Source organism: Calliphora vicina, chromosome 2 (genome assembly GCF_958450345.1).
Source record: "Calliphora vicina chromosome 2, idCalVici1.1, whole genome shotgun sequence".
In the NCBI taxonomy this organism is placed as follows: Eukaryota; Metazoa; Arthropoda; class Insecta; order Diptera; family Calliphoridae; genus Calliphora; species Calliphora vicina.
In genome coordinates, this window is record NC_088781.1 from 36,180,858 (window position 1) to 36,252,946 (window position 72,089).

Sequence of the window (72,089 nt, forward strand, 5' to 3'; positions counted from 1 at the left end):
TTTGTGCTGAAAATATTAGTATTAGAGAATTGAAAATAAGTTCACAAACTTGTTTGTTTCTACTCTATTCTAAAATAAATTAATGTACAAACATTTAAGTCAACACTTTTCTAAGACCACCATATGGTCACTTGTTAATAAAACTAAATCTTATCTTAACACGATCAAAAAATCCTTTCAAATCCTTTAAAACTTTATACAATGATCCACTATAAACCCTTTTATTTAATGGACACACCTCATAAATTTCAAAGAATTCCACATTTAATTCAATAATTACATACACAAGCATATAGAAAAAGAACAACATCAAAAACAAAACCAACACTTGCCCTCAAAAAACTCACAATACAATAAAAAACAATTCGAAATGTAAAAAAAACTAAAATTTTCATATAAAAAACAGGATAATGACCTCTCATAGACTTAAAACACAAATTCTACTCTTGTGATTGCTACAGCAACAAAATAATTAATTCATTTGGGAACAACTAAATGTCAAAATTAATAAATTCGTTTTCTTGTTTTGAAAAATTTAAAATAAAAGTGAAAACCCTCACATTAAAAATCTATACAAACAACCAAAAAAAAAAAAACAACCCCTGCACAGCTCTCCCCTGCAATGAAAATTTTCAAGATGACCATGTGTTGTTCTTTTATTTTTTTTCTACAATTCTATGTAGTTTTTCTATTTAATTGAGAGGGGTTAACATGAAACCTATAATTAACAAATTTTTCAATTTATTAAAATCCTTAAATGGTTAATAGAACTAACAGCCAACAAACTCTCTAAGGGTCAACGAAAAACTCGTGGCCAACACACTTTATAACAAGCGTAGCGTGTTAATTGCCTTTAACTAAGACCTGCCGCTAGAATTTTATCAAGATCTAGCCGGCAGAGCCACTCTTGCAACATATGTTGCCAAAAACAAACGAAAACTCTAAGCGAACTCAAAATTATTATCCTTTCTGATTCAGAGTGTTTAGAAGCGATGATAAATTTACTTGTATATTTTTTGGAAAAATTAGTGGTCAGTTAGTGGATGGAAATTGTAAGAGCCACCGTTAAACCAAATAATGAAATTCAATACAGCTATGTGCACTTCAAGAAATTATTTGTACAAATGAAGTTAGAAGTTTTTTATATTTCAGTTCTAGTTCAGTTCTAGTTCAGTTCTAGTTCAGTTCTAGTTCAGTTCTAGTTCAGTTCTAGTTCAGTTCTAGTTCAGTTCTAGTTCAGTTCTAGTTCAGTTCTAGTTCAGTTCTAGTTCAGTTCTAGTTCAGTTCTAGTTTAGTTCTAGTTTAGTTCTAGTTCAGTTCTAGTTCAGTTCTAGTTCAGTTCTAGTTCAGTTCTAGTTCAGTTCTAGTTCTAGTTCAGTTCTAGTTCAGTTCTAGTTCAGTTCTAGTTCTAGTTCTAGTTCAGTTCTAGTTCAGTTCTAGTTCAGTTCTAGTTCAGTTCTAGTTCAGTTCTAGTTCAGTTCTAGTTCAGTTCTAGTTCAGTTCTAGTTCAGTTCTAGTTCAGTTCTAGTTCAGTTCTAGTTCAGTTCTAGTTCAGTTCTAGTTCAGTTCTAGTTCAGTTCTAGTTCAGTTCTAGTTCAGTTCTAGTTCAGTTCTAGTTCAGTTCTAGTTCAGTTCTAGTTCAGTTCTAGTTCAGTTCTAGTTCAGTTCTAGTTCAGTTCTAGTTCAGTTCTAGTTCAGTTCTAGTTCAGTTCTAGTTCAGTTCTAGTTCAGTTCTAGTTCAGTTCTAGTTCAGTTCTAGTTCAGTTCTAGTTCAGTTCTAGTTCAGTTCTAGTTCAGTTCTAGTTCAGTTCTAGTTCAGTTCTAGTTCAGTTCTAGTTCAGTTCTAGTTCAGTTCTAGTTCAGTTCTAGTTCAGTTCTAGTTCAGTTCTAGTTCAGTTCTAGTTCAGTTCTAGTTCAGTTCTAGTTCAGTTCTAGTTCAGTTCTAGTTCAGTTCTAGTTCAGTTCTAGTTCAGTTCTAGTTCAGTTCTAGTTCAGTTCTAGTTCAGTTCTAGTTCAGTTCTAGTTCAGTTCTAGTTCAGTTCTAGTTCAGTTCTAGTTCAGTTCTAGTTCAGTTCTAGTTCAGTTCTAGTTCAGTTCTAGTTCAGTTCTAGTTCAGTTCTAGTTCAGTTCTAGTTCAGTTCTAGTTCAGTTCTAGTTCAGTTCTAGTTCAGTTCTAGTTCAGTTCTAGTTCAGTTCTAGTTCAGTTCTAGTTCAGTTCTAGTTCAGTTCTAGTTCAGTTCTAGTTCAGTTCTAGTTCAGTTCTAGTTCAGTTCTAGTTCAGTTCTAGTTCAGTTCTAGTTCAGTTCTAGTTCAGTTCTAGTTCAGTTCTAGTTCAGTTCTAGTTCAGTTCTAGTTCAGTTCTAGTTCAGTTCTAGTTCAGTTCTAGTTCAGTTCTAGTTCAGTTCTAGTTCAGTTCTAGTTCAGTTCTAGTTCAGTTCTAGTTCAGTTCTAGTTCAGTTCTAGTTCAGTTCTTGTAACAATTCTTATTCAGTTTATTTATGAACCGAAATGACATTTTACATTTTGCAGAAATTTTTGTAATCATTGTAAATCGACGAAACAAGCCAATATACTGCAATAGTCAACTGTGAAACATAGCCTTCAACATATCTAAAATTTGAATGTCCTAATTCATCAATTTGCAGGTTGGCATGGCTTAACCAAAAAAAAAATAAGGCCCGATTTGACTTCCAGCATGAATGCCGTATCATGACATGACTATGTATAAGAAATCTTTGTGAATAATATGTGGATTTTCAGTGCCCAAAAATCAACAAGAAGAAATTTCGTTTTGTGTATTTTAAAAAAGTAATGAAAATTACTACTAGTCCCGCCTAACGGTTAGCATAAGATCATCTTTTTGAAATAGCCAAAATATACCGACACCTGATGGTTGATATGTTTGGGTCAAACATCATTTCAACAGCAACGAGCAGTCAGCACAGTAAATAAATTCAAACATCTTCGTTATTCACATTTTTCACTTTCTATGCTCAAATCACAACAGGTACTTAGTGAAAAGGATCAAAAGGATACCATATTATCTATGAAATTTTTTTCTAAGATCCTTGTTTGTTGTTTTCGCTGTACAAAGATAGACGATAACATTAATTAATTGTGCTGTAGTTGTATTTGAACGATCTGTTAGTTTACGATGTGCGTTCGTCTAACACTTATGGAGAGCCCAAAATCATTACAAGACAAAAACAATTCGTTATGCGGCTGTTGTTCGTATGTAGCGTAGCTGTCTCTATGGACTCTCCTTATAAGAATTTATAAGAAAATTATCTTATAAAGTAATGAGCAACATTTGTTGTGATATTTTATTCTTTAGTTAGAGGGTTCACTAAGAACGTATGTTACTTTTGTTTAAAAATGTTTTAACATTTGGCGTTTATGACTGTAGTAGAGTTGGCACATCATAAAAATCACTTTGGGTTATCTATGGCTTCTTTACTTTTCTGTTACTTTCTTGTTAATCAAATATTTTATATAAGACTTAATAGTTAGTAGTTTGTATTTTAACCCAAAAACTGTTCAGCAAAAAGTTAATACAATAAGTTATTATAAAATAGAACTAAGGGATATATTTTTGTACATTAAAAGAAAAATAACAAGTTTTTGTCAAAATATCAAATCTTGTTGTGGGAGCTAACGTTTTATAAATTTTCAAAATAGATTTTTGTAAACCATAGACCTTTTTTAGGTTAAATTTTCTACTTCCTACTACAACTTTCATCATATTTACGCGTGTTGGTCGTATGTTAAACGCATGCCTAACATTTGTTGTTTCAAATTGGTTAACTCACTTTTTTTTTGGTACATTCAAATTGAGGTCCTTTTCCTGTTGTTTTCTTTGTGGTTGCTGCTGCTAGGTCTACTTTAAACTTGCTGTATGTATGTTGTTGCATTTTAAGACTGACAGTTGTTGTTGTGTAAAAAGATTAATTAATTTTAGTTATTCGCCTCGGTCGCTGTCGCCGCCATAAACATGCAGAAACATCAAAAGGCGCCTTTGGGTTTGCAAGAGTACTAATGGGCTTTTTCTGCTGGGCTCATTTGTTTTGATGGCCATAACCATACTTTTTTATATACATATATGTTGTACATAGTCACATATGCATTATTTTTAATATATGCGTGTTTAAGTTAATTTTATTTTATATCTTTTGGTTGACTGTCTAAGGTGTAGGTGGTGTTTTTCCACCATCAACCAGGGAAGAGTTTAAAGTCCATATTTAAGTGAAACAACAGATGATGCAATTTTAGTTAGGTTATTAAAATTAAAGTTAAATTATCTTATTTTATTGCCACAAGTAAATTCAAAAAATTTTTATAATTTTTATCATTTGGGTTTTACACAATACATGGCATTAACATTTGCAATTGATTTCGGGCATGTGACCACGAAGAGCATTCTGGATGTCCAATTTTGGGATACCTTTTGGAGCATTGCTGGCCGTATGATGTGAATAGCATGAACCCACATCTAACCCGGATAAATGTCATCCATATTTTCAAACAAACCATCATTGATCATAGTGCGGTAAGAATCTCCATTGAACGTAACGGGAGATTCGGCTTAATTTTTGGAAAAATAATATCCGATGATGACACCAGCACTAAACGGTGCAGTTTTCTAGATGTAATTGAGTATATAGGGTATGTTGTGGGTTGGTCTCATTCCGTATGCGGTAATTTTGTTTATTGACAAACCAGTTAAGCCAAAAATTAGCCTCTTGGCTAAACACAATTTTGGCGATAAAACAGTCGTTTATAAGTTGCATGAATCGATGATTGATTTTCAAAGTAAATTTGGATCATGATGATTTGCCAGAGTATACTAATCTTAAATATCAAAAAGTGATATAACATTTCGTTTGACAGTTAACCCTTTCGTAAGTTCTATTTGGCTGATTTTCAAAGTATAGGAACTATAGGAAGTATCATACATAAAATCATAAAGGAACATAAAGGATCGACTCAAAATTCTTGCAAGGACTCCATAGGGAAGAATTGGTAACTACGATCGAACATGGTAACTTGATCAGCACTATGGTTGACAGACCCATACTTTCGTATGATTTACCTAACTGGTGTGATGCTTTGAGAGTAGATAGTTACTGGAAGATACACAATAAGGTACTCAGTTGCGATCACTTGGTGTTACTGGTGCCATTAGAAGTACTCATCAGGCCTTGAATATGAAATTAGACACATAGTTAGTCACTGTAAGAAAGCCATACAAGGCGTTAATGGTAAAGCATATATCCATATTGTCTATATTAGATATCCATATTGTCTATATTAATGACTTAGTAATCCATATATAGATCAAAAATAGGTAAAAAATCGAGGTTGTCCCGGTTTTTTGCTCATATCTCCGTTATTTATGGACGGATTTTGCTGATTTTAAATAGCAAACTTCTCGAAAGCATGTCTGACAGAATTATTGAAGATTTGGATCCCGAAGACATCTGGGGTCTTCAGAAAATTGATTTCAACTAACAGACGGACAGACAGACAGGCGGACATGGCTTAATCGACTCCGCTATCTATAAGGATCCAGAATATATATACTTTATAGGGTCGGAAATAAGAAATGTAGGAATTACAAACGGAATGACAAACTTATATATACCCTTCTCACGAAGGTGAAGGGTATAAAAATAGGCAGCTGCATTTAATTTGCTTCCTTACAGCTTTCAATATTGCTTTTAATTTAAATTACAAAAATGGTGATTCAATGCAGTAAAGTGCTAGAAACTCTACATATTGTGAGAAGCTATATTCGAATCTGTATGGAAATAAAAATAATTCAATTCTTACTGCTTTCTAATCAGTCCATAAATCGGGCTGAATTCGACCGATTGCATGGGTTACGTTAACTTTCAGGACCTCTGTATTTTGTGGTTTATTCGCATAGACCAGCGACTTAAGAAAATCCCTCAAGAAAAAGTTAAACGGGGTCAAATAATACCCATTCATCCCGATTTGGGCCCCATTGCTGAAGTTGATTTTTTTATGAAAATAAGGGTGAGTTTCCAACTGCTCAAGGACCCATTCAGCGAACATACGTCGTTGTCTATGGACATTTGCCTTCAGCTCCTGGGTCAGTTGAATTTGGTGTGGGTGTAGGAACAAGTCACGATGCTAAATTCGTCAAGTTGTGATCTGTGCAAGGCTCAGTTCTTGGGCGACGAGAAATTGACTGCCTCGAATTCTCCTGTACACTCACACGAACAGCGGCGATGTTTTCGGCAGATCTTGTGTTTCGTCATAATACGGTTTGGTTGGTTCATTGTTTACTGAACCAGTGCACTCAAATTTACACGAATAGTTCTATGGGTAAGATGATTATGGCGACCATATAATGGGCGAATCGCGATGAACATTTCCGGAATATAACGTCGATTTCGATAAAATAATTTTCTACTATATCCATCCAAGGTGATTTGGCAAAACAAACTGAATAAATTACAGCTAAATCGACAGATGTATCTTCAACAATATGGCCATTATAAACTGTCCAAGTTCGAAAGTCCCTTTTGGAAGTCCTTATATTTCAAGAAATAATAAATATTTTAATATATTTACAATTTCCATTCCCAATATTAGAAACTTATTTTATTAGAATGCAGAAAGGGTATTACATGACCTAAACATGCTCTTTTTTCTTGTACAAATGATCTTTATAAAAAGTGGTTTTTAATCAGAAATTATTAACCTTAAAACGTTAAAAAATGCCAATGTATATAAATTGCAAATTTAGACCCACATAATTTTGTTGTGTTTGATGTAATGCTTGTCGTCGTTTGTGTGACTTTTTTTTTATATTGTTTGCAATAAAATGCAAATCAGCATAAATGACGACTGACTTACATTTAAGGTTTGGTCACTTGTTTTGCATTAAATTTGAATTTTAATTGAGTAATCTTATTTTGTTATTGTTGTTTGTGTTGTTAGTTGTACTTTTTAGTTTTACTACATACAACAAACATTTATTTATTTATTTCCATACATAAATATAAAATACTTTGATAAACTGAAACATGTGTTAAATCATTCATTCAACATTTTCTCGCTCGTACCAGAGTCATGCCATTTAAAGACTCCTCTCGCGATCTCTCTAATTTGGGTTTTATGTGTCGCTGCTATCTTTTGTTGTATGATTGTATTTAAGGCGCCACTATATATACATATTATGAATGCAACATTATAGATTTAAGCTTTATTGTTGATTTTTTTATGAGCTGATTTTGTTTTGTTTTTTTATTCACAATTCTCGGTTAACAACATTTGGCATCAGGTGTGGGTGTTTTGAGCTAATGTTATTGTATATTTTATCTTTTCTAGTTGTAACGGTCTTTAATATAAATTTTATTTAAATACAACGAGTGTGTAAGTGTAATAAAAAATATATTTGTAATATTCTAAAGGTGTTAATATATGTTTTTGTCAATTGTTTTGGTGTTTAATGAATATTTTTTTGTTTAAGTTGTCTTGTGTGTATTTAAACAAGAACAGATTATAATTACTTGCATACTGTATTGTAGTTAAAGTGAACTGTTTTTTTTTTTGAGCGTGTTAAAATTTTACATCGAAACGTGTTTGTCTTAATTGCGGTAATGACATTTAGGTTGGTGAGAAACTTTTATGGCAAAAATTTTAACAAAATATATGTTAACACTAAAAATTGTGTTGGTAGCTAGTTTTATGTCAATGAGTGACTATCTATAGTTTATGGAAAAGGCTAAAACAGCCATTAATTGTAATTGTGATCAAACCCTATTCTTGTGTTTTAAAACAGTCAACGTCATAATGTCATGGAAAGGATGCGACTGAGGTACTCTCTTACAAGCTTATGTTCCTCTTGTCACCTGCAGCAAAGACTCTTCTTCTCCCCTTTCCACAGCAGCGAGTCAGTGGAATCTGCTAAATTCAAAGTACCATCACAGCATTAACTCGCATTACCACTCAGATCTCACAGATGCCTTGTAAAAGGACGATCGTCGTGACCTTTCACTGGCCATCAGGCGGTCGTAGAGTTTAACTAGTAAATATCTATACTCCCCACACCTATACAGGAAGTAGAAGTGATTTTGTATGCGGACAACTGCACCATTATGGCGATGTGATAATGATGACATATGTGGTATGGTGATTGCTTGTCTTGGAGAAATACAAAACTACTGTACCAACGAAGTCTTCGGGAACAATTTTCATTACCAGGACATATGAGGTAAAGATGTAGTATAAATTCCGATTGTGAACCACCTTCTTTGACTGATACTCAGTGGAGAAATATTCAATGCAGTCAGAATGCTAACTTAAGAGCTGTTTCAGGTTACATTCAGTTAACTTTGGAACACATCCTACACGACGAAATTATGATTCTCTAAATAATGGAACACCCAGTAATGTTAATAAAACAGTTCTTCGTGGGATGTAAAAGGAGGAGTCATCCTAGTTTCGACATCACACAGCTGGATTCTCTCCCGGGGCATGTCCGGAAAGACCTTCGAGTAACAAGGAAAATATACAGAGGTATGTATGTGTGTATCCATTGGATCGAAATTCATATACATTTTGCAAAATTCAAAGTACTATCTCAGCATTAACTCGCATTACCACTGAGATCTCACAGATGCCATGTAAATGGACGATCGTCGTGACCATATCACTGAGTGGCCATCAGGCGTTCGTAAAGTGTAGATACAAATGCTCACAAACCCATTATACTCGCCACTCATGTTTAAATAATACATATCTATAGATACTCCCGGCGCGTCTACAGGAAGTAGAAGTGATTTCATATGTGGTCAACTGTAAAATTATGATGTTCCACAATATTGATGACCTATGCGGTCTGGTGATTGTTTATCTTGGAGAAATACAAAACTACTTCACCAACGAATTCTTCGGCAATAATCTTCACTACCTGGACAAATGAGGTAAAGATGAAGCTTGAATCTAGTAGTCGATGTAGTACAAATTCCGACAGTGAACCACCTACTCTACTTGACTGATATCCAGTGAAGAAATATTCATAGCTGCCAGAATCCTAATGTTAACCTTGGAATACCACATACACGACATAATTATGATTCGCCCTCATACAGCTGGATTCTCCCCCTGGGCATATCAGGAAAGTCCTTCGAGTATACAAGTAAAACATACAGAGGTGTGTGTAGGTTCCAGATTTGAACGACATTCATATGGTCACCACCAATACTGCGGTCGCAGGATACCTAGGTGTCTCTCCACAGTAGATACCTGCCGTGGAAAACAATAGTAGTTATGGCGCAACTGAGGTCGGGTTGCAGTAGCAGATATAAGGTCTACTGATTTTGCATAGACAGAGTCTTCCCAAATTTATAACCAGCTTGTTGTCAGGGTCTCCTGCCAATTGGGGCATGTTCGGACATCTTGGTGAAGTTCCACACCTTGATGTAATGACCCAAGGGAAAATATGGGGCGACACCGGGGCTCCAAGGTGCAATGAGCTAATTCCTGGTAAGAATTTATTTCACTTACATTCGCAGCTGACTATAATCTTTAGCTAGTGCCAGGGGGATTCATTGGCCCCAGGACTTGTCCTGTTAGATCATTGGTGAGATCACCTCTGTGAAAACGTGGTGGAAACCTATTGAGATGGTGGCATTCGTGATAAGTTGATCGTTGGGCTTGGTCCTCGGTCTATTTAGGTGTGGATGGCAGAGATTAGATACCCCAAGATCTCGAGCAAAGGGTTTGTGCATTGATCTGCCAATATACAAGAGGTTGAAAATTGTGTGGTTCTTGCAAGTCACACAATGGTGATAGACGTATTGACTCTATACGGTGATGAGAGCACCGTGAGGTTGGGCTATCATGACTAGGTACCCACGTAAATCTCATACATATTGTCCGGGTCCCCATGATATCCCCGATTTTCAAATGCACAGTCAACGCTACTTCACTTCGTCCAATGGCGGTGATAGATGCATTGATTCTTGAGGTTGGCCAACATGATACCCCCGATTTTCAAATTCACAGATAACGCTACTTCACTTCGTCCAATGGCGGTGATAGATGCATTGATTCTATCCAGTGTTGAGAGCACCGTGAGGTTGGGCCATCATGGCAGGTACCCACATACATTTCAGATACATTGTCAGGGTCTCCATGATACCCCCGATTTTCAAATGCACAGCCAACCCTACTTCACTTCGTCCAATGGATTAATGGACTAAACCAGAAGAAGTAGCACAGTTCCTTGGACAGGAACTCGATACATAACCCTGGATTAGAAAATTGTATAGTTTTAGCTATTATAAGAACAACAACTTATATCAAGTAGGTACCCAACAGGAATGTGAGCGAAACTCATAAAAATCATTAAAAAGAAAAACAAATTGAAGATTGTGCATCAAAAACAGAATCAATAACTAATGTGACATAATCGGATTGCGCGATGCTCTGATGAATACTCCAGTTCGCTAAATAACATTATGATATTAGACGTCATCAGATCTTATTACTATCTAGAACTATGGATATTTTATAAGGTCCCACGATATAATCCATATTGTTTGGGTCTACGACTCACATGTTTTTGCTGGTAGATATAAAAAGAAATTGCAATAAAAAAGACATTCTTTGCCATTCAAATTTAAAATCTATAATGTTTCCTCAGTTGATCATCGCTTCTTTAAAACCCACTGGTAAAGTTAGTGTTAATATTTTGTTTATTACTTTATGTTTGTGTTTTATTACGTGTATTTGAACGTATGATAATTTGTTGTATTAAATATGATTAAGGCGATTTGTTATGGACACAAAATTGCAAATAAAAACTTAATCATTGTCATTTTAATGCAAATTTCTTGTTACCTTGATAAACATTAAATTAAATAAATTTTCAATTAATGATTTATGATTTCTAATTTATTTGATAATGGTTTATGTTAATTTTAATGTTCTCATTAATGTTATTAACAGTTCGCTCTTAAGTCGGCAGCAGCAGCAGCAGGTCCGGGGGAATGGCTTTATCTTACTGCAGGTTAAAATGGCAAAACAAACTAGCACAACACACAATAGTCATTTTAAATTTATATAAGAAACTAACACAAAACGCCCACTGTTTCCATTCCATTCTAAACCCCTATAATTCAAATCCATTAACATGGAACTAAAAGCTAATGAAAGAAAACTACGAATTAGTTAGTTTATTTCCTTAAATGTGCATTAATTTAGCATAAATTAGTGTTTAAATACATATATTTTCTTGTTTTCCTTTTGTTGCTTTCGGAAAATCAATTTAAAAACTATTATTTAAACAGTACTTACAACAACATTGTTCAACAAACTATTAAACGTCTTTAATGTGCTCGTTTGATCGTTTGCTCGCTTGACTTTTCTTCTTTCATTGATTTTTCCAACGCACTTGGTCCATTTCATAAATCTTATATGAAATTTTCCTCGTCTTTTACATTGTGCCGCTTTCTCAAACAGCCAAGTAAATAAAACTAAAAACGATGGAAATAAAATAGACGGAATGATGTCTTGCAGGCTTAGAAAAAGTTATGGGTATCAGGTTACCTGCTTATTGGCCAAAGAAAATGTAAGTTAGAAAAAAATTCAAAAATCAAACCATCACTGTCTTATAAGACTTGAAACTAAACTAAAAACTAATAAGAGGAGGTTGTTCACAAAGAAAAACAAAAAATTAAACAAAAATCGTATAAGAAATTACTACAAATGAAATTAACGAGTTATCGATGGATTAAATAGATTTAGGAACAGTGTTTTAAGGTTGGAAATATATTGGGGAAATATTTATGTCTGCATAATATATAAATTATCTTAACATAATAGCTGCACAGAGAAAACTGATTCGTGGTAGCAACCGAATTTGTAGCCAATCGAATGATTTTGTCCTAGTGAACGAATTTTACAGTTGTGGGTACAAAATTTTAGAAGGGGTTACAAAAGTTTGATTGCTTCAACCGAAATTCTTCTTTATCAACTGACTTCCTGATAGAGCCGAAAAAATCGATGTGTGCAACCGAATCATTCGATTGACAACAAATTCTATTGCTACTACAAATCTGTTTTCTCCGTGTATCTTTAGAATAAGTCGAAGTAAAATTAAGTTCTACAATTGCATTTGAAACAAATGTAAATCGGATGGACTCAATGCTGTTTAAATTGAAGAGCCGCAGAACAAAAGGTACATTTTCGAATATTTTTTTCAAATTGATTTTTTGGTATTTTTAAAATATTTTAATTTTTCAAAAAAGTACCTTTTGTTCTGCTGCTCCTCAATTGTGAAATTTGTATTTGACTGGAAAAAAACCTATTGACTAAAAACTACGAATATCAGTGTTAAATTTGATCTCGATCTTAATACACACCTCTAATGGGATGAAACCTAATGTACTTCTAAACTTTCTTTTGAAAACAAACAATTTTCAGCCACCATAAACTTTCCCAATTCTATAAGGCCTACAAATCACTGTCGACTATCCACTCCATATAATTGATGAATGAACACTGTGGCACATGGTGGAAAAAATAATGGTTTGTTGTTAGCAGAAAAATATGCGTGAGTGTGATGCCTACTGTGGCAAAATATCACAAAAATTATTGTAAATCAAACTAAATATAAACCTACAATTTTCAAAATCCATACAGAAGAAACTCAAAAAGAGCGAGAGATGGCAAAAAATCAGAAACAACTTGTGGGTTCATAAAAGTAACAAGTAATGAAAGCACAGATTTTCATTTTCGTACACAGTCAAACAGACAAACAGTCGGATAGATGTGTGTAAGAGTAAAAATGAAAAAAAAAACTTCTTGGAACAGTACGTTAACCATGGATGTCATATGGAGCCAAATGTCTTCAATAATAAATTGTGGCAAATCAGGCGCATTGGCACAAGAAAAGAAAATAACAACAGAAACAACAATAACAAAACATCATAAGACATCATTATAGAGGAAGAGAAACAACAGCAAAGCAACACCACCAACAACAACAGCAACAACAGCAATAATAGCAAAAATCAAATTAAAGCAAATGACAACAACATGCAGAGTTGTGTGGTTGCAAAACTAAAGCCAAATACTACACACTTGCAACGTACTCTGTACACTAGGGTGGACCTTATTTGGAACTTTTTGCATTTTAATTATACCCTTCACTATGAGTGGCAAGGGTATATATAAGTTCGTCATTCCGTTTGTAATTTCCACATTTTTAATTTGCTACAACACAAAGTTATAGACAGCGAAGTCGATATAGCCATGTCCATTAGAGTGCTCCAAAAAAATAAAATTGCGAATTTTGACCGTCCCCCCCTCTAGAATTGTTCTATGTATTGTAGAAACACATTGTGTAAAATATTAGGATGATAGGATAACGTTAACTGGTGGCGCAACGACGCTGAAGTTTTGAGGTGCATTTACAAGGGGAAAATATGCAATTTTTTCAGTTTTTGTAAAAATTTTGTCATTAAATAATGACTTTTACAATTTAATTTAAAAGAATCGAAATGTGTACGTAATTGTCGTTATAATAAGATATAAAAGACAAAAATTGGTAAAAAATGTTAAAGTTATTAAAAAATCGCCAGGCCATTAACGTGTCTCAGGCCACTAGAACAAGAAATTTATGAACAAAATTAACATATTTTGAGAAATATTAAAATAAAAGCTTATTTTTACTTAAAATATATCCATATTTACTTGTATATGAGTTTTTGTCCTCGTAGGATACCGTTAACCTATTCGCAGGTATGACCAAAAAAATAAAATTTTTTTAACGGCAGTTTCAAAACTCCAATTTCAAATTTTTAAAAATTTTGTTAAACAAATTTCAGAATTTTTTGATCATCACATGGAGATTTATTGACAACATAATGGGAAATAAAAATGTGAAAAAAGTATGTCAATACCTCCTATAGTTTTTCCGTACCTGCGATATAAATTTTGCGATTTTCGAGAAAAACTAATTTTTTGGCCATATTTTGGGGAATGACCAGAATTTCAATACTGTAATGATTTTTGAGTAAAAGCTATTCAGAATAATATAGTCCAGGTAATTTTAAATATAGTCTGAAAGTTTTACTAAAATCGGAAAACTTTAACCCTTAAATCGTGAAGGTCAAAAGTCAATTTTTTCAATATTTGGAATTTCTCATGGAAAGATAGCGAAATATTATATGTTTTTGGGCCGATTTTGATGAAACTTAAGAAAAATATAAAATGAAGTCTAGTATTCACAATAACAGTATAAAAATGGAAATTAACCCTTAATAGCACTTGGGGTCCAAATGACGCTCAACTTTTAAAATCACGAAAAACACATTCATTTTGACCCCAAGAACTCTTAAGGGTTAATTTCCATTTTTGTACTGTTATTGTGAATACTAGACTTCATTTTATATTTTTCTTAAGTTTCATCAAAATCGGCCCAAAAACATATAATATTTCGCTATCTTTCCATGAGAAATTCCAAATATTGAAAAAATTGACCTTTGACCTTCACGATTTAAGGGTCAAAGTTTTCCGATTTTAGTAAAACTTTCAGACTATATTTAAAATTACCTGGACTATATTATTCTGAATAGCTTTTACTTAAAAATCATTACAGTAATGAAATTCTGGTCATTCCCCAAAATATGGCCAAAAAATTAGTTTTTCTCGAAAATCGCAAAATTTATATCGCAGGTACGAAAAAACTATAGGAGGTATTGACATACTTTTTTCACATTTTTATTCCCTATTATGTTGTCAATAAATCCCAATGTGATGATCAAAAAATTCTGAAATTTGTTTAACAAAATTTTTAAAAATTTGAAATTGGAGTCTGAAACTGCCGTTAAAAAAATTTAATTTTTTTGGTCATACCTGCGAATAGGTTAACGGTATCCTACGAGGACAAAAACTCATATACAAGTAAATATGGATATATTTTAAGTAAAAATAAGCTTTTATTTTAATATTTCTCAAAATATGTTAATTTTGTTCATAAATTTCTTGTTCTAGTGGCCTGAGACACGTTAATGGCCTGGCGATTTTTTAATAACTTTAACATTTTTTCACCAATTTTTGTCTTTTATATCTTATTATAACGACAATTACGTACATATTTCGATTATTTTAAATTAAATTGTAAAAGTCATTATTTAATGGCAAAATTTTTACAAAAACTGAAAAAATTGCATATTTTCCCCCTTGTAAATGCACCTCAAAACTTCAGCGTCGTTGCGCCACCAGTTAACGTTATCCTATCATCCTAATATTTTACACAACGTGTTTCTACAATACATAGAACAATTCTAGAGGGGGGGACGGCCTGTACCTAGAAAGTTTTTTTCGTCCATACAATCTTGGAGCACTCTAATGTCCATCTATATGTTGAAATCAACTTTCCGTTGCCCCCAAATAACTTAAATGCATGATTCATACATCAATATAATTCTTCCGGTTCGGTTGCTGTTTAAGATCGACAAGGTCGGCCCACAAATGGCTGAGATATAAGGGACAACCTCGATTTAAGGCCTATTTTTGATCTATATCTGAATTACTAAGTTATTAATATAGACAATATGTATATATAATGATAGATATTATGAGTCAGAATCGGGAAAATTATTTTTTAACCCGATTTTTTTTTAAATTTTTTTGTCAAAAAATTAGTTCTCTTAGTTGTTTAGGAGTCTAACTTTGTTGTCTTACCTTTAAATTTTGACCCCGTATATAAAGAGTCAGCCCGAAAAAAACTTGTACTTGTATTAAGTTAAATAAAACTTAAATAAAACAAGTAAGAAAGTATGGTCGGTCAAGCCCGACCATATAATACCATACACCAAGTAAATGAGTAAAAATATTTTTCTTTTAAAATTTCAATAATTTATATTTTTGAGTAATTTTCGGAAGTGGGCCTTATATGGGGACTATGACCAATTATGGACCGATCACCATGGAATAAGATCGTGTGATTTATATCTATATGAAAGTTATTTATGTTGAAAATAACACTTAAAAATTTTTAAGTGATTTAAGCACGTTAAAGTGATTTTCGGAAGCGGGTCTATATGTGAGCTATGACTAATTATGGACCGATCGTAACAAAATTTGGTGACATGAATTTTGTATATATAAAACTTATTTGGAGCGAAATGTGTGTAGATACATATATAAATTAAACATTTATGACCGATAAAGTCCAATTTCGAGAGGACATTTGTATGGTGGCTAGGTGAAATAATGGATCGAGAGTATTATGTGTTTGTGCAGATGTTTGTAACGTCAAAAAATATTAGTCTAACACCCACCTTAAAATATACCGATCGACTTAGAATCACTTTCTGAGTCTGGTTGGCTGGCTGGCTATCCATGTAAACCTTGTGCGCAGAGTACAGGTCGCAATTTTGAAGATATTTCGATCAAATTTGGTACATATTATTTTTTCTACCCAAGGATCAAGGCTGTTGAAACTGGCTGAAATCGGTCCATTATTTCACGTAGCCCCCATACAAATGTCCATCCGAAATTTGACTTTATCGGTCATAAATGTTTAATTTATAAATGTATCTCCACTAAATGAGCTCCAAATAAGTTTTATATATTCAAAATTCATGTCACCAAATTTTGTTACGATCGGTCCATAATTAGTCATAGCTCCCATATAGACCAGCTTCCGAAAATCACTTTAACGTGCATAAATCGCTTACAAATTTTGGTATACTCACAAAATTCAACCTAGTAAACTTTCACGATCTGATTCCATGGTGATCGGTCCATAATTGGTCATAGTTTCCATATAAGGCCCACTTCCGAAAATCACTAAAAAATATATATTATTGAAATTTTAAAAGAAAAATGTTTTTGCTCTTTTACTTAGTGTAGGGTATTATATGGTCGGGCTTGACCGACCATACTTTCTTATTTGTTTTAAGAAAGGTAAATGTCGTTTTTGTAGACACTCCGTAATATATATTTCTGTGTTTATCGTGCCTGATCTCACAAATGATTAGCTCCTTTTGCTACAACTGCAAATGGCTTGCCACAAATGAAACTTCTTGGGGTATTTTGTTTGTTTTTTAGTCCGGTATTGTTCTTGAACATTAGAATCAGAGAATTTAACTTTACGAGCTGCTTTGCTGATGGAAGTGTTCGGTGCCCTTCGAAAGAGTTGTTCCACTTATTTTGCCTTACCAATATCTGTTAGACCTTTTTTCTTCCAGATTCGGATTTTCTTTCAATGTTCAAGTTTTTCTTATACTGTTTAATGGCTTTTGAAACAGTGTGGCGATAAACCTTCAGATTTCTTGCTATTTTTGAAAAACCATATTCGATTTTTTGGGAGAAGTTTTAATTAATATTTACACGTACTTTTTTTGACCGAAATAGAAGTTGAAAATTAATGATTACACAGGTCAACAGCAGAAAAAGGCTTCACAACCACTGTATAGATTTGATGCATCATGGATAGATTTAAATTTTTTTTTTCTAAAATTGTGAATTTTTTTAGATGTTTCTCCAGATCATTTATGATAACTCAAAAAAGGTTAGTTCGACATTATTGAAGTAAACTTAGAAGAGTTCAATTTTAATTATATATTGCATTTTAATCGGCTCAGTAGTTTCGGAGTTATTTTTTTTTTTTTAAAACTCATGAAAAATCGAAAGTGGCAGAAATTCCGGGGTAAATCTAAACTTTTCTAAGTTTATTTTAATAATATCGGACTAACACTTTTTGAGTTATCATAAATTATGTGGAGAAACGTATAAAAAACCACAATTTTACAAAAAAAATTAAAAAAAATAAATTCCATAGAATTTTAAATTTGGACCATATTTGTACTACTTGAACCACAATACATCAAAATTGTATAGTGGTTTTAAAAGCCTCTACAATTTTTTCGATTTTGGATTTATACATATAAATAAAACATTAAAATCTACGATTCACTAGATTTAATTTGAGATCAAAAATCCTATATCTGACCAAACTTAAGTGAATTTTTGAAATTCTGGGGAAATTTAAATTTTTGTATTGCCAAATTTTTGTATTGGAAAACTCGTACCTATACCAAATATTGCGGAATTTATAAGGTTCAAAAATTATTTCATAACTTCCAACAATTAAAACTGTTTTTTTAGCATTTAATTTTTGAAAAATTTCTTTGAGCCAAAACTCGCAACTTCAAATAAAATGTACGACTTCTAATCGATATTGATAAAATTTGCAGAATTTGGTTTTTAGATGATGGTGAACCATTTTTTTAGACCTTGGGAGCTTCGAAAATCAAAAAAAGTCCACAATAAGGACCACCCTACTGTACACTCACAAAATATATGTGTGTGCGTCTGTATGTTTCAATAAATTTAATAGTACAACTAATACGCATTTGAAGCATTAACAAGTTGTTTGGTTATTTTTTTTTAGTTAGTTTGGTTCATCGTGTTACTTATGGAGGTATAAAAATTCGAAAAGACAAATACCGGAAAGTTAAACATTTTCTAAGTGGGATGTGATGCGTGGCCTGCCACATGGCATGCCATACTTACTATTGGAGGCAATTGGTGCAACAACATCAGCATTTGAAGTAAAAAAAAAAAATTAAATGAAACAATTCGTTAGAGAGTAAAGTGCAAAAAATGGTCTAACAAAATCGTTTGACACTATGGGTTTGGGAAATGTTGCGCGCATTGGGGAGACAAAATACTCCCGCGACTGATTTGATTTCCAGTGTATAAAAGGAAGCGGATGAGCCAAACTTCCCTGCGATGGTCTGGCCAGATTTCAGCAGCTCATAGTAGGCAATTTAGTTGCGCAAGTCTCTTGTGTTTGTTGATGCCGGAGGTAATGTCGGGTTAAGGAGAAGAAAAGTTTGCATGCTGTTTTGTTGTTGGTCAAGAGACTTGCGCAACTAAATTGCCTAGTGTGAAAGGGGTCATAGGACCTTTTTGCACCCATCAAATACAGAGCCTTACCTTAGCGCCATGGATATTTGGCTTTGATGTCGATTCGGCTGGATGAACGAGCTTGCACTTCGGGTTATCGTAATGGATCCATTTTCCATTTCAAGTAATGATTGTCTTCATTTGTAGCGTTGAAGCCGTATTTCAGACAAATAAAAACGTCTTTCAAAGCCTCTCAGCATCAATTCGTATGGTACCCAATTTGTCTGGTTTTGGATGAATCTTGCGTTTTGAAAATTGTTGATTGAGTAGCTCTCAATGATTTTGCAAATTATTGCTGAATTTCGTGTCATAATCACTACTTCTGAATCGAATAAACCATCCCTCGCAAGTGGAATCCAATGGAACGCATTCACCATAAGCTTGGTAAGTAAAGCAAAACTTCCCGCATATGACGTTTTGTTTGCAAAAAATTCGACGTTTTCGATGTAATTATAAATCCCGTATTTTTAAGTCATACATCTAGTAATCATAATCTATAGATCACTTAATGATAAAAAAATCTGTTTAATGCTTAATCGTTTAATCCAATTCTGCAGCGACCCATAGTGCATTGGATTAATCGTTATCTAAGTGTGTATGTTTATAGAGAAAAAAAATCAAGGCGGTTTTTAAGCTTTTGAAGTATAACTAAAATAACAACAACAATAAAAAATAGCAACAACAGCAGTACATTGAAGGCTCCACTCAACTCAAGTTTGAAGAAAATTGACGACGACCGCCCGCTCTGTCAATTAGATGATGTGTGCAACCAAACGAGGTAACAAGTGGGTCTATAACTTTTCATATTGCAACAACAAATAACAACAACGATGACAACACACAAACTCTCTTAAACATAGGCACATAGATTCATACAATACCAAAAAGGTGTATGCATTAGATGAAGAAACACTTGCAAGGAACTTTTTGTGTAGTTGTTGTTTTCGTTGCTGTTGCAGTTTGTCCATTGTGGCATGCTCTACTACTCTCTATGCTCTAAAATTAAAATAAAAGGCAATACAAAAAAAAATTTCATATAAAGCACCGCCAAAAGCCAACACTACCACCTCCGCCACCAGCACCAACAACATCATGCTGTATGACTTGGTCATTGCTGATGCTAAAAGTCAGCAACATTATCATACATAGACGAGAAACTCCAACAACAATATTACAAATGTTGTTCAAAAATTTTCAAATTGACTTGGTTAATAGTGATGTTGTCAATTTGTTGTTTGTTCGTTCATTGTTGCTGTTGTTTTCTATAAAATAATGAACTCATAACTGGATGTTGTATGTATTTATTTATTTATAATGTTGTTGTTGTTGCTGTTGCTAGTGCTGCTGTTGATTTTGTTTTATTTTCTTAAAATTTTTACTTGCAATATCGTCGTTGTCGTCGTCGTTTTCTTCCAATAACATGTCATGTTGCATTACAATCATTAACTTCATATAAAAATTATCGACAACTAATAGTTTGACTTTATATACTCGTACACTTTATTACAGCCAGTAATATTATATTTTTATTTTATTTTATAATGTTGCATGTGTGCTTTATTATTATATTTTTTTGAAAATGTTGTTATTGTTGCTTTTACTACATGCATACATACATACATTCATACCACTTTTACATTTTCTATTGCTAATATTTTCATCATACTTCTAAATATTGCATGTTGTTTAAAATCAAATGATGCACTTGTGTTTCCGTCGTTTGCGGTTTTTCTATTGCAACCGCAAACTTACTTATTAAGGGTCTGCAGAAAACATGCAATTCTTTAGTATAATTTTTCTCAATATAAAGTAAGTCTTTACTTTTCTATTTATATGGGGTTTAGAAAATCTAGAAAATTATAAAATTTAAACAGTATTGCAGAAACAGTAGTATTTGCCAAAGTATAGTATGTTATAATTAATGAAGTTGTTATTGATATTAAGAAGAGATAATCTATAACATAACACGAGGGTGAAGTACTACGTATTATACTGCATGAGATAGAGTAGTGTTCCTTTAAATGTTTTAGGCTTTTAAATAATTAAATATCTGTGGTAAATTTCATCTTTCATCTAAGTACATGCGGGTATTCGTTGTATTGTATTTAAAGTCGGCACTATCTTATATGAAGACATCGGTTTTAATGACATTTGATCCGAAGTTGCCTAAACAACATCTAGGTATAACAGTAGTAGGGTATTCGAATTATTCGATTTTTCTCTTGTTCGAATAAAACGAATAATTCGAATAAGAGATTTTAACTTGTTCGAATAATTCGATCACACGTTTAAAATTAATCGAATTATTCGAATAATTTACATTTTTTTAAAAAAGTAAAGAATGAAGTTTTGATGTCGGTTTTTTAATATTTTATTGTTAAAGAAAAACAAAAAATAACGTTGAAGTTAACAATTCAAGTATTGATAATGTTAAAAAACATTCGAAAACAAAGTCCATCATTAAATTTTCAACAGAAATATTCTGATCAGATTAACTCCCGAACAATCTACAAAAAAATTGACTTGCAAACCCTTTAGTTTCCGTTTTGGAGCTATGCTTTATACAATATAAACGTATTAAGAACTTTTTTATGTCGTTCATTAATTTGGGTTTTACATTGAGTAACTAATTCTTTAGTAAATTAATTATTCACTATTTCTAAATTATTTATAACAAATTGTATTATACATCAAGCTCTTTCAACGTTGCCGAATCTTTGTTTAATAAAGTTGTCTTGGGGAGTTACACAATAAAGGGAATCTGTCCAAAGTTTGAAGTTTGATATCTTGTCAGTGAACGTGGCTAATTTGAAGTCAGGCAGTGCATGATGACGCATTTACAAATACGCAAAAAGTTAATTACCATGTTATACAAAAATGTTCAACGATGTTCAAAATCATGTATAAGACGAACTCCATGCTTTTCTTGCAACAAAACGTTAGTTTGCAATATTTGTGTTTATCATTCGATTTATTAAATAGTACGCGGTTAATAACATCACTTATATACATATATTTTAAGATCATGGCCTTCATCTATTTCAATGTAATCATTATAAATGTCATCCTCAATATCACTTTCGACGACCGTTTCAAAATCAGATTCTCCATCACATTCAACTCCACTTTAATCTAAGTTAAAATTTTGATTATTAATTGCGATTCTTCTAATATTTTGCCAGCTAAATAACAATTATTTTATTCCGTACCTTTTATTATCATTGGTTCAAGTCCTAAGTTAAAAAATTTTAAAGATTTGTTTTTAGAATTGTAACATCTTGCAGTAATATTTATATATTTATAGAAGGAGCTATCGGAACACTCATCTACAGTGATCGAAAATCCCTTTGTCTTAAGTTATTTGTCGAATTTCAGAAACAATACAATTTTTGTGAGTCATTATTACTTATTTAAATTTGAAATTATGAAAAATTTTAAGCAATTTAATAAATTTAAATATATATGAACATTTATTCGTTTTATTCGATTATTCTACATAAAATTGTTCGAATTATTCGTTATTCGAAAATGGTCATTTTTAAATTGTTCGAATAATTATTCGTAAGAAATTATTCGATTAATCGAACGATCATTAGTCGAATGAATACCCTAAACAGTACCTAAGCCCATCAACGACAATGCTTTCATGATGCACTTTAACCTTCGCTTCACTAATATCCACCCGGGTGACCTTTTTGGTTTTATTTCATTAACTAGTTGACCGCCGCGCGCCGCTAATGTTAGTTCTTCAAGTTTCACCAAAAAATGTCTCTTATTAAGAAAAATAAGAAGTGAAAAGGTGGTAATATATTAAAAAATTAAATTTCCGATTTTCTTAATTTTTCCTAAAAATTTCGAATCGAATAAAATAAAAATCAGCCAAAGCCGTTCTCACGTGATGGCATTACAAACATGGGCCATTTAATTTTTAACATTTTCAATTTTGTTCCGATTATATAAAATTTTGATTCACTTAACAAATTTTGAAGTTCTGTAGAATTTAATAAATACATGATAAAATGTTGAATTTGAGTAAGTTTTTTTTTTTGTTTGATTTTTTAAAATTTTTTTCGTCCCATATAAAAATATGTATAGAAGTGAAGTACCGCCTAGGTGTGTATTGGTAAACCACGTAGGGTAGAAAGGGGATCATTCGCCATAGGTGCACATCTGCCAACACCGAATAACTTAAAAACGAGTAATCGATATTCTTTTATCGATTATTTAGTATCCCTGAAAGTTTGAAAGTTTAATTTTACATATGCTGTGAGCCAGACGCGATTAATGGATATTCAACAAGCTGTGAAAATATTTCATGGTGCGAACTTTTTGTGCTAACTTCTTTAGTTTTTGTGATACAAAAAAGATATTGGTTGGTGATAGAATGTCAATAGTAGTAAACAATAAGTGACAATAATTTTTTCGGTCATTTAGTTAGAAGTATGAAAAAAATGTATATTAAACCTCAAAATTCCCCCTGGGGCACATACAAGTAATCCCTGGGATTTAGAGCAAAATATTGATAAAATATAAAAAAAATCAACACAATTTGTTGAAATTTTTTTTTGCTAAGTTATATGAAATAAACAATAAATATCTAGTTTATTATACTTTGTTTTTAATTAAGGTATAAAACAGTAATATACGATTATATTTTTTGATTTTTTTGTCTTATTTTACAAATGACAAATGTGCCCCGTCCCTATGGCGTATTTACCGCATGGGTGGGGTGATTTCGCCGTTTTTGTTCAGTCTAGAAATGTTAAAAAAATATATATATTAAGATGAGATAGGCAATATTGAAATGATCAAAATTAAAGCTAACATATTGTTACGAAATTGTACTTGAATTCAAATATAACGATTTTAAGGGCTGATTTAAAAGTAGCATAATGCTTTCAAATAATAGTGCTGTAATAGCAAACTGTAACATATCTGTGGACATTATTAAATAAAAGCTTTCAGTTGATTTGATCGTAAGTTGACAACGCTGTATTCGAATATTCAGTTAAAGAACATTGTAGAAAGTACACCACAGATGGCGTATGTATTAGTAAGATCTAGAATATTCGAATTTTGACAGTTAAAGAGCAATCTAGAATGCAGATGACAGTGTTATAAATAGTGGCAGAGGTTGCAGTCGTGAGGGAGTTTATCAGAGACGCTTTTCGAATAAACACCAACTGAGTGCCTTAAAGTGTGTTGTGTTTTTCAAGTAAATTCGTGTACATTATAAATTGTGTCTGTATTTTTGAGAATTTATAAACATGTATAAAAAACATTGAGTGGCTATTTAATTCTGTGGTTGTTGTACATTTTGAATAAATAAAGAGTTGTTACAATTTTTAAACTACTAAACGGCTTTTATTTGCAATCAAAAGTATCCGGTTTATTTAAAGGAAATAAACTAATGTTTTGAAAAGGTTAAAACGTAACAATATCTAAGTATCCGAAACAAGATAAAAATTAAGAATATGTATTGTGCTTTTAATTTGAGAATGCCACAAAAAAAGTGGCGTATGGTCCCCCTTCTACCCTACATAAAAAATCTTTGGTAAAGCAAGGTAAAGCGCTTTAAGGCAGTAGGTTTCCCTTCATCAATACCTGGCGAGAAGTATATGGAGTACTTGTTGAAGACATTGCCCAAAAACTACTCTCCAATGAAATTGAAGTGCAGCTAGTTGATTGACCCAGTGCACAAAAATCAAAGTATAGCTGAGTTTTGCTTATTTATATTTCGTCATATTTTTTTTTTGCTGAATTAAAGTGAGTTATTTTGTTGTTGGTTTAAAAGTAAAGAAATTATCCCCAGATTAGTTTAGTTGTTCCTTAACACTCAAATAAGAAAATTGTTAACAAACCTATATCGGCAAGAGCCTGTTTCAATAAATTTATTAGAATTGGAAGCTTTTAGTGTCTTTTCTCCCACAAAGGATTTTAGCTTGGGAAAAGCGATCTCCAGTTCAACACCAGTACAACCTATTTATTTTTTGGCCTCATATTTTTGCACTACCAAGAAATATCTGTGCAAAATGTCACCTTTTAGAGATCCGTCATTTAGGTGCAAACTCATTTAATAAGTATTGGAAGGATTGACGGTCATGTTGTTCTAATTATTTTTTTTATTGTGTTCTTTTTCAATAATGAAACTGAGAAACTTTGTTCAAAATTTTCCCCATATTTTTTATGACTTCATGAACATTTTTAAAACCTGAATTGGGATTTTATTGAATTAAGCTCTAAATTTAATTTTTAATGACAAACCCTACATGAATGGTGTTGTGGGATCTCAAAATAAGGAACCTCGCAAATTTTTTGTCGTTTATCTAAAATCAATATTTTGTACATATATTAATAATTATAATATACTAGGTGAATCCTGTATGCGTTGCTGGACCTTAGAAAACATCTGTTTTATATGCATCTCGTTTTTAATATAAACGAGATGCATATGTGGGACAAAACATTTTTGATGGTCAATTTTGTTACGTTGCATAATTTTGTTGCGCTTCTGTTGAGGAGAAGCATTATCGGTGATCCAGCCTTCAATGTTAATACATGTGGTTCCAATGAATTAAAAAATTCGGTAGGATAAGTGAAGGCTTGTTCTTCGTTCATTACTGTGTTAATCGATTTGTATTTAATTGTTTCGCCAAACAGTTTCAATTGAATTTGCTCATTGAGCTTGTTGACATCATCATTTGATTTTACAACGGCCATCCGCCCAAAGACTGAATATTAAAAATCTGACTTTATAGTGTCATACGCAAGGCTATTCCCTGAAAATGTTTTCAAAATCGGTCTAGCAGTATGTTCCATACGGAACATATATATACGCATCCATTTTTATATATACAGATTCTTTAATGTTATAATAGTCATATAAAAACATGCTTGCTTTTTATTTCCAAGCGAGCTAAAATATCGGTTACAATTTAATTTAAACCTAGATCTATAATGAGTCCAAAAATAATCGTTGTGGAGTTCGAAAATCTAAAAAATTTGTAATTTTCGTATTTTTTGGTCCAAAAACTTGTATTTACTCCTATTCCAAAAATCATTCACGAAAATAAATTATTGAAATTTTAAAAGAGAAATGTTTTTGCTCAATTACTTAATGTAGGGTATTATAGGGTCGGGCTTGAAAGACAATACTTTCTTACTAGTTTTTATTGAAATTATGTTTTTAGGCTAAGAGCTTTAAATTTCAAAAATTGTGGTTCCAAACTAGCCTTTTGTACCCGGCGTTGGACGCGTTTCCATTTTCTTTTCTACCGTGGATGAGTTTTCCGGAGAAACAAATGTTTGAATAAGTTCTTCAGTTCCAGATTGAAAATCAAAATCTCGCAGTTCATTTTGTAGGATAATAAATTAAAAACAGACTGTATGGGTAAAATTAGTGGCTAATAAATTTAAAATGTTTTTTTTATAGTAAGGGCCTGGCTCAATAAATGCAAACGATTAGTTTCTTTCTTATTTTATATTGAAAACAATAAAAAAAATTAAAATTTATTTGTTGTTTTCAATATAAAATAATAAAGGAAATGTTCGTTCACATTTAGTGAACCAGGCCCTTACTTTAAAAAAACATTTTAAATTTTGAGATGTAATTGAGTTTGATTTCGAAAATTAAATTAAGTATTATTTCTTTGGAGCCTATTGAAACATAGGGTAAAATTTTGTATGATTTTTGTAATAATTACATTGCAGACGATACAACGCGGATGACAATTCCACTCTCCGAGGAACTCTAACAGCATTCTGAATGGTCTCGTCTAAACAAAACTTCACCGCTACTAACTTTGTATACGATTGCGTTTTAGTGGATAAATCTGGGATAGTAAAACGTTTGACAAATATTTTTGGCTCTAGAATACTGCTAAATATTAATAATCCAAATACTTTGTTTTATGCATCCGGAAATCTTATTCTTATACTCTCACTTCATAGCCACACAACACAATTCACCTTATTTGATTAACAATTTGCAAACACAATGCTGACATTGTCACTGAATTGGAAAAATTATTTCAAAATATAACCTGTTTTCACTATCATATCTAAGCAATAAACATAAATTTCCTTGAAATTTTTATAAGTAAACATTCACCCACACCCAAACCATAATTTCCGCGTTTCAAAAATATTAAAATTTAAATTGAGCATCATGCAAATTAGCATTAAATGGACATTTTAAAACAGGTTCATTATTTTAAAGTCAAATCATTCATGAAATCTCAAAAAATTATACAAAAAACTCATTCGTAGACAAAAAAAATTATTGCTTAATTAACAGTTTAAAATTCCTTTTAATTGCCGATACTACGATTAAACATTTACAACATGACATTAAATTTATATTGTACGATTTCCATTTACTTCCAAATGCTCGTTCGGGTATCAGCAACTCAGCTCAATTGCAAATGTACAGCATAGTAATGTTTTTGTTTGCAAACAAATACAAAAAAATTAAATATTTTTTTTATTTCTATTTGTGGCTGATAACATCTTTGGAAACAATTCTAAACCACACACCTTTTAATCTTTAATAGATACATGAAGCAAATATAAAACACGGTGAATAGACAAAAAAATTGCTGTTGTGTAGTATGTGTTTGTATTTAAACTGAATGCGATATATCTTTATATATAGACACTTTTGATATGAACACGGGGGAAAAAAAAGTATTACACTCCTTAAGAGTCTGCCGTTAGAAGACTTTGTATAGTGCAAAAAACAAAAAACTATAACTACAACTTTAAAAACTAAATGAAAAAAAAGTTATAAGCTGAATCATTATGGTCACTTGCTGGGTCTATAAATTAATTACAAATTGCGCCATAAAGCGCCACATTGATATTATGTGGGGAGAGTTTCATAATAAGAGATTTAAATATCACAATTTGAAAATTGAAGAATTTGTTAAAAAGTTATAATTGCTCATAACCAGGGAAACCGGAAATATGCTCTAAAAAAGCGCTTTAAATATGCAGTAAAAACTTTAAAATATGCTCTTAAAATTTAAAAAATATGCTCTTAAAAAAACAAACTTTTACATAATTTTTAACCAAAAAATATACTTTTATTTAAAAAAATTCAATACAATTCATTTCTAAAAAGGTAAAGTAACATAAAATAAACAAAAATAACATGAACTATAACAAGTATAACAAAAAATAAATACAACATAAAAACAATAAGCTATGAAAAGGCCTCCAGAATATGACATAATGACATAAATATGCTCATATGCATATTTATGGCATAATGACATAAATATGACATAAATATGCTCTTAAAACAAATATATGCAAAAATATGCATTTAAGGGTAAAATATGCAAAAATATGCACTAACAAATCGATGCCAAAATTCTTAAATAGTTCTGAAACGTGTAAATATCTTATGCATGTGCTCATTAGACTCACCAGAAAAAACATGCATTTGCATATTTTGGTTTCCCTGCTCATAACTTTGAAACTATTCAAAGACCAGTACAATTTTTGATTCTATTTTAGAATCAAAGATATTGTCCTTAAAATGGTGTGAATAAAATTGATTACTTCCAAAAGATTAAAGGTCAATTTTCGAAGTAAATATTTCAATGTAAAATTATCAAAGATCGCGGTTTTAAAAATTAATAAAGAACACGGTATGAGGATACCTAAACTCTCTACTATATGCAAATTACGATGGAAACTAATTTAGTTCAGGAGTTATAAAGATAAACGTTATTAAAAGTACGTTTTATCATATAAATTCATATAAAAGGTTTTTCAATAAGAGCGCTACAAACGATTTTTTTTTTTAAATAAAACAAAAACGGTTTTGGATATCAATGAAATTCTTTATTCCTGTGAAAGTACGTTCGATGCCATTATGTATGGAACTCGATTTCTTTTGCATGGCCACCACGGGCACGCTTGATTTTCGACGGTTTTTAAACATAAATCGGCCGATACTGCTGCAATTTCACGTTCGATATTCGTACGAAGTTCATCAATCGTCGCTGGCTTGTTGACATAGACCATATACTTGACGTAGCCCCACAGGAAATAGTCTAACGGCGTCAAATCGTACGGCCGAGGCGGCCAATTGACTGGACCATTTCGTGAGATAACACATTTTTCACACCTGGTTTCCAATAAATTGATTGTGACATTCGCTGTGTGGCTTGTGGCGCCGTCCTGTTGGAACCTTATTTCATTGTTATCATTGAACGGTAGCGATTCCCATTCAGAGTAAAGTGCCGGTCTTGATTATCACGGAAGAAGTACGGCCCAATGACGCCGCCGGCCCATAAACCGCACCAAACCTTATTTTTTTCAGGATGCAGTGATGACTCATGAATACGTGTGGATTGCCGTCTAAAAAATAACGCATATTTTGCTTACTGACGAAGCCATTCATCCAGAAATGAGCCGCCTCATCGCTGAAGATGATTTTTCGATGAAAATCCGCTCTTAACGTTAAGGCCACTGACTCCGAATTTGGGTAGTAAATTTTAATAATTTCGACTCGTTGTTTGCTAGTATACATATCTTTCCATTATGAAATGGCAAACCTTACTGAAGAGAAATGTCAAAAGAGCGGCAAAAAATATGTCGTCGCACAGTGGTATAAGAAAAAAAAGAGGGAAATAAACCTGTAACTTCTAAACCCTTACTTCGATTTGAATGAAATTTCACATGCACAAAGGGGAAGTGTTGTCGTGAGAAGATTCTATATATGTAACTTTTTTGAAATCGGAACACAAACGAAGAAATAGTATCATTTTTAAAATTGACCATAGCCGAGGTGTCCTACTTTGGGTAGGTTCATGAGGCCCAGATTTAAAACTTAAACTCGACAACACTTCCCCTTTGAGCATGTGAAATTTCATTCAAATCGAAGTAAGGGTTTAGAAGTTACAGATTTATTTCCCTCTTTTTTTTTTCTCATACTATTTTTGTAGCGTCCCTGTTGAAAAACCCTTTGAAAATTTAAGCAACTATGTTTTACCATATAAATTTAAATTGATACTATTGTTTTCTGTTTTCTATTTGCTTAAATTTTTTACGTTTATATTTATAACTCCTGAACTAATCGAGTCTTCATCGAAATTATTTTGCACGAATATAGTAGAGAGATTATGTGTCCTCATTAAGGTGGCCCCCAAGTGCCATTAATGTTTAATTTCCATTTTTGTGATGTTATTATAAAAACTAGACTTCATGTTATATTTTTCTTAAGTTTCATCAAAATTGGACCAAAAATATATCACATTTTGCTATCTTTGACCTTTGACCTTAAAGATTTAAGATTTAACGTTTTCCAGTTTTAATAAAACTTTCAGAGTATATTTAGAATTAGGTTCTACTTAAAGGTTCTACATAACATGCATAATAGTAAGGAAATTTAGCTCATTCGCCAAAATATGGAAAAATAATTAGTTTTTCTCGAAAATTTCAAAATTTAAATCGCTGGTACGGAAAAACTATAGGAGATATTTTCATAATTTTTTCATATTTTTATTTCCAATTATATTCTCAATAAATCCCAAATGAGATGATGGAAAAATTCGGAAATTTTTTTAACAAAATTTTTAAAAATTTGAAACTGGAGTTTTAAAACTGCCGTTAAATAAATATTTTTTTTGGTCATACCTTCGAATAGGTTACGAAGCCAAAAACTCATAGACAAGTAAATATGGATATATTTTAAGTAAAAATTTTATTTTAATATTTCTCAAAATATGTTAATTTTGTTCTTACATTTCTTATTTTAGTGGCCTGTGATACATTAATGGCCTGGGGAATCTTTAATAACTTTAACATGTTTTGATCAATTTCTATTTTTTATGTCTCATTGCAACGACAATTACGTACACTTTTCTATTCTTTTAAATTAAATTGGAAAATTAATTATTTAATGGAAATTTTTTTACAAAAACTGAAAAAATTTAATTTTTTTCCCCTTGTAAATGCATCTCAAAACTTCAGAGAACTTGCGGCACTTCTTAACCCCAACTGATTTACCTAAAATTTGTTTAGGATGATGTTCTTACCATTGTTCTTCAAACTGGGGGGGGGGGGTGAGACTGGCAAAAATCCAACTTTCGTTTATTAAGGGCCACCATATATTATTTTTTAATTTTTAACTCCGCGATCTTTGATATTTTTTACATTGAAATATAAATTCCGAAAATTGACCTTTAACCTTTTGGAAGTAAAGAGTTTTAAGGTTTCCAAAGCTGCTTTCCGTTTTCTGATCACAGCTTTGGGATTTCAGAACATGTGACCCAAAATAGAAATTTTGAAAAAATAGGTCAAATTCCGAAAGGAGTATTTTATACCAAAATGTTCTCCGTAAAAATATTTTTTTTAATGAAAAAAGGGTTAAGTCACCTTTTCGCACAAAAAACAGCAAAAATCTACTTTTTTTTTAATTGAAAATCGTTTATTTTTGTATTCATAATTTATATTGTTCTGAAATATTTTGTATATTATTGATAATTTAGTTGTCTAACTAAGTACGACCATTCTGTCCAAAAGTACAACCTATATTTTTAAAAAAGCGGATCAAGGTATGGCAAAATTTTTAAATTTCAATTTTGAAATGCCTGAGATAAATAGCACAAAAAAACATGTTTTTTCAAGACCAAGCAAATCGCTAAAAATCTTTAAATCTATAAAAAACTTTGAAATCTGTTTGGAAACAAAAAAATGCCACGTGTTTAAATATCAAAGGTACCCTACTTTGAGCCCCCAAGCGCCTCTAGAGCATTTGTGTAACTTAAACCCGCGTCAAATTTTATACCGATTGGAATAGACGTTTAGAAATGCCACATTTATTACCAAAAAATTTTGATTCTTCCCCACTGTGCCATGGTGATTTGGCAAACAAACACGATAAATGACAAACAATTCGACAGATAGCCGCTATCAACTGTCAAAGTTCGGAAGTCCCTACTTGAAGACCATTTTAAATTAAAACTGAGCGATTATACATACCTTTCACATATACAATTTTTATAGTGAACATCGATAAAAGATAAAACAAAGCAAATTTAAAATGTTTGAGCAACGTCCATAAAGCACCTGCGTATCACGGTTTACGTGGTCCGAAGCATTGTGGAATTTGATTTTTTTTAACTCAAAATATGCGTATTAAATTGTTTGCATTAATGTGTTTTATGTGTCTTTATTATAATATGGCTTTAAATCCGCTCTATTTAAAAATCATACCATTTAATATGAAACAACCCCCATAAGTACATACATACATATGTATATGGTTTTTTTTATTAGATAATTTTTTTCATATTTTTTTTTTTTTTGTTGTCTGCAAATTCAACTTTTTTGTTCTTTATCATTTTCTTGAATTTGCATGCATTTCAAGTTCCTGGACCACCATCTATGTGTTGAAAATATCAATAACAATATACATTCATATATTTAAGATTTTTTTTTGTTTTTGCAAACTTCAAAAGCTTTTATAAATAAATACCTTCATACAAATAATCATTTTTTGTTTTTATTAAAAAGTCAATTGAACTTAAAATTAATGGTCATAAATTTGAAAATTTATTTTATTTTTTCTATAAATTTTAGTTTTCAAATTTAGCACGTGCTTTAATGGCGATTTTAGTGTTATTGGCAACACATACATATATACACATGTATATATGTGAAACATTTTGGCAGGATTGATATTTATTCTAGACCATTTAGAACAATCATGGCGGTCAAACTTTTGATATATTAAATAAATTGTTCTTTTGGCAAGAATTTTTGCATAAAAACTATAAACGAAACATTAAGAAAAATATCTAAACGTCATGTAAAAACTTAGCATATTTTAAGATTCCAGTATTTGATAATTTAATGTTTTTTTTCTTTAAATCGTGGTTACTTTTTTGTATGTTTTTTCGTTCATGGAAGACTTAATTAACTCATATGATCTTATCGCATTTAAGTTTTTCTAAATATCACTTTAATTTTGTGCAATTTTTTGCCATTACTATTTACTTTTTGAGGCTGGGGTTGCCAAATGTAATATTACATGGAGAATTTGGTAGTTTTGTTGGTTTTTTAGAATCATTATTGTTTTTTGTCAACCTGTGGCATAAAAACCTTAGTTTCTAAGCCTTGTGTCTGAGGAAGATCTATTCTTAATTTTTTTTTTTTTAAACAAATACAAACTGCGAAGCGTTTTGCTTGTCTGCAGTTACACCCAGAGTATCTGGCGGGAATCGAACCCGCAACCCTCAGATTAATAGTTCAGCGCACTATCGTCTGTTCTATCGGGGCACACTGAAACTGTAATGTAGATCATTGATAGAGTTTTTGTCCGAGGAAGATCTATTGCAATTGTAATGGAGATCATTGATTGAGTTTTTGAGATCCCTGATAAACTAGATAATTGTATGCTGGACTAGCAGTTTAATATTGATCTGGACTACCTGAGGATTCAGTCTGCCCACTTTATGAGGAGTTATAACACTAAATGATCGGGCATAATGTAGAAGATTATTCATTGTAGTAGATGTTCACAAAACCTATTCCTATGTTGAAAACGACAGATTTAGTTCTATTAGTAAAAATTCAGGATATTTCAGACTCATACTAATCTGACTCCAGTAGCTCCATCTATGACTGAGAATATGGAACAGGAGATTTGGAGGATCATGGACTCCTCACTCAGATAAGTGTTTAAGGTTTTTGTCTGGGATATGATGGCAATACGATGACTTAAGAAGACTGCTGAACCAAGGAACACTCAACGGCTCTAAATATATGTTCTTTGTCAATGCCTTGAGTGCCTATTTGAAATTCATATCCAGTTATTGCTGGATCTTCGTGTAATAACTCGGAAGTAGATTAAAGCAGAAATTATACGGCCAAATTTGTGCCTTAAGTAATATCTTCACTCTAAATCTTAGAAGACTCTAAATCAGGGCCAGGTATATATTTCTTCCAAAGCAAGTTAAGTTTGTAGATGTGAGGGAAACCTATTATATAAAGAGCTACTTTAAACCTATGGCAATTGATGATGATCATTGTGGTAACACTAAGTGTGATGTAAGGAACATAACCTGCACTTTCAGCTACTCACGATTATGCTTTAGCTACTGAGAAAATTCTGAGTTATAAATGGTAAGGATCAATAGAAGGTGTCTCCAACTTCTGACCAACATAGATTTAATGATTACAATGAGCCACAATAGATTTAATGATTACAATTTTGTCAAAGGGAGATTAGAAAATAAACATTGCAGAAAGTCAAGTTTATAAACAGCAAAGTTCTGTTAAGCATAGAAGTGTAAGGGGAAGAGTTTGAAACCTTCAACTAGTATGATTTGATCATCTGAATTACAAACTGGTACTACGTGCAGTATGATCAAATAGAGGCGATCAGCATTGAATCAAGTAAAAAAAGCATTGAACCAAGTCGAATTATTCTAATCAGATGAAGGGTATGTTTGCATATTCTAAGCTATTAACATCACGTTAATCCTAATTCCTGGTTGTTGCGGTATGTCACTCTCAGGAATGATGTTTATTTTAGCATGCTTCCGCAAATTATTTACTTTTAGTACATCATTTCTCATCCCTGTCATCGTATCTTCTGATGGTCACATTATGAAGACAGATGGATAATTTATGACTTGTCTCTATATTCTCAAACAATCGTAGTCTCTGAAACCCTAAAAGCAGTTTACTTTCCAAAAGATACGAGTTGTTTTCACATATTCTGCTGTCCAGTCTTCTATTGCAGATCATCGCTACTTACAACAACCACCGTTACAAACATTCCCACCCTTTTCAGATCTTGGCTTTTTCACTACAGTCACCTATGATGAACCGAATACTACCTACAACAGGGTTCCTCGGAATTAGAGTTTAATGAGCCCTAATTTGTTAGAAATGAAAATGAATTTGTTAGAAATGAGATTATATATATTTACAGTTTAATCCATGAATTAGAGAACGAACTTAATGGTTTGTCTATTTCTTTCATTTCTTCCTGAACTCCTTCAGCTTTAGAGTGGTTAGTAAGTTGGATTTAATAATTATTTCATCTAACTTACTCTTAGCTGATTGATCTAGTTTGACCATTTCAGCAGTGGCTAGAATTGAGGAATAGGGATATATATTTCCCTATTTTAACTATAGTTTTAAAATATCTCATGAGCTTTCAAAAACTTGAATTTATTATGCTCAAGATTACCAGATTTTTCATCTAAATTTCCGGTCTTTGAACCGGTTATTTCCACGCCTTTTATGGCATTTACTAGGTAATGATGTTCACGTCCTAAATAATCACCTGAATTAGTTTCTGAGCCTTTCCTTAATTCAGGTCCTTCTAAGAGCCTCCAAGTTGCAACTTCGGTAGCATGTTATCTTTTACTTAACCTATTAACATTAAGTTACGTACTCTTTCAGGACATTTTCTTGAAGAGCTATTATCTGAGATGATAATAATCCATAGATACTTAAAACATTTTCAAATAAAATACTGTTTATGCTTTTTGATCGCAAAAAGACAGTTGGAAAACATTTTTGCCATCTGAATTCTATAAAACGCAATCGCAATATCTCTGCTTTTGAATACCAAAAGGTGGCTTACTCCACTTTATATTGAACAGTAATCAACAAAAATTGTGGGTTACACCACTTTAGCACTGATATGGGAACGGACTGGAAGTCCCTGAGTGGTCCAAATATGAAGAGTATGTCTTAATATTCACTGGCTAACCAATAACAAACAAACAAGTTCCATTAATTAAAAACATATCTTATTGTATTGTCGTAGTATAATAAAACATAACTCAAACTGCGACGATGTTCCACTGAATCAATTGATTTGGATCAAGCTTTCCTGTATTCCGTCAAGAATATGAATCATATGAGAGTTTTTATTCAATCGTTACCTAGAAAGTGTATTTAGTCCATCGGGCATCACGATGAATTTTCATTTCTCGATTGTTTGTTTCCTTAATATTTACAGCACATATTAATTCAGCAATATAATTTTCGGCGCATTTGTGTATTAAAACTTCACTTCAGGGTACTTATAATCAATTACAGATCGGCTACTAGGTATGAAATGATAGTTATAATTGATTGATGATGTCCTTTTGAATAGCAATATTGTGGTTAGGAAATGATCACAACTATTTACATATGTCTTCAAAGAAATTACTTTATTGGGAGTTTAAGCACAAAGCTTTAATTGAGCTTTATCTAACATAACTACATACTAATAAAGTGTTCAAAGTGGTTAAAATATAGAAACTGTGATTTTCCAAATGATTTTTCATTTTTAATATCAGAATCGATTTGGCAACACTCACAATTAAAAAACTAGAAGAGAAAAAAAAAATTCATGAAAATTACAACTTAAATCTTAGATAACACCTCCCAAAATCACAAACAAATTTCATGTTGAGTAATTTTTATGTTTGTAATTTTCAACTACAGCGTTTTTAGAAAAACCTCACATTATTTTTGATCAAAATCAAAAATTATCACATAAATTTTGATTTAAAAAAATAAACTCTATACATGTTGCTTGACATGACAGTATCAATGTTTTTCTGTGTTTTTTTCCAGCTAAGTTTTTCAGTCTTTATTTTTTTTTCTACAACTGATCTCTAGACAAATGTATTTCACTCCTTCTGCCAACTAATGTAGATTTCTTTGTTTTTTTTTTTTAAATTTGGCTAGCAAAATATAAACTATTTTAAGTTGATTTTCTTTTTGGTCAATTAAGCCATTTTGGCTTTTTCTGCAAAATTTTACAAACACATGTTACGTATCCGTAGTGTAGTGCTATTTTTTTAAGTGACTTGAATAATTGCATTGTAATTGCAATTAATATGACTGAACACATTTGCTGTTGGCTCTATAATTGTGCCAACACTGTGACTTGTACATTTATTCATTTTCTAGGAGGTTTTTTTTATTTCGTTTAATTTTAGCAGTATTTCTTAAAAAAAAATTAAGTAATTTAAGAGGATTTTAATGTAAAATAACTGGATTACATAGATATTTTGAGTCTAATGCTAAATTATGGTATGAGTTTGTTACTTAAGACTTTTGCAATTAAAGTGTTTTTTAATAAAGGGTGATTTCCAGCAGCTAATTTTATATAATGGAACATTGATAAAGTTGGTTTAGTTTTCAGGAAAATGGTTAAAAAATAAGGTACATAGTAATTTTATGTCAGCTCACACTTGATTACACAAATAATGGCAAATAATTCTTTAAAAAAGTTAATTGCTTGAAACTTATGTTTAATATTCAACTTCTAATGGTAAACAAATTTTCTAAGAAACTGATTTTAGATGCAGATTTCTGTTTTGAAAACGTTCATGAAGGATCTGGGTTGTGACGCAGCAAAATGTGTTGGGATAAAAGTATCTCATTTTCCTTTCACAAATGTTTATTTAAATAATTTTTAAACTCTAGTTACTAGATTTCGAATACTCTGTTCCAAATTGAAGCGTATCCCAGAGAGAGGGCTCTGCATCGATCGAAACAAATAGTAGTCGGACGGGACATTCTATAAACTTTTTAACAGGTATTCCAACATGTGGCCCAGCGTTGTCATGATTGAATATTACTGTTGAGTGCCTCATATTTGGGGCGAATTTCGCCAATTCTCGCTTCAAACGAATCAGCTGCAAGCGGTATAGATTCCTGTGATGGTATGGTTTCAGCACCTCATAATAGATAGAACACTTTTGCTCCCACAAAATAGAGATAATTACCTAAGCGCCATGGATATTTGGCTTTGGGGTCGCTTCGGCTGGTTGGTCGGACTTCACATACAATCTCTTATGCTTCGGGTTATCTTAGTGGATCTATTTTCCATCGCAAGTAATGATACGATGCGTTCAAGCATCTTTTCGGACATGCAAAATCGACTTTCAAGGTCCCTCCGCTTCAATTCGCATGGTACCCAATTTCCCTACATTTTGAGGTTGAGGACCTACCAATGATTTTGCAAGATTTTGTTGAGTTTTACAACGATCTTCATGGAGTTATGCCTCCAATTCTTGATCTTCAAATTTTTTTGGCTGGTCTGGTCGATATTTCTCTTCCGTGTCAAAATCCTCACTTCTAAGCCGCACAAACCACGTCTCACAACACAAATTTCTCAATAATCAAATATTTAGCGAATGGATGACAAAATCTCAAATCATCTTAAATTGATTTGACAAATAATTTTCTCCAATAATTTAGATTTAGATTAGCCAACCTATTGAATAGATTTGAATTTTTTGCCATATTGCAGTTAATAAAATTTCCTAATATCAAATTACAAACAAATCAAATGATTTTTTGCATAAATATGTCTGTATGTATGACTACAATAAAAAGTCAAACATTTAATCATCGCTGACATACGTTGCCATCTGTTAGGGAATGACACTTTTTTTTTCAACTTACCGCCACAAGACATCAAAAGGCACTTGATCACACAAGCCATAGACATTTGGCGCCTATCTAAACTTTAAAAGACAATAAAACCCAAATGTATGAGAAGAAATAAAAAAAGTCCTAAAATAAAAATTATGCACGTACCACCGTACATATTCATGTCTAGAGGAATATAAAAAAAATACATCCATTAATAAAAAAAAAAAATTTATAATTTATAGCAGGTCGTTCTAAGAAAACTAATGGGAACCTTAAAAAATTTTGAAAATAATATGAGAAAAATTATTAGATTTAAAAGATCAACAATATGCCATCAATAATTTAAGGATTAAAAGAAGAAGAAAACACACGTAACCATGATTTTTTTCTTTTCAAATCTTGAATAAATTCTAAGTGATTTTTTGTTTCTTTTGTGTTGTGTGGTCATTAAAATTGTATTGCCAGCAACATTCTTACAAATTTGTTATTTTGATCTTGTCTCTTGTAGTTGTTTGTTTGTTGGTTCTTATTTGGCTGATCATCACTCACCAGGCGTAACGAAGGTGCACCTTCAATCAAGCCTGACCATATAAGGAATTGACTTGAAAACCATTGAAGAAAGATGCAACTCTAGCGATTCATACGATTAGAATCTTCGACATGCTTAACACACATTTATATACAATATATGTAGAAGCTTGTGTGTTTGTAAGTGCAACTTTTTAAACAAAGACCAGGGGGAGCAACGTTCAACCTACAATATTTGAAACAAGCAATCAAACAAACGGAATAGCAATGTTGACATTTTCAATATATCAGGTAAGATGGAATGGTAAGGAAATAATTAAGTTTGATAGACTTTTGTATGCTCTACATATGTATAATATACCGATTCACAAAAAAAGCTTGTTACCCCCTAAAAATAAATCTTATAAGTTGGGGTTCAGTGATAATTTTAAGTTTTTTTTTAAGAATATTTGTATAATAAGGTGTATTTGGCCCTTCAAACCGCATAAATTCGATGCAAAAAAAATTTGTTATTTACATTATAGTGTTTCATTAACTAAGTGAATAGTGAATGATAGATATTTACTCTTCAAAATGACATATAAATTATTAAAAACAAAAAAAAACAAAAATACTCAAGTCATGTCCGAGCTTGAGATATTCCATGATTTATATAATTTTTCATGAATTTTTCACGTAAATGTTTGTTATTTTGTACATAAACATTGGTGTATGACTTCCAAATGCTGGATTATTTCAAATTTTTAGCTCTTATTTTGAAACATTTGTACAATATAAATTTATTCAAAGTATTCGTCATTGTTAGCTCTAAGATTTTCCCATCTTTATGGATTCCGAACGAAAAAAACTGCTCATTTTTGAGGCCAAGAACGATTAAAGCGAATATCGTATACTGCGTTCTGAAGTGAAGCGAGCGAAACAATTAGATCATAATATATAGGCTGTTGCTCCCACCAAATACAGAGAATTACCTTAGCGCCATGGATATTTGGCTTTAGTTTGGATTCGGATGGTTGGCCGGGCTTCAGATATGATCTCATACGCTTCGGTTTATTGTAATGGATCAATTTTTCATCGGTGAAAAAATATTTTCTTTTATAGCATTCTAGCATCATTTCGGACATGCAAAGTCTTTCAAGGTCTCTCGACTTCAATTCGTATGGTTACCAATTTACCTGCTTTTGGATGAATCCTGCTACTCAAAAATGTTTTGATATTGCTGCTTGTTTAGTTTTACAACAATCTTCGGGGAGTAATGCTTCAATTCATGGTCTTCAAATTGTTTTGGGTGGCCTTGGCGATCTTTGTCTTCCGTGTCAAAATCACCACTTCTAAACCGTACAAACCAATTCTCACCGATGGAACACATTGACCAAAAGCTTTGGTGAGTGATCGGTGTGCTTCAGCTGCACTATTTTCAAAGTAAAGGAGAAAAGCAAATTTTCCCGCTTATGACGCTCTGTTGGTATAAAATTCGACACTTTCTAAGCAAAAAATCTTTGTTGTTTACATTATAGGGTTTCAATAACTAAGTGCGAATAATGGTAGGGTCACACATGACAAATATTTGACGAAAAAGACGTAACCACTAAATAAAATGTATTTGAATTCTTTTATTTATTTCAAAAACTTATTTTACTTAGGATGATTCAAAACAAAATAAAATAGTTTTATTTTATTTGATGATATTTGATCTTACAAAACACTTGTAAGAGTAAACACGTCAAACAAATTTGTTCAAAAAAAAGTGGTTACGATTTGTTGTGCAAATATTTGCCATGTGTGACCCTACCTTAAGTGACAGATAATTATCCTACAAAATGACATATAAATTATTAACACATTGACTGCCATGTCGGACACATATGTGTGACACTGCACTATGCGGTTTACGCCACGCCGGATATATATGTCTGTCACGACTTTTATTCTTAAAATTCAGCACTATCAGAAAATAGTGCTGAATTTTAAGAATTTTTTCGATTTTGTCTGGATGTTCCTCATCAAAACTGTAACCTTCACATTCTTCATCACTTTCTGAACTTGTACTGAGTATTTTTTCTAACTCAGTATCCCATAAAAAAATCCTTTTCGCCATTTCGTAAGACCTTCCTATTTATAAAAAATCGGTTTCTAAGCAGAAAATATAACTGACAGTAGCCTAAATTCCAATATTGACGTTTTTGAAGAGATTACGCAAAGAGATTGTGGCCCCCAGCATCTTATTTGGTGAAAGTGCCTTGGCAGTCAATGTGTTAAAAACAAAAAATGTGTTCAAATGATATGTCTTCTATTATAAATTTTTAAGTATGTACGGATGTTTGTAACATGCAAAAATATTGTCCCAACACCCACCTTAAAGTATACCAATCTGCTCGGGATCACTTTCTGAGTCAATTAAGCGTTGTCCGTCCATCAGTCCGTCCGTCCATGTAAACCTTTTAATCAAACTACATGTCGCATTTTTAAAGATAATTCGATGAAAGTTAGCTTTAATATTGCGTCAAGGACAAAGCCTGTTGAATTTGGTTAGAGTCGGTCTATTATTTATCGTAGCCCCCATACGATTGCCCTATCTGAAAATAGTTAAGCTCTCATAAATATCTTAGTTATCAGCACAAATTAGTTTTCTATAAGCCGAACTCGCAACATAAAATTTTATGATTATCGGATCATAATTAGTTATAGCTCCCATATAATCATGTTCTCGGTGTAGATATCAGTTTTTTTTTTTTAGCAGGAGTTGCAAATTTATGGAAGTCGCCTCCATTCTACAGATATGTAAAAAGTATACAAGTGACTTCAGATCATTAATCCTGTGTTAATTTCTAATTAAAAACAAGTAAGTCGGTCAAGCCCGAGCACATAATATTCTACACTAGGTATATGAGCAAAATATTTTTCTTTTCAAATTTTAATAATTTTTTCTATTTTCGGAAGTGAGTCTTATATGGGAGCTATGATCCTCAAACAAAATGTAAATTTGATTTGTTTTTTTAAAACACTAAATTTATAAAGATACCTAAATATATAAATCAGATATTTATGACAAAAAGTCCTATTTCAGAGAGACATGTAGGGAAATAATGGACCGATTGTAACTAGTTTCCTTGTGCTTGTCCTTTTGCCGAAAAAATGTATGAGCCAAATTTTATGGAAATATCTTCAAAATTGCGATCAGTACTTCTAATATTTTCTAATATTTTTGAGACGATTGGTTTACTTTAAGGTGGGTGTTGTTCTAATATTTGTGGGCGATACAAGCATCTGTGCAAACGCATAATACCCTTCATAGTAAACTCCCCACTATGGCGATGATGATTTTGATCAGTGTCAATAGAAACATAGCAGTCCTGATATCCGGTATATTTCTGAATACATATATTTCTCAATACATTATCAAGTTTTAAGAAGCCTGTGCTGAGTACATTAAGTGAATGTAGTTTATCTAGAGGACTAAACACTATGAACATGAAACCGGTCGGAAAATGGCCGGAATTGGATCAGTGGGCGGTGGGCGTGTCACCTAATATATAAAGTAATTATTTTATTTCAAATAACTGAAGAATTGGGGATTTTTTGTCAACATAATAGGGAGAGAAAATTATGTTAATATCTCCTATAGTTTTTCCGTACCTGCGATTTAAATTTTGCGATTTTCGAGAAAAACTAATTTTTTGACCATATTTTGGCGAATGAGCCGAATTTCCTTACTGTTAAAGTAAAGTTAAAGTACTTTAACTTTATATAAATCTTTAACTTTATATAAATTATACGGAGTTCAGCAAAAAACTTCTGTATGCAATGCAACCTTAAAAAGTCGAGTGATTCTTAACGCAACCGTATAAAATTTGATAATGTTTCATATCGCAAAATGTATGAACAAGCAAAAAATGGCAGTATGCGTTTGCTTACTGTTTTTAAAATTTTTTAAATTTTAACTACGCGTTTGCTTGCTTTGTCTTGATAAAGATATGACTGCATTGCATACAGACGTTTTGGAATTCACCCTAGGTTTAGGACCTCCATAAAAAAGAAAATTGTAATTTCGGGAGTCCTCAAGCTTTGTTTGAATCACTTTCTTATATTTTTATGATGTGTGACTGAAATTGAGCAGGAACGGCTTAGTAATGGTCCCTGTCTCAAGTAAACTGTAATTGTCAGAGTCTTTACACTTGGTGTAAACTACGTTGATGTAAGTATCTTGTTATTCCAAAAATTAGGGGAATCGGAGAAAGGGAAGTACCCGCTCTCATACAAAGTAAATATTTATCATCGAATACCTGGAGAACTATAATATCGAGATTCTCAAAATTTTGAGTTATTTTGTTACCACTGTACGTAGTTGAGAACAACAACAACTGAACGTAGTTCGGAACAAGGAATATGGTCCCTCTCATTCCAATATAATATTAATTTCGAATATTCTGGGAACTACTATGAACATATTTTCCATACTTCAGGTTGGGTAACCCGTTCCATATTCGGTTAATTGTTATTAAAAAATTGGATCGAAAACCCATAGCTCAAGATAAATATAATACTTGGAATATCTTTATTTCAAATTTAGAAATTATATAACGGGTCATTAAGCGTTTCCTATCTTTAAATTTAAAAAAACGAAGTGTGTGTGAGATATCATCAAAATTTTTATTCCTCTGAAAGGCCTGTCGATGCCATAAATCAGGCTGAATTTGACCGGTGGGTTGTGTTGGCTTTGGGGACTGCTGTGATTTGTGGTTTATTTGCATAGACCTGCGACTTAAGAAAACCACTCAACGAAAAGTATATCTGGGTCAAATTGCACGATCTCGATGGCCAGTTCACATCACTTTTCGTGAAAGTACCAGCTCTCATATCGCTCATGCATAATGTCCAATGTGACATGAGCTGTATGGCAAGTTCGGCCAACGTCATTGAAATATAGACCGATCACGCCATCATAAGAGTTGTATGTGGCTTGCGATTTCAATGGTGATTGAATAGGCTGCTGAGTACTAAAGTACTACAATGACAATCCGACAATTTGTAGGTCGACGGGAAAATATACTGGGCAGCATTGCTTCCTAAAATATTAATGAATTCTCAAAGATATATATTACAACCTCATTTGTGATATGTTTTCGAGATATGATAACTGAAGAGTATCAATAATTTTGTATTACTCATAGTTAATTAAATATTTAATGCCGAACCGACTGTAACTGTTAGTAGCGTACATAAAAATAAAATATTTAAATGCGGATTTATTAAATTCTCTTTTTTTAATGTTGTTTGTCTTTTTTGCTACAAAAATAAATTTAAAGGAGCAGCTTTGATACAAATACAACAACACATAAGAACAAATAATGTAAAAAAAAAACAAAATTGGTTGATTACCTGTGGTGGCACGGTGACTAAACACTTGTTTCGCTTCAGTAACGCACCATGCGTCTTATAAAAGTTTTTGCTTTAAGTTATATGTCGTTGTTGTTCTGCCGTCGAAGCGTATGTCCGTCCAGGCGTTCGTCTTAAACCAAAAACAAAAAATAAGAATAAATACAAAAACACTCAATTAAATGCTTGTCGTGAATAATGTCGTAGTGCATTGTGATGTTGCTGTTGTTGTTGGTGGTGGCGGTGGTGTAGCTGGTGAAGCGGTTATTGGATTTTGTATGTATATGGATGGGGTTACTCCTTTTTATGTTTGCTAGTCTGATAATTTATATATTTTGTTGTTGCTATTGTTGTCGTTTTCTTTTTTAATTTTAAGGTGTGATCTGTTGAAATTGTGTTCAGCACACTTATCGTGTTTTGCACCGATCCACCACCACTACTTACTTAACATTAATGAATAAATATGCCTGTCTGCCTGCCTGCCATAAAACCATACGCAAGGGGGGAGACAGTTAGTGTAGCGGAGGCCGACGAATATGGAATTATTTATATTTTTAATTTCTTTCCGAATTCATTTCACAACTGATTGCGTCTTCAGGTCAATTTGAAATGAGCATTTCTTATAAGTTTTAAATTAAATGAACCACATCGCAGTAAGAGTGTATTGTATTATGTATAAAGTTCTGTAAAAAACACGCGCCTTGCTTGATTTTAATTTAAAGCTGCTCTTTATTCACTTCTCGCTTCCTTCTTTCTAGCGTTACAAACCAAAAAAGAATGTGAATCATTGACTTTCTTATAAGAATTTGTATTTATTTATAAACATATGTATGATTATTTATATGTTTATGAGTATAATATTTAACCTGATCATTATAAAATACAGACAAAAGCTAACAACCGATAAATTCAAAATTGTATCAGGTACGTTATATTCATTGAGTTCATTTGTTTTTTTCTTCTTTACGCTTTTTGAATTTTCTTTCAATTTTATATTTTATTTGTTCTTATAAACGTTTGTAAAGTTTTGGGTTGTTAAATTATGAGAAATTAAGTAAAAAAAAACACTGAAATGAAAATGTTTTATTCATGAGAAATTTTCATTGTAGTTTTTGCTGTTGACGATGATTGTGATGATTATGACAACAAGTCAAGTAAATCGCCTTTTTGAGGTGTGCCTTCCTTCACCTTACTGCTGCTCAGATTATGAAATATTTCTCTACATATCATCATCATTTCAATATTTGTCAATTTGTTATTAAATGTGTATTTTATGCTCTAAAGAATTTTTCAAATTAAAGTTTTGTGATTTGGGTGTATACAGTTTTGAAATGGATTATAATGGGTTTTTGAGCTGGTCAATCTCGAATAAAAGATACCGTATACATTTTACACCGTCTAATTATTTGACGAAACTGGTGCAACCAATACTTTTATTTGTGGTAGTACAAGAAACTTTCCACCACGTGGATAACACTCTTGCCGGGATGAGGTATCTTCTGATAGCCGATGCAATATTGCTCTTCTATAAAAATAATATTTGATCTAAATTTATTATTGAAAAATTTATTTACAAAAATTTTTTTTGTTGAAAAAATTTGGGTTAAAAAATATTTTTTTCGATTTTGACCCCATGCAGGTCCGACTTACTATGTCCTTATATATGCCTTTGCAAAGGTCTTTGAAACAACTACCATATTGCCTATATTAATGATTTAGTAATCCAGTTATAGATCAAAAATCTAGGTTGTCCTGGTTATATTTCATCCATTTTTGGGGCGATTTTCTCGATTTTAAATAGCAACCGATAATGAACATGCAGATGAATTAATCATGTATGTAAGTAAATGGGGGGATACGGCAAGTTGATTAAAAAATACAGACGGACATGGCTATATTGAATCCGCTATCTATAACTATACAGAAAAAACATAGCCTTGCCTTTCATTGTGAAATGTATAAAAAACAAAGATGATATTGTCTCCTCATCTAAATACATTCTTCCAGTCAGTGGAAGTTGTTCGACATATCTAACAGCCATAGAGTCAGAATGACATTCATTTTTGACAATCAACTTTGAAGGTGATACGAAGAGTAGACCATCTACTCTCCTATGGAAGAGTAGACCATCTACTCTCCTATGGAAGAGTAGACCATCTACTCTCTTATGGAAGAGTAGACCATCTACTCTTCTATAGAGGAGTAGACCATCTACTCTTCTATAGAGGATTAGACCATCTACTCTTCTATAGAGAAGTAGACCATCTACTCTTCTATAGAGGAGTAGACCATCTACTCTTCTATAGAGGAGTAGACCATCTACTCTTCTATAGAGGATTAGACCATCTACTCTTCTATAGAGAAGTAGACCATCTACTCTTCTATAGAGGAGTAGACCATCTACTCTTCTATAGAGGAGTATACCATCTACTCTTCTATAGAGGAGTAGACCATCTACTCTTCTATAGAGGAGTAGACCTTCTACTCTTCTATAGAGGAGTAGACCATCTACTCTTCTATAGAGGAGTAGACCTTCTACTCTTCTATAGAGGAGTAGACCATCTACTCTTCTATAGAGGAGTAGACCTTCTACTCTTCTATAGAGGAGTAGACCATCTACTCTTCTATAGAGGAGTAGACCATCTACTCTTCTATAGAGGAGTAGACCATCTACTCTTCTATAGAGGAGTAGACCATCTACTCTTCTATAGAGGAGTAGTCCATCTACTATTCTATAGAGGAGTAGACCATCTACTCTTCTATAGAGGAGTAGACCGTCTACTCTTCTATAGAGGAGTAGACCATCTACTCTTCTATAGAGGAGTAGACCATCTACTCTTCTATAGAGGAGTAGACCATCTACTCTTCTATAGAGGAGTAGACCATCTACTCTTCTATAGAGGAGTAGACCATCTACTCTTCTATAGAGGAGTAGACCATCTACTCTTCTATAGAGGAGTAGACCATCTACTCTTCTATAGAGGAGTAGACCATCTACTCTTCTATAGAGGAGTAGACCATCTACTCTTCTATAGAGGAGTAGACCATCTACTCTTCTATAGAGGAGTAGACCATCTACCCTTCTATAGAGGAGTAGACCATCTACTCCTCTATAGAGGAGTAGACCATCTACTCTTCTATAGAGGAGTAGACCATCTACTCTTCTATAGAGGAGTAGACCATCTACTCTTCTATAGAGGAGTAGACCATCTACTCTTCTATAGAGGAGTAGACCATCTACTCTTCTATAGAGGAGTAGACCATCTACGCTTCTATAGAGGAGTAGACCATCTACTCTTCTATAGAGGAGTAGACCATCTACGCTTCTATAGAGGAGTAGACCATCTACTCTTCTATAGAGGAGTAGACCATCTACTCTTCTATAGAGAAGTAGACCATCTACTCTTCTATAGAGGAGTAGACCATCTACTCTTCTATAGAGGAGTAGACCATCTACTCTTCTATAGAGGAGTAGACCATCTACTCTTCTATAGAGGAGTAGACCATCTACTCTTCTATAGAGGAGTAGACCATCTACTCTTCTATAGAGGAGTAGACCATCTACTCTTCTATAGAGGAGTAGACCATCTACGCTTCTATAGAGGAGTAGACCATCTACTCTTCTATAGAGGAGTAGACCATCTACGCTTCTATAGAGGAGTAGACCATCTACTCTTCTATAGAGGAGTAGACCATCTACTCTTCTATAGAGAAGTAGACCATCTACTCTTCTATAGAGGAGTAGACCATCTACTCTTCTATAGAGGAGTAGACCATCTACTCTTCTATAGAGGAGTAGACCATCTACTCTTCTATAGAGGAGTAGACCATCTACTCTTCTATAGAGGAGTAGACCATCTACTCTTCTATAGAGGAGTAGACCATCTACTCTTCTATAGAGGAGTAGACCATCTACTCTTCTATAGAGGAGTAGACCATCTACTCTTCTATAGAGAAGTAGACCATCTACTCTTCTATAGAGGAGTAGACCATCTACTCTTACATCTACTACAGCTCTACGCACAAGTTTATGATTTTCAGAGAGTTGGGAAAGGTTAATAAAGCCTGACATTTCAATATATAGGCTGGCAACATACATATTGATCCGCATGAAATGATCAGGATCAGGTCAAGGACTGATTTTTTTTTGTTGTCAGGAACGAGGACGCCAAAGCAACAAAGGCAGGTAAACTATTAGATTATGTATTCGCAATGGTTATGGAGATTATGCAAAACTTCCTTAATAGCCAGAATGTTTGTCAAAAAAACATGATTCGTAAGCCCTCTTGATATTTAGAGATTGAGATCCCCGAAGATTGTAAAACCAAACATTGTGGTGTGGAATCAATTAGAACGTAGTTTTTTGGCGTTGGGAGATGTTTTTAATCGTTCATAATGTAGGATGTCAGGCTTCGTTCGAGACTTCAACCTATAAGGTTGAAATAATATAGGCTATTAAAAACCTTCTTTGGGTTTGGATTTGTATTTCTTGAAAGAAATGTTTACACCATGCAGTAACCAAATAATAGAATGGTATTATTCATAAATTCTGAACCTTTAGTATTCAGAATCTTGCAATGAACAAAGATATTTCTACTTATTCCTATCCTTTCAAAACCAGTGGCGGTTGGTTTCGGAGCACATCTGGTGCATCCGAAGATTTCCATCAAATAGCTCTAGTAAAACAAGTCGTATTCATTATATTCACCTTTTTTATTACAGATTGAAATAGTTTTCCCAAGCACACCCCAAACAAAAACACATACAAAGTAATCAGACGTAAAACCGCAGTATTTTTAATTAAAATATATGCAAATCTAACAACAATTTGAAAAATTCCAAAAATTATCAAAACATTAAAACTTATTTTAGAACAAAAACATTCCCATGATTATAAACAAAATAAGATCAACTTAATTTCATTCGAACAACATCAGCCTGCATTTTTTGCAACCAACCAACCGCCTTAATGATTAAACAAAAATTTTAAAATTATTTCATAATACCTTGAGCAAACTTAATCAATATAACGAAGACCAACTAAAATAGTACCTTCAGTTTTCTATTGATTATAATGAAACCATCTTAACCTGTATTTGTTTCTTTTGTTTTTAGTTGTTGTGCCAAACAAAATTATGAATTTTAAATCAACAACTATAAAGCAGAAGCTGCTTTAATAGAAGTCAATCTAATAATCATTTTAAACAACAACTCAGACAAAAAAAATATGACTTAAAGCTGTGTTATGGCTTTGGCAAAACAATAATAAAAATATCAAAATTCATTTTTAAAGTAGAAAAATCACTTGCAGCCCTATAACAATCACCCATGGCCTACATCGTGTAGATCCTCTTAAAGTTAAGCAAACTTCCACCAACATGATTACAACAACGACAAACAACTAAAAATAGCTAAAAAAAAACCTCCAACTCAAGATGATTAACTACAAACAAACATGACAGCTCAATTTCAAACTGAAATTTTTGCGATTGCAATATTAAAGTTTACGAAAAAAAATGAGATTGCGCAATGTTTTTTAGGTAGTTTTTGTTGCTCTTTACTATAACAAGGCACAAAACAGCAGAAACAAAAATATGACGACAACAATCTTATAATCGCCCTAAATCCATCAATAATATCGGCCATCACGACAAGTTATTTTTTAATAATTTTTTTTTCTTTTAAATTTTACTACAAATTGTTCATGTTTCGGTGCAATTTAAGCATGTTTGCTTAAATCTTCATTAATGAAAAAAGCCATGCAAAAAACGTAAAAATTCAAGAAATCTATTTGATTTGCTTGCCTTAGAAAAAATACTAACTAAGAGCAGTCTTGCACTGAAAACAAATTCATGCTAACAAGTTAAGACCCTTAAAACATAATTTACTTGTAAAATTTTTGTTTAAAAAATTATTTTATGCCAAATTGTCAGTTAACAATTTTTTAGTTGAAGTTTTTGATTGTAATGAATAATTTGTTTGGCCATATAAATTGTCACAACATTTTAATTTTTCAATTGCTAGGGATAGGGAATTTAAATTTTTGGTTTGCCAATTATTGACAAGTGAAGGGTTGTATGAAATAGTTAAATATGTAATTAAATGAAAGAATTTGTAAATAATTTAATTTGTTGGCTGAGCAAAGCATTTGCTATAAATACATACATATGACCCCTACTCATGCAATTCATTGTGTTGGAACTAGGAAAATAGGTAATGGGATGGAGGATAGAAGGAGTAGTATTAGTTGACGTTTGGTTTAAATTTTCCTATATTGAAAGTGACATGAAATACTTGAGTGGAAAGGTTATTCCACATACGGACAGTATGGCTAAAGAACGAATTTTCCCTGTAAAGTGTTGTGAGGTTATCTGTCTTGTCGAAGAATGTGTATTGCGTAAAAAACTACGAGTTTCGGGAACCAGTTCCCTAACTTCAGCAGATCACATTCCATTGTAGTATTGGTAGAACAGTGAAACACAACCCACATTGCGACGATGTTCCAGTGAGCCAATAAAACTGGCTACCCTTACAGTCACCGATAAGCACCCTCTCTCTCTCGTGTACGCGGTCGATCAACTCTAAAATATAATAAAGAGGGTTGGAAGTTTGATGAGATTCCACCTACAAAAACTCGTATAATGCGATCACTGATCACTGTTTTGATAAAAGCGCACCATGTCACACCCTATCAATTGCCTTAGAAACATCTAGAGCCACCACTTTACTTTCGCCAAATCGGTGAATGAAACGCCACCATTTTTCCGATAGGAAGGCTAGCAAGTCTCCCGTAGAGAAATACTGCCGGTTGCTGAGTAAATTGTTGGACTCTAATATTTAATGGTAGTTAACCATACTCCCCATAACTTTGAAAAGTGCAGAATAAATTGCTGTTGGGCGATAATTTTCAGGACTGTTAGCCTCTCCCTTTTAGTAATTGGCGGTACATTAGCAACCTTCCAACATACAGAAAAAAATATATTCGACATAGCTCTAGTAGCTCTGCATTCCGGTAAGTTCGAATTATTTGCAAATAATTCAGCCAAAAAATCAGCTTTAATAACCGAGTGAATGATTGGCCATCCCTCAAAAGAGAAAAAATTGAGGAACTAGCTTTATCCTTTATTCTTTCAACGAATGACGAGCGATCAGTGATCAGTTTCGGCATTTTTGATTGATCGTAATTGATCTTAAGTTACATATTGAGATTATGGCGATTTATATCGAGCAAAAAATGTAGTACATTTTTTCATAATTTTGATATCGAAATCATTTTTTTTTCATCAAAATTTTTGTTCACAATAACAAAAATCTGGTCAAACCAGATTTACAAATTATCTCAACATTTATGGGTGAGATTTGTTTCAATGTTGTTTGAAAATTGCTGCTTATTTCATCCAATGTAAGTACATGTTCATCATTGCTCCTGCTTGAATCCATAATTGGATAAACTTCTAAATAGTTTCTATGTCGTAATTAATTGTATCTGCTGCTATCCTTACATAATTTAATTATAAAGACAGCTGAAGTATAAATATATTTTCAGTTGGGAAATTTTATATTTCAATTCGTGATCCTGTGTCCTTTTTTAAGGACTTCAAAGTTTCAAAGAAGTAAATTTTTCAAAAAATATTTAAAAATACTTCTGCTATTCCAGCAATGACAAATTGTATGTCAAAAGAACAAGAAGAGTTGTAAAATATTTTTTATTATCTTTATTTTATCCTGTAAGGATCAGAAGATGTCAAAAATGTCCTTTAAAGTGTTTATCCTTTAATATCCTTTAAGATAGCCAATAAATTCATTCTAAAAAAATTGTGCGTCAAAGACCCAAATATTGTATACTAAATGTCAAAATTTCATCCTCTGTATATATAAAGGTCAAATTAAAATATAAAAAAAATTTATTAGTATACAAAAAAGTTTTATTAAGAAAAGAGCATGTTTATAAACTACACCACCATAGTGGGTGAGGTATAATGGGATCTGTTCAGGATCACTTTCTGAGTCGACTAAGTCCGCCCGTCTGTCGGTCCATCAATGTAAATTTGGCATAAACCTTTATATTGCCCCAAGGACAAAGGCTATTGAATTTGGTTAGAATCAGCGCATTATGTATCCTAGCCCCTAGTTTTATGTAAGATAAAATTCCAAAGATGTTTGTCTTCAGTGACTGAATTGTAAACAACAGATTTGACTGACGCCGTCAAAGAATTATGGCCGCCAAAGACTGACAACATTAACCCTTATTGTAAACGCCTCACAGTGTCAGATTTTGCCATTTTAGGGGGACTAAACTCTGTATTTCAAAAACTATTAATGGTAAAGCCACGAATTTTTGAACTTGGTATTATCATGAAAAGACGCATCTTTTTAGAAAAATTGGGCGAAATCGGACAACTGACACGCCCACCTCCCATGTAACAGTAAGAATAAATATGCTAAGATTGCGCCAAAGAAAGATTGAAAGTTATGGCCAGGAGATTTTTTAGGGCAAACCCATTAGGATAAACCCATATTTAAAAATACTCGGGCCTTACTACACTGAAAAAAAAATTTATAGCTGGTCAAAAAATATATTTTTATTTTTTATTAATTTAATATTTGTTACAGAATAATACAATAGTAGGTAAGTACATAAACATTTAATTTACATTATTTATTCCAAATCAGAGCCATCAGAGTCGTCATTATAAATATCCTGCTCTTTAAGTAATGCCAAAACTTCAGGAGTTAAAACGTGTTTTTTAGTTTTCGGATTTTTGCGCAAACTGCATATTATCGGATCAGATGATATCAAAAGTCTATGCAATAAATCAGTATTAGAGTCAACTCTAGATGTTTTTCTCGTAAAGTTTAGTCGATATCTTCTGTTGTCTTTATTCCTAGCTTCCTGTGCTTCTTCCGATAACTGGCCTATTGGAAGAATACTGCTATCTATAATTTCTTTTGCATGGAAGAGGACTTTGTGTACTGTCACTGGCATGAAGTACCAAGAATATTTCTCTAAATATATATTTCTTGTCATTTCTGCGAACTTTTCAAAAGCTGTGGAATTTATTGGATATCCTGATGCTAAACATTCTAGGATAATGTGAAAACGTTTTATCAGTTCCATGTCAATATTAATTATCTCTGCTGTTTTCTCGGCGTTTCTAAAAAATCTTCTTGCCGTGTTTCCATCGTTAGAATTTCCGGATTTTTGTTTTGGCATATCGACTAGTAATCCCATTTCGTTTTTAAATCTTTTTTGGATATGTTTTTTTCGTTCCAACAATTTTGCTTTATTTTCATCTCCTCTAACTTGCCATTTTTAATGTCTGTTCTGTATGCAATGTGTAAGAGACATTCCATAAAACGGATCCAGGCATGGAGAGGAGAAATTCCTAAACGCAGCATATGCTGATCCACTGATCTATTTAAAATTGCCACTGGGTTATTCATAGCTAATGGTGTTGCTCCACATATATAGCATGCTTGTGACGATGAATAATTAGAAAGTGCACTGCACACTTTTCCATCAATCATACACAAAATTAATTTGGAAGTAACAGTAACAGCAATAGTGCCTATTGTTATCGTGGTTGGTACAAGTGACGAAATTTGTTCCTCAATTAACTTTACTTCATTTAAAATAAGTTCTTTAGTTTCTTTAGCAAATATAAATTTTATTGGACGACAATACCGCGTTGAGGATGGTGCCAAGTTTTTCCAAATAGTATGTTTAACTCCATCCTTTGTATTTACATACATTTCAATTGGGACCATGGAAATACTAAACAAATTTTCGTCCGAAATATCTTCTTGAGCGAATTTTTGCTTGTATTGATTATGTTCAGCTCCATCACAGCCCCATTTAATAATGATAATTACATCATGGAAATTATTCGGTATCGATAGAAAAACTTCTTCGTAAGCGGAACATAGTCTTTCAACTGTATGATCAATTAAAGATTGAAAATTAATAGCCGCATACGACTCAGTGACAACTATACCATTCGGATAACATAAACGCTTCGATTTCGATACTAAATCGTAAGATGGATATATCTTGTAATGTACAGCTTTTGTATGTTGTCTTACTAATCGATATTTATGCGTCGATAAATCGGTATCAATTATCATTGCTAAGGCCTGGTCAGGAGAAAGAGTTGTTAGCCTTTCATTAGACATTCTAGCCATTTTTATTGAGACACCTCTTTTTGGGGATGCATTTGCAAGCTCAGTTACAATTGCAGCTGAAGATCGCTTACCAGATGAATGTAGTTGTACAGCCGCTGCCATTAACAACTCATTCGGAGTGGTCCCTTTCACAATCTCCTTTGCTTTTCTTGTTTTTGTTTTTCGACAACAGTCAACGAAATTTTTTGTTGGTCTACCACCTCTGGACTTTGAAATAGAAGGTTGACTCAAGTATACTGAGAAATCAATTTTATATGCAAGCCACTCACTGTTAATTTTTAAAAACTTTGATTTTAATCTTTGAGACTTCCTCCACTTTTCCAGTATATCATGGCAAATTTTACTAACAAAAATTTTTAATTTTTTAAGATCAATAGTTTGATTGGATCCATTACTAATATTTCCTAAAATAAAATCAAAGACCCGCTCATATTTATTATTTGGCGCAGCGGAACACCAAACATCGAAAATTTGTTGATTCGACATTTGCGAGTTCATGATGAACTTTTGAAAAAATGTGTATGGGGTATGCAAAAAGATGCAAAAAATATTTTGTAATCCCAATAGGTTATATATCAATTTATCATATAGTGCCAACAGAACCTTGGAATCAAATGGTATTCTATATTTTTGATTCCATTAAATATTTGTTAATTTCAAAACTTACTTAAAATAAAATGACTTACTTTAAACGGCACAGAAAAATGTGTCCTCACTTATTTTTCAAAAAGCTTTATTACTATTAATAAATTAATAAAATGGAAAAATATCCATAAACAAAAAAGTTATAATGATTTAAAGTTATTGAATACTCGGCAGATAAAAATAAGATTTTTATTTTTTGTAATATACACGACATTCAGAATACCGTTACCTTGTTTTGGTTTACATTCCTTCACTTTCTTAAGCATTTATTTATTATTTGGACAGTTGTCTGTCGTACTGCATTTAAACTTAATCAAAAAAACACACAAAAAAAATGAGTTTTGTCCCCCTAAATTTGCAAAATCTGACACTGTGCGCCTTGGAGTTTAACCCTTAAGTGTTATACTTTAGGAAAATCTAGCTATAGGTGGAACAAAAAGTAGTATATTAAGTTTTTCGGTTTTTATGTTTTTATTCCATATCTTCAAAGTATTTCCTGTTGGCAACAATAAATGTAGATTCTGAACTGAACATGTGTATAACTGATAAACAGTGTCAATATCTAAATACATTTCCTGACAACAATAAGAAATACCTGAATATTGAATATTCATATCAAGGCGTATTAAGAAGGTGAGTGCGTCCCGGCAACAAATACAACAATGCAAAAACAACAGGCAATTTGTTTTTGTTAAAATGTACGGTAAATGTCAAAATCAAGGCGAATTAAAATATTACTATGTTATTTACAATAACAAATGTAAACATAAACAAAGTTTGACATATAGTGTACATAAAACCACAGCGAATTAAGAAACAGCTGATTTTATGCACTCACCTTGTTAATACGCCTTGATTCATATTTTATATACTTCATTTTACAATGACTTTTAATTTTTGCCTCAAAGTGAAATCAAAACCCTATTGATCAGATAACAGGTGAAAGGATTTATTTATTTTATCTTTCAAAGATATCACGCATACAAAAGCTGAACTGATGTCAGGCGCATGCCCGCATTTATAATGAACTGAAAGCAAAAAACTGCAACGTCACAGGTCAACAATGCACAGCACAAGACAGCAGCAGCAACAACAACACAAATAAATGTCACAAGCACAACACCTTTTAATACCAACTTAACATTTAACTGGACGAGATGATGAAGAAAACAATAAAAACAATTAAGAACCGAAAATATCAAATATCATAATGAGATCCTTTAACGATGGTGGAGGCTACATGTGTCATGTGGAACAAAAGGTGCAAAACACCCCCATGCATACGCATACAACAATGAAAAATAACAAAAGGATCAATGCATGGTGCACTATTGATTTCACTGGAATACAAGTAAATGAGTAAATGAACAATGTGTGGCATACAACAATTAATGGTCAATTAAAACCACCACAAGAAACATTTAAGAATCATTTTTATATTTATAGTGATTTTTCAAATAATATTTTCAAGATTTGAAAGGATGCTGGTGGTCGGGGTAAGATTTCTTTAACATAGACAGCTGGAAATATGAAAGGATATATTTTTGGAAAACACTCACTGTGCCACACAACACTATGCCAATAACGAATGTGTTTTACAAACCGGACAATTTAGTAGGTTGTGTGTCTTAATTTAAGAAACGCATTCAGCCGTAAAGTAAACAAGTAAATACTTTTAAAAATCACTGGATGCAACAGCAGCCAGTCACATGTGCTTGTGCCACATTTAAATATAATCTGTCTTAATGCCAACACCACTAACAACAACACATTGTGGCTTCAGTAGTAGCAAGCAGCTTTAGCAAATAAAAAAAGAATATTTACTTCAGTTTCTTTATATTCAGTTCTGTAATGTTTCGTGGTTTTGCTTTTGCATACATTGCAAGAATACAGTAGTTGCAACATAGTGCCATAATTAAAATGCTCCATTAGCTAAGTAATGTATCACATTTGATTTCATAAATGACACCAGTGACAAACTTTAAAGCCACCGGGGTTTTTAACTTTACGAATTTTGCCACAGAAATGTTAAAGCTAAAAAAAAAATTAAAACAGAAAAACAAATCAAAATAATTTCAGTTTTATATGTAAAGAGTTGCCAACATGGTGGGATTTGCTTCCGACATTTAGATTTTCAAATATCTTCCATTGGGATTCAGAAGAGCTTTTTGAACTACAGATATCGTTAACTCGACTAACCTACCTATAAGAATCCAGAATATATAAACTATTTGATACGGTTCTGCCGCATATATTCCGCTAATTTTTATGGTCTCAGTAATGCTGAATTTCCATCGATTGCGGCTTACTGGCATAGAGCTGCAACTTTAGACAACCCCTTAATGGAGTGAAAATGTACGATATCGGTGACCAATTTATGCTAACTCCGAGAGAATTAAATATACCTTCCAATCGTACATGCCTCCCCATTGTGGCTCGTAGGGCCACCCTGATGAAGCTTTTTCTATCTTACAATTCGGTTTAAAAGAAATTGGTAATTATTGATTTTTAGCTCTGGCCGTGTTCTTATTGTAGTAGCATAAACAATTTTACAAGGAGGTTCTGCATGTTGTTCAAGTCCAAGGAACTGGATGAGTTCATATATCCACAGCATATGAATTAGGGTTGTCTGGACAGTTGAATATGTGGAGGGTGTCATTAGGACCCTGACCACATGCTAGGTATAATTTGAGGCATTAAACCTGTTGTTCTATCCTGATCTTAGTTGTGCCAGAACGACTCTTGTTTTACGCGGCAGAATCTTCTCGGCGTCTGCTATCGGTGATGAGCGATCTTGCTACAGCGGAATTGATGGCGTCTTTATGAATATCTTTTATAGCGATCACATATACAGAGAAAATAGATTCGTAATAGCAACCGAATTTGTTGTCAATCGAACGATTCGGTTGCACACATAGAATTTTTCAGTTCTAGCAACAGAATATCAGTGTATAAAGAAGAAATTCGATTGAAGCAACCAAACTTTTGTTACAACTTCTAAAATTTTGTAGTCACAAGTTTAAAATTCGGTCACTAAGGCAGAATCATTCGATTGACAACAAATTCAGTTGCTATTACGAATCTGTTTTCTCTGTGTAAGTTTGGATGACTCCTCCGGTGATACCCCAGGAGGAACTGTTGCGTCAACATAACGTTGTTTTCCTTGATTGGTAGAACTTTGGTTTCATCGTGAAGGTGGTATTTGGTCCTGTCTGACATGCTTCGAGGGAGACTCCAACTGTGTGATGTCAAAGTTTTGATAATTCCTCCGGTGATATCCCAGGAGAAACTCTTGCGTCAACATAACGTTGTTTTCCTTGATCTGCAGAACTTTAGTTTCCTCGTGAAGGTGGTGTTCGTAATTTGTAGGCAGCCTGCGACGGTCCTTAAGACTTCATTTTGACAGTTTTGAATACTTCTCCACTGAGTACTTAACGAAGGCGACCACACTAGTGCAGCATAGTTGACCACTGACCGACCAATCATCTTGTAGGTAGCTAACAAGGTTTCTTTGTCCATACCCCAAATGTTGCTGGTTGGTGTATTGAGGACCTTGTTACTTTTTCGCAGTTTATGCGTGATTGCAATGAGGAGGTAAAAAGGCTATCAAAAGTGACTCTTAAGATTTTCGGTTGGTTTACTGTCGGAATTTGTTGAGTTTTACATCCTAAGTCCAGGTGGTGAAGAGTGTTGTTGACAACTGCAGGTTATGTGAAGAAATTATGGATTTCGTTGATATAACCATTTACCATATCGCATAGCTCATTAAAGCTGTGATCTGTCGTCTGCATAGGTGATTAGCTCCACACCCTGTGGAGGCACTAAGGTAGAAGTTAAACAGGAGCGGCAGCAGGACTCTGCCCTGAGGGACTCCTTGTTTAGCTGTGCGGAATTTTGAGCATTTGTCCCTAAACTCCTCGAACGACTGCCTGCTACTGAGATAATTTACTGTCCATCTCTTCGTATTGTTCGGCATTGTTGACTGTGATCAATCCCTGTGAGATCCGAGTGACTATGGCGGATAATGCTGTGGTGGTGCTGTGCACCTTACGGAATCCATGCTGGTGACGAGCTGCTGGGAATTGACAGGTAAACTGGGGGAGGAGAAGAGCTTCGAGTGTCTTCGCTACAGGTGTATGATTGTCCCTCTCTCACGGTTTTAACAAAGAGATCACTCCCCTTACTGACAAGTTAAAAACCATTGTCAGGTAGTCGACTCTGCGCTCGCCTAGGTGTTTTAGCATTTTTTAACATGGTGTTGTTGGCTTCTGAAAATTCTGTTGGCGTGTTAATTTGTGGTGTGTTCGAGAATGGAAGGTGCTCAATAAATTGTCGGCAAAAAGAACACGCGCACCATTTAGGGTCGGATACCACCATATCCGACCCTAAATGGTGCTTAAAACTTAATCATCCTTCTTTGTCGGATTGGAGAGAGACCGAACTTTAGACTACAACTTGCTAATTCCACGATTTAAGATTCAGTTCTTCAAATGATCCAATGATTATTTTCGCTTTCAATAACCTCGAGATTTTTATAGATTTTTAATCGTGCTCATATTTAAGTAAAAGTTTTGCAAAATTTAAGATGGCTTTCATGAGATATCCTTTAACTAAGGACGATTTTTATGCTGTATCCTGCAAATATAAGAATCAGATTTTTAGAAAATCCGTTAAAATCTGTTATATGAGATCAAGAATTATAAAATCTGAGTAGAGGTTACATAATTATTAACATTTTTTGTTTTTTATCGAAAAATTTTGTTTCGTCCTTGATAATAACCGGATATGAAATATTGACCTTAATAAAGTATGTTTTGCTTACATTAAGCAATTCTGGATGGAGGACTATCTACTAAATTATTTAAAATCATCTCATGATAATGAAATTGGAAGCTACGATCCTTAAAAAGTATTGATAAACTTTGAAATAGGACTTAATTTAATTGTTCAACGATGGCAATCCCTTTTTTTAGGTCTTGATGTTTTTGCTCCATACACCAATTGAGCAATGACCTTAATCCATACACAACAACAACAAGAGCCATAGCAACAAACAATTGTCTGAATTCTTCGTACACAAAAAGTGGCATCCCGATGGATTTTAATATGAGTTGCATAAAACAACACAAGACACTAATGAGTCTCAGTGCACTAAACACGCACGCCTTGAAGAAAGCAAATGTTGTATTTTCTTGCTGCAGCCATCAAACAACACATACCTGTTGCTCGAGAGATTCTTTTTGATTTTTCACCGTCAACAGGCAGGCGCCAAATGTATGGTGGTAGTGTTTGCTGTAGTCTCTGTATCTTATTGCTGAAGAATTTCTCGCATTATTTTCAACAAGAGACGAAACAACTCCTTATTGCGAAACTGTGGCACAATGTGCCATGATGCACAGCATTCAGTTGAATGCGCATGAATATGAATTAATCATCGATTGTCTGATATGTCCCCAATTCTTAGCATCCTTAATATTTTTACTATCTTCATTGCCAGAGCGTTCAGCAAAACAGAAAAAAGAAGAGAATTAAAAAAATCTAGCATATAATTTTTTAAATTCTTCTTTAGCGAGATAAGACGCACACCCAAACTCAAACATATAAAGATGGCCATTTTCAGCATACTTCAGCATCAACGCATCATCGTCATCAGACTCATACACACATATGTATGTTTTATGCGCGTGCCAAACATTCGTTCACTCCACTCATGCATGCCTGATACAGAGCACAACTGTTGCTGTTAGCCAACCGATGTTGACGATGATGCATTCAAACAAACATTTTTGCATTTTGTTCACTTTTCCTCTTCATCTTCGTCATCATCTTCATCCATGCCATGATGACCATTTTTGGTCTTATCTGTTTTTAGTTTCTATGTGTACATTTATTTTAAGATGTTGGCTATTTAAAGGAGTTGATTTAATTTGCAAAATTTCATTTATGGAATAGAATTTAGAGGCCTTTCTTTTCACTTAAAGGCAAGGAATCGGGTTTTGTGAAATCAAATAAATTAATTAGAAACTTTTTCAACTAAAATTCCGCTATCGTAAACTACTTTTGTTTCAAAAACTTTTTTTGTCGAAAATTTTATGCAACGACCAAAGGGAAATTTCTATGAGAAAATACCGATATTTATCGTTACTTCATCAAGCGCTAGATAGATACTGTTTGAGTAGAAGGTTATTGGTTGCAATAATTATTTTGATGTAGAATAGTCAGGCTTTGTACTGGACTGACAAAGAGTGCCATTTTAGAAACGAACCAATTTGTTAGAGGCTGAACTTTGTTTCTATATTTTAAGTGGGTAGGATGTGGTTTTAGTCAGAAAAAGCGTATTTTTATGTAATCATGAGGAAAAAGTCAGTTATTTAAGGACGATCTTAGAATACTATTTTGCTCTCAAATACCATCAGTAAGCTCTTGTAATGCTGCAACGAGACTGTGGAGATTCTAGTTTCTATGTTTCATATTTCAGAGATCTAAGCTCTCACCATACAGGTGAGACACAAATTCATTCGTAAACACAAATTGTTATGTTAAGTAGCACTAGGAATTATTTGTCTAGGGACTGTTGATTCAAATGTGTTCGATTTGTTTTTCGATTTATTTCATTATATTTTTTGTATCGACATCTTTATGTTGCTCCTGATAGTCTTGTTACATGCTATAGACCATTGGACTTTAAAAAGCTTTAATAGATGACACTGCTGTCACAGTTGAAACCATTTTTCTTTTTTTCCATAGATATCAATTTTTTCTCCATTGGTCTTTTATCTATTCTCTTTGGAATGCGAAAATAGTTGACAAATTTTTGATGGCGAATAAAAAGTTTTCCTTGCCGAAAAAAAATATTCTCTTCCATTCTCTTTTGTATGCGGATTCTATAGATTTTTGGTTAATTTCCTTTTAAAAGGGTGCAATCGGATCTCTTAGTTATTAACTATTCTGAAGCGGAAACCGGCTTGTTCACTCCTCATACCGGGAGAGATTGTATTACAAAGCCTTTTCTTGATGATGTGGGCAATAACTTTTAGCAGCATTATTAAAAGAGTGATACCCTACCAGTTACTACGTTCTGATAAGTCTTATTTTTCAGTATTTTTTATGATTACACCTTCCAAGAGTGAATCTGGTAAATAATTGGAAGACCAAAATCCATCCATGAGCGGTAGCAGTAATTTTGAGCTTGTCGTTGGATCGACCAGCTGCAATTCGGGAGGGTATTATCAAGGTCTGGATATTTGTGGTTTTTCAATGCTTTCATAGCTTCACATATTTCGGAAATACAGGGATATTCCGTGGTGATATTCCGGTTTACCTCATGTGACTCGCAGTCGCACAGTGCTTGATCATGTGTATTTGGAGGTTTGCGCTAGCATGCTCATGTAAAATTCGATCCAAAGCTGCATCGTTTAAGGGCTTTCCACCGAGTACAGGAGTCCTTGTTAGTTTACGTATAGCTCCATACAAATCCCAGTTCGGATTTGTTTCCTTGGCTTTTTGTGCATCTTTGGGAATATTTTCCGCCCATCGTCTCTTATCACGTCTTGCCCTTTTCCTGAAAGCTCGATATAGATTGGAGTGCTTCTCCTGTCTTTTCATCCTGGGAGACGTATTTTGGAAGCGTTCCATGTATCCATACAAAGGCTTTCAATGCTTTATCTTTGAAACCCATATTTTGAATGTCAGTATCGACTAACAAGTTTAGCCCAGTTATATTCAGGGGAAGTAATATAGCTTGGCATTGCGGTTTCCAATGTTTCGGTTTTCTTCTTAGCAGCGCCGGGATATCGAATTTGATCTTTGACGATGTTTTGTTCTTCCTCATGGCAGCGACTTTTATTCGGAGTGTGAAAATTACTGAGTGGTGATCACTGGTAATGTCGGCCCCTCTCTTATTACGTACGTCTAAACAAGACCCCTGCCATTTCTGGCTGATGCTAATGTGATCAATTTGATTTTCGGTCACATGGTCAGATGAAATCTAAATAACCTTGTAAATTCGCTTGTGAGAAATAGTGATAACCGATCGGTTTCGGTTTTGTGCTAATTTGTTAAATAGTATGTGATATCAGAAGCCGCAAAACAAAAGGTACATTTTTGAAAATTTAAAAATTGTGGGAAATTGATTTTTTCTAGAAGATTTCAACCCAAATATTAAAAAAATAATTTGTAAAAAAATTCGAAAAAGTACCTTTTGTTCTGTGGCTGCTCATATAGAAACAGAATCTGTTGATAATATAGGAAATGCTATACAAATTTAAAATTCAAACTTGACAGGAGTTCAAGAGGATAAAGAAAATTTATTTTAATGGTACTCTTTTAATATATTAAAGTACACGCAGAGAAAAAATATAATTGGGCATGGTTACTGTAACCATTTATATAGTGTTACAAGTTTTTTAACTATATTATAGTCACAGTAACCATTTACATGATTGTGGTAACCATAATATGGTTAACTTACGATTCACATGATTGTCTCAACCATATATATGGTTACAGTAAACATATATATGTTTGTGATAACCATTTATATGATGAATAATTTTATCATAATATGTTGTTCTCAGATTATGATAAGCCTTAAGCCGAGAGCACCATAATATGATAAGTCCTTCATCATATAAATGGTTATCACAAACATATATATGTTTACTGTAACCATATATATGGTTGAGACAATCATGTGAATCGTAAGTTAACCATATTATGGTTACCACAATCATGTAAATGGTTACTGTGACTATAATATAGTTAAAAAACTTGTAACAATATTGAAATGGTTACAGTAACCATGCCCAACTATATTTTTTCTCTGCGTGTAGTTAGCTTTTATACATTAAAGTTGGCTAATATGCTTTTCAGTAAAGAAATAATCAAGAATAGGATACCACAAAAGGAGGACTAAACCAAACCAAAGTAGTTCTTCGTTCTTCAAAATTGTACTTTTTTAATTTTCTTAATATTCATCCTGACCGAGTTAGAATCTAAAATCGGGACTCACTTAAATAACTTGGCCTTTGTTACAGAAATTTTGCATTATTATTTTTTTTTTAAATTAAATAAATAAACAGTCATTTGAAGTTTATTTGTCACCTTTCGGTTAAAACCGAACACGAAACTTTGGTTTATATTTAATCGGGATGGGTTTAAAAGTGTCCTTACGTTACATATTCCTATGCAAATATTCTCCGAAAATAATACATTCACATTGGTTGCACACAACTTGAGGTAGAATCCTTTTCCAACATTGGAAGAATAAATGACAGGTACATTAATGCATCGAGTCCCTCTAAATCCTGGTTGTATGTTGTGTTTCCATGAATATTAGTTAAGAGTTGGAGCCATAATTGTCATGAGTCATGACAAATTTACTACCATTCTAAATGGTTCGATCTGTCCCAGTGAATGCGCCATTTCAGTTACTTCATTACTCGTTAAAGATCTCATGATATGGTAAACCAATGAATCAGGAACAGTGTCCTATTAATTATCATAATTATTATAACTAAGCATCCTAGATATGGATTGGATATTCCAGAATATCACCAAACTTTTTGATAAATAGTTTGAAATTGAGCTTAAATTAAAATTGTCCTTTCAAATCAATAATACATTAGTATCCTCTAAAACGATCTCATTCCTTTACATCTCTCCTTACTGGTCTTACAATATGATTATTGCCATAAAATGTACAAACAAAAAAAAAACAAAAAACTATGTTGTATCTTTTGCATTGAGTTGCAAACAATTAATCAAATTCAGTATTTTTGTTCGTTTGTCTGTTTATTTCGTTTGCTTATTTGTTGTAACTTTTTTCATATTGTCTGTTCGTTTGGTGTTGGAGTTGATGTTCTTCTCCTTGTATGTCTCCATGAGCCGCAGCCCGGCAGCAGCTTGCTGCACTCACCAAGGCAGTGGATGTGCTATTGGTGTCGGTTGTGTCCAAGCTGACTGCCACTTGCAGGCGTAATTAGTTGAAAATTGTCTTAAGTGTTCTGCATATAAAAAAGCTTAAAAATAATAATGTTTTTGTAAGTGTTGTGGTGATTTGATAAGTTGATATGGTTTCGGTATTTTTCACTCTTTTTTTTTTTAAATAAATTTTTTCTTTATTTTTCTGTTTAGTGGGTTGGGTCTGTTGTGCTGTATAATTTTTTTTTATTTTGTTCATTTGGCAGGAGAAAAAGTGTGTTTTTAGTTCACCAAGTTATTAAGTCATTAATTATGCAAAGTGGTACAAATATTGGCTGCAGTAAAAATTTTGAGCAAAAAAAAAAACGACAGGTGATTAAAAAAATATATATGAAAGAATAAAAAAAAAGTCGTCATTAGATTTTAATGGATAATGTTAGTTTGGTTAGATGAATGTGTCAAGATGTCTAACTAGGTGGAATTTTGAAATAATTGTCACTCCCAGAACGGCATATTTGTCACACATTTAGAGTGAAACATCTAATAACTGGATTGATAGACAAAAAGCTGCTGATTGTAAGGTTGGTCCGGTCGTTTATATTGAGGATTTGTTAAATCGAAACTGTCAATAATAACACACGATACGAATACATACCTACAATATTTGAAGGTGTGATTAAGGCGTTTTATAAATCATATCATTAAGCACAACAAAAAACAGCTGACCCACATTTATTTTGTAGAAAAGAAATAGCGATTTTTTTAAATTTTTAATAATTTTGCATTAATATAAATAATAAATAACAATACATATATTATTAAACACTAACAATGTGTCCTTAAGCAAATATTTTAACGAATCTTGACTTTGGATCGAAAAACATCAGATTCCTATCTTTCTCACTGAAAATTAGAGGACAATTTTGTAAACTTTGTGTTTGTAGCCCTGCTTTGTTTTCTAGCTAATCCGTTTACATATAAAATAATACGGTTCAAATAATTTCACTTTATTTTATTTCCCTTCAAAATAAACATAAATTTCAATCCCCAAAAACACTTTAAATATCTATAAAAATTAAATAATCTATTTTAACTACACTCATATATGAGTCACCTACATTACAACTGTGAAAATTCAATTCACTTTAATCCATTTTTTTTATTCTCCTACAAATTCCTCATAACAACATAAATTCCTCAGAATATTTCATGACTTTTTAAAGGAATTATGCGATCTTATGATTTTATAGCATTTTTATTTAAACACATTTTTTTTCCAGTTTCTGCCATACACAAAATGTCATGTTAAGTTGACGTTATAACCTCTATATATGTATATTTAATGATCGTATTATTTTATTTTATTTGTTTGTTGTTATTGTATGCGTATTTATTACGTATGTAAACATAATTTCTGTCCAGGAGCTAAAATTTATTACATGTCGCCCACCAAATTTATGACCTGAACGGGGAAATATACAATAAATGTCTGAACATACATCAGAATAAACACAAATATACACATTTTCTCTAATGTCACATAAAAGTCCTAATAATTAATAGAGAGAAAAAAATTACTAATGATTGAATCATTTTTGTATGGCCGTAATGTGCGTACAGATATTTTCAATTGTTTCTCTTATAGGTAAGTAGAAAAACGAGTTGAAATGTAATGGAATAATGAAAACTCTTATCATAGATAATTATACATAGAGACGAGACATTTGGTTTTGTCAAATAAAAAACGCTCAAATCATATGTCTGATACAACAACAAAATACATTAACTAACATGTATTTTGTTGTTGCGGGAGTTAGGTTTTTGACAATTACGTCTCGTTTAAGTATACACTGGTGCATATTCTTATAAGCGCACTTAATTTTTTTCAGTATTTATACCCTGCGCCACCATAGTGGGGAGGGTATAATGCGTTTGTGCAGATGTTTGTAACGCCCAAAAATATTAGTCTAACACCCACCTTAAAGTATACCGATCGACTTAGAAACGTCGATTAAACGATGTTCGTCCGTCCGTCCGTCTGGTCGGCTGGCTGGCTGGCTGTCCATGTAAACCGTGTGCGCAGAGTACAGGTCTCAATTTTGAAGATATTTCGATGAAATTTGGTACATATTATTTTTTCGGCACAAGGATAAATCCTATTGAAACTGGCTGAAATCGGTCCATTATTTCACCTAGCCCCCATACAAATGTCCCTCCGAAATTGGACTTTATCGGTCATAAATGTTTAATTTATAAACGTATCTCCACAAATTGCGCTTCAAATAAGTTTTATATATACACAATTCATGTCATCAAATTTTGTTACGATCGGTCCATAATTAGTCATAGCTCCCATATAGACCCGATTCCGAAAATCACTTTAACATGCATAAATCATGGTGATCGGTCCATAATTGGTCATAGTCCCCATATAAGGCCCACTTCCGAAAATCACTCAAAAATACAAATTATTGAAATTTTAAAAGAAAAATGTTTTTACTATTTTACTTAGTGTAGGGTATTATATGGTCGGGCTTGACCGACCATACTTTCTTACTTGTTTTGTTATATCTTTGTAGTTCATCCAAAAGCAAAATTTAACTTTTTTAATGAGAGACAACTTAACGGTACTTTTTAAAAGTCAACTAGTTTTTTTCTTATTCTTGTTGTTTGCCTTAATTATGCGATCAAATGTTCTTGGTGCTACTTTAGTGGAAGATTCGTATAACCGCAGACGTGAAATTTGTTTTTAAAAAAGTTACCAAAAATAAAATATCAATTTTAGTTTTTTTTTCAACCAAAGGTACGTTTCTAATAGTAACATCTCAATTTACTGCAACTTTTTCTATTTGAATCAATAAGTTTCATCACTTTTAAAGATGCCCAAGGGAACTTTTTTGTCCGATCAAGACTCAAATTAAATTTTTTCACGACCAAGGATGTTTCAATAGAGAAATTGGACTTAAAATCGATCGTTCGGAAATTGTAGTTCGAAATTTCTTGAAGAATGGGCAAAATTATGGAGTTCGCAAACCTACAAAGGCAAATACAAAAATAACAAGAAGACAACTTAATATAATAAAACGAGAAGCAATCCGCAACAAATTGAATTCCACACAAATAAAGAATAAATTTAATCTTCCAGTGACTTCCAAACACGATGCACACATTTTACGAAACTATGAAAACATAAAATGGAAAAAGCCGAAATGTAAACCAATGCTAAAAATGTACCATAAAGAAAATCGTCTAAAATTCACAAGTAAATATATGAAATGGACAGATGAGTGGAAAAAAGTAATTTTCTCTGACGAAAAATAATTTAATTTAGACGGTCCTGACTCATACTCATGCTATTGGCACGATTTGAGATCAAACGATGTTCGGATGTCAAAACGTAATTTCGGTGGTGGCAGTGTTATGGTTTGGGCAGCGTTTTCAGGAGTTGGCAAGTCGAAAATATGTTTTGTTCCGACAAAAATGAATAACGAACTGTTGGAAGATGCACTTCTCTCATTTATGGATGAAAAAATGGATGAAGATTGCATATACCAACAAGATAATGCTGCAATCCATGTTTCTAAGCAATCGAAATCTTGGTTTAATGAACATAGCATTCCTCTGTTGGACTGGTCGGCTTGTAGTCCGGAATGAAAGCATAATGACTGTGACAGAGCTGAAACTAAGAACTAAACAAATCTGGGAAGAAATTGATTCCAATCTGCTTAAAAAATTAGTGGAATCAATGCTAGACTTTTTTTGAAACAATCCATAACAAAGGATTATCCACACATTATTAATATTGCTACAGTGGCCCATACATTAAAGCGCGTTTGTTGGAAAGTACCCTTAAAAATGAATGTTAATCTCGGAAATTAAGTAAAAAAAAATAAATAAAGTACAAATGAATTGTTTTTGTAAACGATATTTTAGTGAAGTCTTAACTAATTTAATAAACAAATTTGTAGCCCCCTAAATATGTTCATGTTTAATTTTTACAATCTTTATAAAAAAAGCAGTGTGCGTTTATAGGAATATGCACCAGTGTATATTATGACTCTTATTCTAAGCATAGAGGTAGTACTTTTCAATACATATTTTTTTAAAATGTGGTCTACTTTGCAATTCATGTTTGGAAGGTTGTCTACAATTTCCGTTAAGCTACTGTTGCTCCTTAAATACCCTTTCAGCTTAACTACCGTTACCCCTAAGCTATCGTTATCGGTATACCATTACCGATATTTTATAAATAATTTAGCTAATAATACGTAACTCCCATACAAAGTAATGGTTATTATGGAATATCTGGAGGACTATTATTGTGAAAGCCGCAAAAGTGGGTTTGGCATTTCCAATACAATGTAAATTGTAAATTTAGAATATCTAAAGAACTATAATCGTAAAATTTCACTGTCCAACAAAATGATACTTTTTGATTGGAACAGAATAGCGACCCAATAATTCTGAAAGGGCATGTTGAGTACATAATTTTTGTAAAATAAACATATAATCCAGCTGGTCTGAATTTTTTTTAGAGTTTGATCGAAGGGAGCATTATACTAAATGACAAAAATCTTGTAAGTTAATGTCTGAAATAATTCTTATTGTCAGAGTTATATTGTGGAATTTTATGGGGATCATTTTTGTGGAAGATCTTAAGCCTCTAGCCCCTCTCTTTAGGTTTCGAAAAAGGCCTTTCAAAAGGGACATTTAAGGACTAAAATATTCTACGAACATTTTTGCCGGAAAATTTCAATGGGGGTTACCAAAGTTGTAAATAAAGCTCTTTAAGCCTAATTAGCAAAATTACAATCAACCTCTAGTCTCACATTTTTTAAAAAAAAACTAATGCCCATGTCTTCTTTTCGCAAAAAGTTGATTTTGAGATATTGCTAATTATAGTTACTACAACATCTCACAAATCTTAATAAAACAAGTAAGAAAGTATGGTCGCTCAAGCCCGACCATATAATAGCCTACACTAAGTAAAAGAGCAAAAACATTTTTCTTTTAAAATTTCAATTATTTGTATTTTTGAGTGATTTTCGGAAGTGGGCCTTATATGGGAGCTATGACCAATTATGGACCGATCACCATGAAATTAGGTAGTGTGATTTATGTCTATATTAAAGTTAACTATGTTGAATTTTGTGTGTATACCAATATTTTTAAGCGAGTTATGCACGTTAAAGTGATTTTCGGAAGCGGATCTATATGGGTGCTATGACTAATTATGGACCGATCATAACACAATTTGGTGACATGAATTTTGTATATATAAAACTTATTTGGAACGGAATTTATGGAGATACATACATAAATTAAACATTTATGACCGATAAAGTCCAATTTCGAAAGGACATTTGTATGGGGGCTAGGTAAAATAAGGGACCGATTTCAGCCAGTTTCAATAGGCTTAGTCCTTGGGCGGAAAAAATAATATGCACCAAATTTGATCGAAATATCTTCAAAATTGCGACCTGTACTCTGCGCACAAGGTTTACATGGAAAGCCAGCCAGCCAGACAGACGGACGGACATCGTTTAATCGACTAAGTCGATCGATATACTTTAAGGTGGGTGTTAGACTAATATTTTTGAGCGTTACAAACATTTGCATAAACGCATTATACCCTCCCCACTATGGTGGTGTAGGGTATAAATATAAACAAACAAATATTATTAACACTAAAGTAATTACAAGTTTAACGAAACATTTTTCTTATAGTGGGTAATTTACAGGGTATTCAAATTATTCGATTTTTCTCTTGTTCGAATAAAACGAATAATTCGAATAAGAGATATTAACTTGTTCGAATAATTCGATCACACGTTTAAAATTAATCGAATAATTCGAGTAATTTAAATTTTTTTAATAAAGTAAAGAATGAAGTTTTGATGTCGGTTTTTTAATATATTATTGTTAAAGAAAAACAAAAAATAACGCTATCAATTCAAGTATTGATAATGTTAAATAAAGTCCATCATTAAATTTTCAACAGAAATATTCTGATCAGATTAACTACCGAACAATCTACAAAATAATTGAATAACAAACCCTTTAGTTTCCGTTTTGGAGCTATGCTTTAAAAATGTTTACCTAGTTGGACATGACCCTGAATTTAAATACAATATAAACGTATTAAGAACTTTTTTATGTCGTTCATTAATTCGGATTTTAAATTGAGTAACTAATTCTTTTGTAAATTAATTATTCATTATTTCTAAATTATTTATAACAAATTGTATTATCAAGCTCTATCAACGTTGCCGAATCTTTGCTTAATAAAGTGGTCTTGGGGAATTACACAATAAAGGGAATCTGTCAGTGAACATTGCTAATTTTAAGTCAGAGAGTATGATTGACGCATTTATAAATACGCAAAAAGTTTATTACCATATTAGACAAAGCTGTTCAACGATGTTCAAAATCTTGTGTAAGACGAACTCCATGCTTTTCTTGCAACAAAACTTTAGTTTGCAATATTTGTATTTATCATTCGATTTATTAAATATTTTGCAACACTTACGTACGCGGTTAATAACATTACTTATATACATATATTTTAAGATCATGGCTTTTATCTATTTCAATGTAATCATTATAAATGTCATCCTCAATATCACTTTCGACGACCGTTTCAAAATCACATTCAACTCCACTTTAATCTAAGTTAAAATTTTGATTATTAATTTCGATTCTTCTAATATTTCGCCAGCTAAATAACAAATGTAATAAAGTACATTTACTTTATTAAGGGGGTTTTATTATTTTATAAAATTTATTTAAATTATAACTAGGTCAAACAAGGCTGAAGCCAGTGTTCGTCCGTAGTTTTGTTAGTCACAGTAGCCTTAAGGTCTTCCTGCGACAGAACAATTATTAATTTATTATTTTTTTAATTTTTAAATCAAACTACCCGCTTTGTATTTTAAAAGTTCTTTATTATTCAAGCGTTAGTTCATGAATGATAATAACTTGCATGTGCAATGACCTTATTTGATTTTAGTCAAATCATACAGTCGTCTAGTACATAAATAATGAAAATAATACAAAAAAAAACAAAT